This window comes from Apodemus sylvaticus, chromosome 2, assembly GCF_947179515.1.
Source record: "Apodemus sylvaticus chromosome 2, mApoSyl1.1, whole genome shotgun sequence".
Classification (NCBI taxonomy): domain Eukaryota; kingdom Metazoa; phylum Chordata; class Mammalia; order Rodentia; family Muridae; genus Apodemus; species Apodemus sylvaticus.
This window is the reverse complement of record NC_067473.1, coordinates 119,604,954-119,676,488: the sequence shown is the minus strand read 5'-3', so window position 1 is coordinate 119,676,488 and position 71,535 is coordinate 119,604,954. Positions and strand designations below refer to the sequence as shown.

At 49.6% G+C, this 71,535-nt stretch overlaps 1 long non-coding RNA gene across 2 annotated transcripts; it reads left to right on the top strand.

Annotated features, from left to right (window-relative positions):
* The first annotated feature begins 17,215 nt into the window (after positions 1 to 17,215).
* Positions 17,216 to 60,729, top strand: LOC127677535 (uncharacterized). 2 transcript variants are annotated; one of them, XR_007976516.1, is made up of 3 exons: positions 17,216 to 17,355; positions 21,827 to 21,888; positions 59,854 to 60,729. It is a non-coding gene; the product is annotated as an uncharacterized LOC127677535 (long non-coding RNA). The 2 variants fall into 2 exon arrangements; XR_007976517.1 differs by lacking the exon at positions 59,854 to 60,729 and adding an exon at positions 24,257 to 24,815.
* The last annotated feature ends 10,806 nt before the right edge of the window (positions 60,730 to 71,535 follow it).

Sequence of the window (71,535 nt, the reverse complement as noted above, 5' to 3'; positions counted from 1 at the left end):
GTTGCTCCTGGGGTGTACTAAGTCACTCGCTCAAAGGATGTGATTTACAATAAGGCTTAAGGATTAACAGTGTTTAAAACTAAGCATAGATACAGGAGCTGGCTCACCCGTCTCTTCCCTGAAAGAATAAAATTACCAGAGAGCCACGGTTTGCTTTAGATGAGAGAACGCTCAGCTTGCTTTAGATAGAGTACGCTCAGCGTCAAACTCCAGGTGATAGACTTTCTGTCCCCATACAAGCAGAACTTTCTGCTTTCCACAGCCTTGTGAGAGTTGTCTCTGAGGAAAGCAGGCATTATCTCTGTAGGCAATTTGATTTTATCGGTTCTGTTGAAGTTTCCTAATGCTCAGTCAGCAGGAAGGCAACCTGGGCCCCAGGATGAGAGACTTCTTCCGTTCCTCAGGCCCCTTAATTTTCCACCTTCTGTCTTGCATTAGCATCTAAAATTCAGAAACTTAGGTTGGGATTTGGATGAGCCCAGCAGATGGTAGCTAGAAGCTGCCTCTCTCCTGTGCCGTTCAGTGCAGGATAAGGACAAGAGAGGCCTAGTCTAAACCAGGGCCAGCTGACCAACAGTCAACATCACTGCCTTGGCTTGTCCCAGATACTAGGCTCAAACTTCCTCAAAGAGAAAATATCCAGGGAACACCCTTCTCCATGCAGACTCCCACCACCACCACAACTCCCCACCCCCACACCGATTCCCTACCTCCACACTGACTCTCGGCCTCCCTGCTCCTGAAAGATGCATAGCTTCTGAAAATTTCATCAAAACACTGGCCTCTGGTCACAGGCATGAGGAGCCCGGGGGGGTGGGGGTGGGGGTCCAAGCATCCTGCTATTGATCAAGCCTGGACTGCCCAGAATGTTACAGGCATGGGGTGGGCTGGGGAGCTGGGGATGCTCCTAGTGTGTACATTGCGGTGGGGAGCGGGGAGCAGAAAATATGCTGCACCAGCTCTCTGGGTGAACGGGCAGTGCAGATGGCAATGTGGGAACCGGGCGCACTAGGCACAAGAGACAGGACATTCAGGGTCCCAGGCTTGTGACTGCCATGGCTCCAAATAACATTTACTCCTTACCCTGATGCTTGGTGGTTATTAAAGAATCAAAGTCATGCACTTAGGTGGCTTTAGAATAGGAGGTATGTAGGGAACACACCTGTGTCCCCACTGGGAGGGCAGAGATGCCATTCCCTTGTCTGAGCTGATTTGAAGACATCAGCTATTCCTCGGCGTGTGCCTGCAGTGGGCAGGTGGTGCAGCTTCAGGTCTTGCCAACAGAAAGAGCCTGGTAAGGAAAGCCATTCAGAGAGCATACAGAGGTTGCCTTCTTTGGGCAGGTGGTTCTGCGACTAGAGCACAGGGGCTTGCAAACATACATGTGCATGCATATACATGTGTGTGCGTGAATGTGTGTGCATGTGAGTGTTAACGTGTTCGTGTGTGTGTGTGTGTGTGTGTGTGTGTGTGTGTTGTCTGTGGAGAAGACAGGGTCCTGTGCCCTTTGGGCTGCTCGGTCATCTCTCACAGATCTGAAGGAAGGCACATCTGGGCCAAGGCTGAGGACAGGACGGTTGACCAGAGTAGGTGCAGGGTGGATGGCCAGGGCTGTGCTCAGGGACTAGACTTGGAAGTTGATTGCTGAGGCTGGGTACTGTTGAACATGCTGAGGCCTTGAAGACCAAAGGAAGGGCATAGCACAGCTGTGTGGAGAGGTGGATCGTAGAGGTAGGATGACAGAGTGGCAGTGAGTATCAGTCACCTCCAAACACGTGGTCAGTCCAAGCACCCTCCTTTTTTTTTTTTTTTTTTTTTTTTTTTTGAGACAGGGTTTCTCTGCATAGCCCTGGCTGTCCTGGAACTCACTCTGTAGACCAGGCTGGCCTTGAACTCAGAAATCCGCCTGCCTCTGCCTCCCAGAGTGCTGGGATTAAAAGCATGCTCCACACTGCCCAGCCCAAGCACTACTCTCAAAGATTTGCAAACTGGATAGATGCTGTGGGCTGAGCCTGACTGGGTTGTGCTGTTCTGTGCTGGACCTTCGACAGCTCAGGACCAGGCTTACTGTGTACAGAAGCTCTGTGTGAGGGAAGGCTGGCTGGAAGGAAGGGTCCTAGGTAGGCAGAACTTTCCAGGGACCTTGTGGGTCTAAGTGAGGGAGATCCTGAGGCCAGTTTTTCTGTCCACCACTCAGAAGGACATGAGGCTAGAGAGCTCATGCATGGGGCAGTGCAGACAAACTGGCCATCTCAGTGCCCGCCCGGCCAGCAGATTTCAAGAGTGGCCTCTGTCCTGGAGGGCACAGTGGGTGAGGAGGGGACTGCAGACAGAGCTGTGGAACTTGGAGTTGTAAGAGGAACTCATGAAGGGTTCAGGGGTCGTTCTGACCAGGGTCTGTAGGTGAGCAGGGTTTCCTATGTGGTCAATAGGGTAAATTAGGGCTGAGGCCAAGGGCGGAGAGTTGCACCAAGGAAGGAGGGGCTCCCGTGGGTGCTCCGGAGCCCACAGCACCACGTAGGCTGCTCTTGCCCAAGCAGCCCAGGGATTAAACTGACTTTGTTGGGATTACAGTTGCCAATCAAGTTCAAGTACATTTTTAAGAGCTTAATTTGCGGCCCTAGGTTTCAAATAAAATCATCAAGTCCAGTCGATTAAACTCATTAAGGCGGGCAGCCTGGCTGGCGTTTACACCACCATCAGATTCGAAGAATTAATTAGGGCCTGTTATCCTTTGTCGGGATTAGTGGTGCTGGCCTCGAGGCCCCGGGTGTCTGTAGAAGGCATGCTGTAATCTCTTTAGTGGGCCTCAACAGATCGGTGGCTGTGGGGCAGGAAGACCACGTGATGTCCTGATTCTACCGAAGGGAGTAGGGCCTTGGGAGCTCTGGTGTGTGTAGGCTCCACCAACAGGTTGGACTGCCTTGAGAGCACTGAGGTGGGTCCCAGCTCTCCACGCCAGCCCTAACGTTTCCCAGTGTCGCACACAGCAGGAGGAGGGAGTCTTGGATGGCATGGCACGGTCCCAGTAGGTGGGGTTCAGGGCTCCGGTTCCTTGGGTGATATGTTTACTTGCTGCACTGTGCGTGTGGTGCCTCCGAACTGGCTCGTGTTCCCCATAATCCTCAGCACGGTGTCAGGAGTGAGTTCTGAACGCAGGAAGGACAGCTTCCACACTGAAGCAGCGTGCAGAGGCACCTTCACCTTCTAGCAGAGAACGGAGGAAGAGGCAATGCCTCTCATGCAGAAGAGCGCATGGAATCGGTCTCTGTCTACAACTTGTCCCTGGTTTGCCTGTCGAAGGAGTCTGCTACCTCTCTTGCCGGCTCATTTCCAGCCACCGACCTCCTTTCAGTCCTTCGTATATGCTAAATGCATCCAAGGGCCCCAGGACCTTTGCATGTGCTGGTCCCCCAGGTGCCAGGCTCTTTCCATTCCTGAAGTTCTCAATGCCAATACTATGTTTTCCGAGAGGCCTTCTTCTTCTATCGAAGAATGCCTCTTTTCTCGAGTTCTAGAAAAGGACTGTAGAAAGGAAAGATCACATAAGCCATGTAGATAATTTAAAAGTTTACAACAGCCTGGCTAATGGGAAATTAAATTTAGTTACTACTTTAGTTTCCTTTCTAAAATACTCTGGCCCAAACAACTCGATGAGGGAAGGATTTGGCTTACACTTTCAGGTCACAGCCCATCTGTAACTGAAGGAAGAAGTCAGGGCCGGAATTCAAGGCGGAAACCTGGAGGCAGGAACCACGGGGGAGGGAGAGCGCTGCTCGCTGGTTCATCCACAGGCTCGTGCTTAGCTAACTTCCTTATGCAGCCCTGGACTACCTACCTAGGAATGGTGCTGCCCACAGTGGGCTGGGCCCTCCCACACCACCGATGAAGACAATCCCTTACAAACACATTGACAGACCAATCTGATAAAGACAGTCACTCAGCTGAGACTCTTTCAGATGATAACAATTTGACAGTTAATGCTAATTGGGACAGTTAATATTTACATGCATATTAAGTATTTAGCTATATTTATCTTAATTCCCTTTCACCCAACATATCAAAAATATTTACTATCCCATAGGCAACCAATGTAAAAATATCAGCGAAAGATTCTCATATCTTGTGTTGTGCTAAGTCTGTGAAATCTGATGAGTTTTATACTTTTGGCCCTTGTCAATTCCAAAGCTAGATTTTTATCAGAAGCACTCGATCTGCATTTAGATTTGATGGAGTTTATGTTGAAGGAGATTTACATACCCAAGTAGTTCTAAAATATCTGAACTGATTTGAGCTTCCATTTTTTTAATTTAAATTACTTAAAATTCAATAAAGCATAAAAACCTCAGGTCCTCATCTCGCGGGGGCCCATCGTTCACAATCAGCCAGGCAAGCGCTGCCCATCTTGCAGAAGACTCTGGAATATTCCCTGAGTTTTCTAGGCAGCCTTTGCTGCTGTTTGCACACTCCTGCATCTGCTCACTGCCTCTCTCCTCTTTTTCCTCTGGACCAGTGACTCCTCCAAGGTGGGATTCTGGCCATAGAATGGAGGACAGGGTGGGGCTGAGGGTGAAGTGACAACGTGAGGGCTGAGAACGAACCTTCCCTAGGCTGTGGCAAGGAGGCTGCCCCTGGGCTACAAGTGTCTGAGGAGCTTGGTCTCGGCTCGTGTGGGGTACAGATTGAGCGGGATTGGCTTGAGGAGAGAAAGTGTCATGGCTCCCAGACCAGAGCAGGGACACACCTGCCTCACATACCCAAGATGGCCACAGCATTCCTTGCGCTGACATCTCTGTTCTTGTTCTAGTCTCAGGAGACCATTCATGCTGGGCTGCCACGGGCTGGCCTTCTTCAGCCCTCCAGCACCTCTCTCCAGTTGCTACCTATGATGGCATCTCCTTTGTCCATCCTAGATTAACTGAGGAAAACCTGGTAACTGACCAGGCTACGTGCGGTACAGCCACCCATCGACCCAGGGAGGAAGAGGAGGCTCCAAGAGACTCCACTGCCTAGAAGTGAGGGGCAAGTCCCATGAGAAACCAGCAGCCATCTTCTCCGTCAGTCAGGAGAAGGCCATGGGTCTCAGGGGGAGTGCTCTTTTCTGTGGGGCAGGGAATGGGGATTTGGCACACTGGGAAGTGGCTGCTCTGCTCTCGGGATGCAGCCAAGGCTGACTGTGAGTCACCAGAACACATATTGTGGCTTCAGAGACTGGCTGGGAGATGGGCAGGGAAGCCCCACTTGTCGCCGGGGGGGGGGGGGGGTTGAGGGGGGGGAAGGAAAGGCTATAGATGTCTCAATCTCTTGAATAGAAGAATGAGAACCTGGTTGGATGGACAAGGCTAAGAGGAAGGTCAAAGTGGGGAGGGGGCATCTCAGCCATAGTCCTGAGCCTAGCCTGAGGTTGGTGACCCTGGGACACCCTAGATTTTCACCGGTCAGTGGTGGAGTCCTGTGCCCTGTGCTGTATGCTCTCATCATGATGTCCAGATGGAGCAGTGAGCTGGGCGGGGTCCAGCTTCCAGCGTGTGTGAACCAGGGCTATCCTACCTCTCAGGCAACAGAGGAACTATGGGATGGTGAGTGTGGGGTCTCTAGGTGCTGGGCGTGGGGTGTCTAATCCTCTAAGCAAAGCCCCCCTAAAGACACAGCCTGCCTGGTCTCTGTAAGGCCAGCTCGGGGATCACTGTGAGCATCTGCTCTGCCCAGTGCCTCTGTGGGGCATCTGTGCTGGGCATGCAGGCAAGGGCATTCAAGAACCCCTTTCTCCTTCCTTCCTTCCTTCCTTCCTTCCTTCCTTCCTTCCTTCCTTCCTTCCTTCCTTCCAAGAGTCTCTCTCTGGGGTCTGCCCTCTTGACTGATCAGCATCTTCTCCTGTGGACTTGACCTGGAAATTCTCACTGTTTTCTTAGCACCTGGTGAGCAGACATGTCCCTCTATCAGCAGGCTTTCTGATCTAAAATCCCTCCGTGTCCTTTCCTCAAGGCCCCATCAGCCCCTCCTGTGACCTGTGGCAGCTTCAGACCCTGTCTATTTGTTGGTCCTATCTGCGGCTCTAATGTGGCTTCCCAGAACAGAAGCCAGGGAGGAGTGTGTGGGCTTACATAGAGTTTAGGTCCTGGAATCCAGGTTGAGCTGAGCTGGACTGGAGCAGGGTGGGGTTAGGGTGTCATCATCCAAAGTTATCTGTCTCTTGTGGTCCAGGACTAGCAATAATCCCAGTGTGTGTCCACTGCTGTGATACGGGCTTGGGGCACTGGAACAGGTATGATTCAACTTTGAGGGAGACCAGGGTGGTCCTGCCTTCAGCAGACCCCATAGCTCACATGTCTGCTGAAGCCCAGGAGATCTGAGCTAGCCAGCAGCATAGCCCAGATGGGGCCTGTATCCACTGAGGAAGGTTAAGTCTGGCCCTCCTTCCTGTGGAGGGATGGGGAGTGAGCCCTGCCAGGAGATGAGTGTGGAACCAGGCACTTGGGATGCTAGTCTGGCTGAACCTCGCTTGGGCCCTGTATCCTCAAGTCTACCTCTAAGCCCTCTCTCTCTCTGCACCTGCTTCTCCCATGGCCCCACCAGAGAAGCTCCTCCTATGGGCGGAGTCTCTACCCTGGCCTGAAAATCCTGTTATTTGCTGGGGACACAGTAGTGCAGGGGCTATGATTATCTTCCCTGGGCTGGGGGTGGGGCTAGGGACAGCCTAGTCAATCAGTTGCTCAGTGGGCTGAGGCTGAGTGGAGGCTCACAGACCCCAGGTTCATCCTTATACTCTACTACCAGAAGTTCCATGGCTCTGATTGGCTCTGGGCACTGACATGGAAGTGGCTGGCAGCTGGGTTGGGCTTCAAGGCCATTGCCAACCTGGGCCCATTTTTTTTTTTCCCCTGTAGGTTGAGGCAGAAAGAGTCTCACCCAGAACTGACAGCAGGGATGGGGGGTCCTACCTCCATGTGGGAGGTCTTGGCACTCACACACACGTATGAGTAGGACTTCTGTGCAATATGAACTTGGAGATTTCTAGGATTCTTGCTAAAACTCCTTGCTCAATGTTCCTTAGCTTAAAAGCCCCAAGTTCCACTATTGGTCACGTGAGCCATGGACATGGACAGCAGTGGCTGAGGAAGAGTGCCTTGTGAGTGACATTTCATCAAAACTCTGCACAGAGCATGGGGGCCCCAGATCCTGGCCAGGGTATAGTGCATGCCAAGGCCCTGAGGCCACAACGTATATGGAATGAGCTGACTAGACATCTGTGGCTGAAGGCTGCTTTTCTCAGAAATGGAGACTCAAGCCTTATAGCTTCTGAGGCTGGCTGCCAGGGCCACGCTTTGCTTTTGTAGTAACAAGGGCAGGACCCAGGCCAGCAGTTAATGAAGTCACAATGGGCCTGCTCCCTCCAGCTAGGGAGCAGGGGCAGAGCTGAGCTCTGGAAGGGATCCTGATTCAGGAGATGAGAGACCCCATAGCACCTGCCTCCCTGTCTGTCCTGGAAGGAGGCCAAGGGACTCCAGTCCCTTAATCTCGTGGGCATGTGCTCCCCCAGCCCTGCCCATCCTCCTCTGGAATGATCACCTCCTCAACCAAGGCCACCGAGGCTGAAGGCCAGGTGAGCCCTTGCTGGACTCTAGCTCTGGGTAGAGCGGAGAGCAGAGATCCTGTTTCTGAAGGCTGAGAGAAGTCCGACCTTCCTCCCATCCCTTCAAAATGGCCAAGCAGCTTAGCTGCACCCAGATCTTCGGCTGCTCCTGGGCCTGAGACATCAGTGCATGTGGGTCGCCTCCTGGTCCTTCTGCCCCTCCCCAGTTCTGTGGTCCCCAGCTCGGCAGCTCTGTCCTGGCTTTAGAGAATTGGGAAGGGCCAAGAGAGGAAGGTGAAATTGCAGCCTGGCCTAAAGCCACACTGACCCCTCCCCGGCCGCACCCCGGGTCCCGGCATGCTTTAATTAGAGATGGGGAGCTGCACAGAGGGCAGCTGTCTGCCTCCCAATGCGATGATTGAGCACGGGTCACACTCATGCCCAGCCCCTCCCCCTTCGTGTGTGGCTCCCGCTGCAGAGCACCTGCTGGGCCGTTCTAATATCTAGAGTGAGCAAGAGCAGAGCAAGCCACTCTTTCCAGAGCCCTCCTGTGGCACCCACTTCCTACTGTATCTAGTATAGCTGGATACCTGACCCTGGGCTCTGGACCCTCTGCGGCTCTGACATCTGCCTGGGACCTGATGATACAGAAGCCAGTGCAGAAGGGAATCCCTCAAGCCCTTTGTTGGGACCCTGGAGTCTCCATCCATTCCTGGGTTGCCCTCAATGGCAGTGGATGGCAACGCACCTTGTCTATGACTGTCCACCTGGATGGCCATGACTAGTTCACATAACTTCCTGCTCTGACTTTCTGGCTGAACAGTGAGAGAGCCAGGGTATCTTCCTGTGGGGACGGAGCAGGCACAGCACTGGGTGTAGCATTTGACCCTCCAGGTGCTCAGCCACCCCATGTGGACCCTCTGAAACCTCCGCTGTTCCTCCCCGCAAGCCTGTGTCACCACTGTTTAGCTGGTGTCTCTCCGTGCCAGCTCAGGGACAGCGGAACTTGGAAGGTCATGGAAGGCACAGAACAGCTTGCTGTCCCTGGCCTGCAGACTGCAGGGCAGGAGGGACACATTTTCCTACTTGATATTGTTTTGACTTTGTTGTGTACATTTTATTTTTTACTAAGAGGTCATATCTTAACTGTGAACATTCTATTTATTATTTGTAAATTTTCTGACCATGGTTAAATGTGCAGAGCACAGTATCATCTTTACCATGGTTGACAACAGCAGTGTTATCAGGGCAGCATGTTCTGGAACTCTCCTCACTGGTCCATGAAGTGCCCTGTTCTGGCCTCCTTGGCCCCTGGCAGTTGCATTCCATTATTGACTTTAAGAGTCTGTCTCCTCCCGTGAGGGACTCACACAGGGCTTATCTTCTGTGATTGGTGGTTTTCATAGCATTGTGTCCTCAGAACTCATGCATGTCCTAGCATGTATAGAATCCCTTCCTATATAAGGCTGTATAGTATTCCATGCTATGTTTCGATCCTCCTGGTTTACATCTACTCAGTACATGGATATATTTAGAGGGTTTGACCTTTTACTTGACTGAAAAATACAGTAATGAAAAGCGCTGCTTTTGTGCTGTGTGCAAACATTTGCTCGAGATCTTGCCTCAGTTCCAGGCTTTTGCTGCAGTGGCTCTACCACTGTATACCATGGGCCACAGTGCCCAGAGCCCCAAGGCTGCCACAACCTCACGCACACACCACGAGCAGTTTGCTCTTTCTGTGGTGAGTATCCTAATGGGTGTGAGGTGGGAGTTCATCGAGGTTCTTATTTTTATGTCATTAGAGATGGAACTGGGGCTTCCTGGATGCTTGGCATGTGGTCCCCACTAAGCTATGGTCCCAGTCCTTGTTTAACTATTCATCTATCTATCTATCTATCTATCTATCTATCTATCTATCTATCTATCATCTATCTATATCTTTCTATCATTTATCTATTTATTTATCATCTATCACCTATCTATATTTTTATCATCTATCATCCATCTATCATCTATCTATATCTTTCTATTATCTACCTATTAATTTATCATCTATCTATCATCTATCACTTTCATTTATCTATCTACTCATCTATCTACCTATCAATCTATCATCTATCCATCCATCTACCATCTATCCATCATTTATCTATCCATCTATCAATCTATTAACTATACATCCTCAATCACTTTTCACTCCATTTCTTGAGACTGAGCTTGGAGAATATCAACTTGAGCACTTGGTGGATAAGCCCTGGGGTCCTCCCTGTCTCCACCTCCGCAGCCACTGGGATTATAAATGTGTGATATGCTGCCTGCCTCTGCCTATGGGTGCTGTGAACCTGGACTCGGGCCTTTATGCTTACCTGTTCAAACCTCTCCCAGTATTTTGTATTTTAACTGTGAGACAAAGTGTACTTGCTGGTTTTGTGTGTCAACTTGACACAAACTAGAGACATCAGAGAAGGAGCCTCATTTGAGGAAATGCCTCCATGAGATCCAGATGTAAAGCATTTTCTTAACTAGTGACCAATGGGGGAGGACCCAGCCCATTGGGGGTGGTGCCAATCGCTGGGCTGGTGCTCCTGGGTTCAATAGAAAACAGGATGAGCAAGCTAGGTAAAGCAAGCCAGTAAGTAGCATCCCCCGCCCCCCTCCACCTCCCAACCATGGCCTCTTCATCAGCTTCTGCCTCCAGGTTCCTGCCCTGTGTGAGTTCATGTTCTGACTTCCTTTGGTGATGAACAGTAGAAGTGTAAACCCAATAAACCTTTTCTTCCCCAACTTGCTTTTTGGTCATGGTGTTTCATCACAGCAATAGAAACCCTTACTAAGGTTTCACTAAACTGCCCAGGCTAGCCTTGAGCTCCCGCTGTAGCCCAGGTGGGCCGTGAACTGCTAATTCCCTGCTCCACAATGCTGCCATGACAAAGCTTGTGCTGTGCCCACTCTGTGCTCTGCATTTTCCCAGATATAGATGCTACTGAGCTCTCTGCATGCTCTCTGCTGCTTAGCATTTTCATTAGGGAAACACAGTTGGGGGCAAGCAAGGGGTGGGAGTCCACCCAGTCACTTCTGCATCCCAACACTGAAGCACACCAGGCCAGCTTCTCACTCCTGAATAATGTGTGCTGTGGCCTGGATCCGGCCTCAGCACAACTGTGTGACCATGGCCTTACTCACCCAGGCTTCCTAGCCTCTGGTCCCAGCTCCTGTTTTACTCTCCTTCCTGTGGCCTGTAAGTACCAGGGGACACAAATTCCTGAACCCCTGATCAGCAAACTCAAGACCTCAGAGATCCCAAAGGATTCATTTAACATTGGAGCAGAGTTACAGACTTAGGAGGAGGAGTCTGGGGGTCAAAGTCGAGCAATTCTCCCTCCATTCCTAAATGCCTCCAACTCCCACCTGGCCCACCTGACCCGAAAGTCTCTAGGCCTATCCGTTTGCCATGCAGTGGGTTCCAGAACTAAACTCCTGCTCCCACCCCAGTAGATCCCAGGTCACCTTAGTGGCTTTGCCACAGCACTCTCAGTATGAGCTTCTAGGGGCTTCAGCTGTCCATCAAAGCAAGCCCAGCCAGTAGGCCTCGAACCCCTCCCGTATCCAGATTTGTGCCTCTCTCCACAAGGGCAGCTAAGAACAATGGGCCAGAAGGGATGAGGCCTCCTGGCCCTAAACATCCCAGTCTTCAAGGAAACCACCAGGTTCTTTGACCAGAAAACAGCATCTCCATAGTTTCAAACCCTCGGAAGGAAGGAACCTGTTTCCCCTTTAAGAGGACCAGCTCTGTCAGCAGAAAGCGGGCTGTAGCTGTTTAAACCCAGGTATTCACGGTTCAATTGTATGCAAATATATGCACCTGTTGGGAGGGAGGTGGGTAATCTCCGGAAACAGGAAGCAACTCATCAAAGGCCCAGAATCCCAGAATCTCTGGAGGGCAGCCGAGGGGGAAGGGCTGGTGTGCTTCAATGGTGGAGCTCTCCAGACAGGTAGAACCTTGGGACCTGGAAGCACTGGGGGGCTGGAATGTGGAGATGCAGAGTCCTAGCCCAAGGCCTGCACAGGACAAAAGGAATAACAGAGGCTGTATAGCAGCCTTCCTTATCTTGTGTCAGTTCATAGTGAAGGGAAAATAATTCATACATATTAATAAGCTTGAAGTATTCTCCCTGCATCTTCATTAAAAAAAATGTGACAACCTAGCTGGGGAGATGGCTCAGTCAGAAAAGGGCTTGCTGCTCTTGCAGAGGACCTGAGTTCAGTTCCCACCACCCACCTGGTGCCTTACAACTGCCTGGAGTCATAGGGGATCTGGTGCCTTGTCTGGTATCTATAGGTACCCACATGCAAGTGCTCATGTGCACATACATGAATCCAAATAAAGTGAATCTTAAAGGAAAGAAATCCCCGTTTAAAAAGGCAGCAATCAAGCTGGGTGTGGTAGTGAACCTGTAATCCCAGCCTCGGAGAATGTTGTGATCATAAAAAGAGAAATAGGTGAGAGAGAATATGTTCTTTGGAGGTGTGTGGGGGAAGGGAGTGCCTCAGCGGGCCCATGGTGAGGCATCCCTTCCCCCCCCCCCCCCCCCCCCAGGGACCAGCCGCAGGATGGTATAGCATAGAATAGAGTTTATTTAGAGCATGGGGAGGGGAATTAAAGGGGTAGTAGAGGCAGAGAAAAGCAGAGAGAAAGAGAGTAGAGAAGCAGAGGCCGGCCATGACCACGTGGAGGGGGGAGGGGAGGGGAGCCCAAGAGGGCCAAGAGAGAAGCTGGGAATGAGAGAATAAGAGATGTAAGAGAGAGAGGAAGAGAGGAGGGGCATCCCCTTTTATAGTGGGCCAGGCCTACCTGGCTGTTGCCAGGTAACGGTGGGGCGGGGCATACCTGGCTGTTGCCGGGTAGCTGTGGGGTGGAGCTTAGAGAATCCTAACAGGGAGTTTGAAGCTAGCCTGGGCTATTATAACGAGCACCTGTCTCAAACAGTAAAGCAAAAGGACTGGGGAGGTGGCTTACAAGCACAAGCCGCAGAACCCACACTTAAAAAAAGAAAAAGCTGGAAATGGCAGCGAGTGCTTGAAATCTGCGCTGAGCTCCCAACCAATGAGAAGCCCAGTCTCACAAAACAAGGTGGATGGCACCTGGGGAACAACACCCAAGACTGACCTTTGACCTCTTCACGTGTCCACCTGCATGTACTGGGACACACACACACACACACACGCACACGCACACGCACACGCACGCACGCACGCGCATGCACAATAGTAACAGCCAGATTATTTAACATCTGTGGGTGTCTCTGATGACCTGCCCCTCAGACAGTGAAGTAATGTGGGTAGTAGTGTGTGAATGAAGACTGCTTGAAGGGGCGTGTGTTCTCTGCTGGCACAGGACGAGAGTTATGGATAGGAAAAGAAATGCGTTTCTCCCAGTTTCAAGGCTGGGAAGTTCAAGGCTTGGGGCTGCTTCTGCCTTATCTAAGCTCAGGACAAAACAGCAGACCAGAACCAGCTGTGTTAAAAATCTTATCTTCCTGAGGCTGGAAACCCCCTGTCCTTAGCACCACCCATTAAGCTCCACCCCTTACACTGTTGCCCTGGCAACTAAATCTCAAACTGAGAAGACAGAATGAGGTCATCTCAGAGTAAACTCAGTCTGGGGGCCTTGGGCAACACCACTGAGGGTGAGTGTCAGCTTGCCTCCCATCTGTCTGCTGATGGATGAAAGGCACTATGTCCTCCAGCCTGCTGAGAGGATGTATATGTGTGTGTGCGTGTGTGTGTGTGTGTGTGTGTGTGTGTGTGTGTGTGTGTATTTACCTGCCTGTGTGCACCATGTGTGCCCTTGGAGGCCAGAAGAGGGTGTTGAATCCCCTAGCACTGGAATTACAGATGGCTGTAGGCTGCTGTAGGTGCCAGGAACCAAACCAGGGTCCTTTACAAGAGCAGCCAGTGCTCTTAACTGCACCGCCTGTCTAGCCCCTAGACTGAGATTCTTGTCATCATGGCGAGTGCAGGATAATGAGACAAACACGCCATTGCTCTCCACTCTGAAGGCGAAGCGGCAGGTGGGAAGCTGTGCTGGGGAGGTTCCGTCCTGGGGGCCCTGTCCTCCTGCACAACTTGGCCCAGCCCATGCCCGTGAGGAGGCCACTGTGTCCCCAGGAGGTGGAACACTCAGGGCAGAGGGCGGGGAGCCTGGCCACCCTGGCCTCAGCCTTGGCTGGTCTTTTTGATGTCAGATTCTGGCTCAGTACTCTATACACACACACACACACACACACACACACACCCCTCATTATGTTCCACCTGGATTGGTGCTCACTTTGCAGTGGGAAAGGGGACGCTTCCCAGAGGGGGGTTGAAATGATGAGCAGGTAAAAGCCAGCCGCCGGGTCCCTCTTCATCTTTTGATTTCAGCAGGAAGCCTGCCTCGCTCACACGTGGCAGGGCTGGGATCTCAGTGAAACTAGCACTTCCCAGACATTGGGAACAGCAGGGGCCAGGCTCAAAGGAAGCAATCTGTGGATACTGCCACCCAGGAGGGCCTGTGTGCAGGGGGTGGGCCGGGGGTCACATTTCCAGGCCTCCCTCCTTTCTGAGAGGTTAGACTGGTGTGTGTGGCGGAGAGCGCTATTGGGGACTAATGTCTAAATAGGAACAATGGCTCAACGGTGGTGGACCTGGTAGACCTGCAGACTGTATTCACTTGTGGCCTCTAGCTACCTGTTTTGACCTTTGGAGTGAGCTGTGTGTAGGATACAGCCAACCCTTGGGACCCAACACACATCACATAACTGTGAACTGAGTAGAATGTTCTGGTTAACGCTAACCTGGACTGGACTGCTGGGGTCTGGTCTGGTTTGATATAGCTTTATTTGGTTTGGGCTGGTCTAGTTTGGTCTAGGTCATATTCATTTAAGCTGGCCTGGTCTTGTCTATTCTGGTCTAACTGGGCTGGTCTAAGCTTTACTGGGCTAGTCTATTCTGGTATAGTCTGGTTTGGTCTAACCTCACCCAGTTTAGTCTATTCTGGTGTTGTCTAAGTTAGTCTAGTCTAGCCTACAGTAGTATGATCTACCCTTATCTAATCTAGTCTAAACTATTTTGGTGTAGTTGGTTTGGTTTGGAGTGGTTACGTTAATCTGGTCTGGCTTGTGCTGGTATGTTCTAGTCAAATCCAACCTGGTCTGGTCTGGTCTGGTCTGGTCTGGTCTGGTGTATAGTAGTCTGGTTTGGTCTGGTCTGGTCTGTGCTGATAGGGTCTAACTGGATCTGGTCTGATATGAGCTGGTCTTGGCTGGTTAATTGTGGTGAGTTCTAGCCTTGTTTGGATTGGTCTAAGTTGGTCTGGACTGGTCTAAACTAGGTTTATTTGTTCTATTCTGGTGTTTTTAGTCTGGTCTGAGCTGTTCTGTTCTGGTATGCTCTAGTCTGGTCTGGTACAAGCCATTCATTGTTCACTAATTGTTTTCTCTGAGAGGAACTGCTGAGCAAAGGGACCAGATCTCAGAAGAACTAGACATTCTGCTAGCAAACAAGCTCTATTTGACAGGACTGAAGGTGGGTCGGCACAAAGATACCAAAGACAGTGGAGACACCATACCAGGAGAGGAACAGCCTGCACAGGGACTGAATTCTTACTTTCTCTTCACAGGACTAATCTTCCTTCCTTCGCTGTCACCACAGGTGACTTTCTTACAGAGAATCACCTGCTCCCATCCTTGTGGCACAGTGGCCTTCTCCTGCCACCGAGTCCAGAGGGATGCATGTTACCTGGGCTTAGCAGAATGTCACATCCCTTCCATTCCTGTGGCAGTGGGGCAGAGGACTCAGGCTGGGTAGTGAGAAACTCCAAGAATGAAGTTTCCTCACAGGTGAAGAGGCCTAGAGAGGCCACATCAGCTGCCGCCTGGTAGGGGAGAGGGGCTGCTGAGAACTCTATTTAAGTTAGCTAACTTTGTGTAGCTAACTTAAATACCATACTTTCAGTAGTCATTCAATTAATTCTACCAAAGATAATTTAATCACTTTATGTTCTAATTGTTATATTTTATTTACTTTTCTTGTCTTATGGCACTGGCTTGAACTTCCAAGGCAATTTGAAACAGTAGTATCAATAATGCCTAACATCCTGACTCATCTCTGAGTACGGTCAGTGGAAACTCTTCCGGTGTGTTACTTGAAGAGTGATTCTTTCTTCTCATTTAACATAGGTAACTCTTCCCACATTCTGGAAACTTCTTATTTCATTTTTCGCTTGTCAACAGTTATATTAGGAAAAATATATGTTATTTCATAAATACTTTTCATATGTCTGTCAAGATCAGGGGCTGGCAGATCCAAGGGCACGATGATCTAGGTGGCCTGTCTCGGTGAGCTGAGAGACCCTTCTACTTAAAGACGCTCGCTACAGTCTGCAACAAAGGTTGCATGTGGCTGGTAGCGCCTGACATTTGTCGTTCAGACTTTTATGGAATAAATGTTCTGACCCTTAACCTGGAGTAGACCTCAGATTCTAAATTATTGCTGTCATGCTCTTGCTATTAATACGGAGCCACCATTGAATTCCTAGAACAAACCAAAATCTTACAAGGTTGTCAGCACTACAGCAGTGGAGAAAGGGTCCACGCTTCAGAGAGTGACGACGATCTCTAACGCTCTGCAGAACTCCTGAGCACCCGTGTGTTTAGGACAGAAGAATCAAGTGGGAACACTGCATGGTATGTGTGTGAATGTGCGTGTGCATGCATGTGTATGCGTGCGTGTGTGTGTGTGTGTGTGTGTGTGTGTGTGTTTGTGCTTTGATATTAGTGCCACTGCTCTAGGCTCCACCAGGAAGCAGGCTGTATCCAGTGCAGAACTGGTGCACATTTGGCAAGCTGAGTTATGGCTGAACCTCTTTTCATAGAGCTAGCTCTTGTGGTAAGGCCTCATGGCATATGCTGCCTGTCTGGGGCTGGAAAGTTCTCGCTGTAATGGATCAGGAGACAGTGTCAAAATCTGAGAACAGGGACTTGAGAGTTGGTTCAGGGGCTAAGAAAATTGCTGCTCCTGTAGAGGACTCAGGTTCAGTTCCCAGCACACACTTTAGTGGCTCACAACCATTGGTAACTCCAGTTGCAGTAGATCTAGCGCCCTCTTCTGGCCTTCCTGGGCACTGCATATACATAGTATATGTACATACAAGCAAGCAGCACGCATAAACATAAAACAAAATGAATAAATCTAATTTTTCAAAAGTCTGAGACAAACACCAGGACACGTGTACATTCAGAGATGAATGAAAGCAGGCCCAGATGAGTACTGGAGACTGACAACCTGTGCCCTGCATGCCTCTCTTAGACCAGGATTCTTTTTTTTTTTTTTTTTTTTTTTTTTTGTAATTTGAAGTTGCCTGCACAGTTGGCATGTGACCACCCTCTGTTCCACTGAGTTCTGCAAACTGTTCAGTGCAAATGTATCCTCTAGGGTTTGGGATTTCTCTGTTGGGCCAACTCAAATGTGGGCAGAGATCTCCCAAATGTCTGGAGCCAATGTGTTCCCCACACCCAGCTGAGAAGGCTCCGTATAGGACACAGTGTGCTGCCCTACCTTCCTCCCAGCATGCCCTCTGCCTGCTGGTGGGTGCTTGCAGCCTCAGCCTCAGCCTCAGCCTCAGCCTCAGAGGCCGTCCACTGAGCCGGCATGAGCACATCCTGGTCTGGTGTGCAGACACAGCCTCTCCATCCACCCTCCCCCCTTCACTCCTGCAACAACTTACAGGTGACCAGCATCAGGTGGGTTCCGTGTCCCCAGCCCTGTGGACACCCCACTCTTTGCTTTCCTTTCCTCTGTGGTGAACCTGTGGCCAGCCTCACTGTCCTGTGCAGCCTCAAACATCTGCCACAATTGTCTCTGAAAGTCTGGGACAAACATTACCGAGCCACAGGCTGTTTGCCCTAAGTAAACTCTTGAGTTCGTTCAGATAAAGACCCTGCCTCTCTACCGGCTGCCTAGACTATTGGCTTCTTTGTGCTTGTAGGCTGTTGGAGTCTGAGGTCTCTTGGAGTAGTTGGGGGAGGGGAATGGAATGGGACAGATTAAAATGCCACCAAGTTGTGAGCTCTTTGAGAGTCAGCTGTTTTGGTTTTTTTTTCCTACTCCGCCCACAGAGGGCTGCCAGCCTTTGGTTAATTTTCAGAGTTCTGAAATGTTGATTCTGACAATCTATGCCAGGGTGCTCTGTGCTTCTGTGGAGGAGAGAATTTTTTTTTTTTCTTTTTGGAGAGCCTGACTCAGCTACATCTTAGAGCAGGCTTTGCCTCTCCTTCTCATGTAGCAGTTATCTGAGGCTTTTCTGCACAGGGCTGGGTCTGCAGCTGGAAGAAGGGGGAGGGGTGTGGTTCTGGGGGTGGACCCCCCTCCCTAGCCCCCTTTCTTTAGGCTTCAAGTAGGGGGGAAACCAGCCCTGCAGAGACTGAGCTAATTCGGGGCTGTGGTGCTCCATGCCACATTTTCTGCACCAGCTCCATGGAGGGGGGCGGGGCTCTGAAGAGCCCCCTCCGGCTGGGACCTGCTTGTGTGCAGGTTTACAGAGTCTGCGGCTTGATAATTAACTGGCTCAGTTGTCTGTCCCTGCTCTGGAGACCTCCCGGTGCCAGTTTCCTCTTCCCTCTCTCATCCTCACGTCCCGCGCAGCTGGGCGGCAGAATAATGACTTTATTAGGCATATCCTGCTCTTGGTTCTCCAAGGATGTTGGTCCATTAAGAAGACTAATCTGCCAACAGCAGCCACACTGCTGGTCCAGGCCCGTGTGTTGAGACTAGGAAAGATGGGGCTGCCACTCTGGAGGGTGGTCCAGGCCTCCTCCACCGGATGAGGTGTGTGAGCATGCCTCCTCCTCTCTCCTCTCCCCACCCAAGGAGTGAGGCTCTGTCAGTCACTGGGGAGATCTGGGTAAGGGCTTCTATCTAGGAACTTGATTCCCAGCTACCCTCTGGGTGGAGATAAGGGCGAGGTAGAGTTGGGAGGGGCATGTTTAGAAATGGGTGCAGGGCAGAGCCTGAAAGGACAATCTTGAGAGGTCACAGAGGGAGCAGTAGACATCCCAGCTCACCCTCTGCTGCCCACCCCTCTAAGCCACAGGAAATCTTTCCTCTGGTCCTCAAGCATCTCTCCTCTGAAATGAAGATGGTGACTCCTGGACCATCTTGTGAGGGGTTTCCCTGACCATCTATGATAGTGTGAGCTGTCAGTGTCTGGCTGTGCAGCTCAGGGTGGATTCTTCCACATTGTGATCTACCTGAGAGCCCTGCCCAGCCGAGACTCCTCTGGCTCCGGGAAAGGGCATAAGCAGCATGCAGAGGCTACTGGAATGAGTTCTAGGGATGACTGGTCTGTCAGTGTGGAGCCAGGCCAGGGAAGGCTGATCTTCAGGACACCCGGCTGACTCCAGGGGTTATGCCGGATCTTGCCCTGCACTGCTGCAGGCAATGCACGTGACTCACTGAGGCCAGTCCTATGGGAGGGAACTGAGGACAGGAATGGGAAGAGGTCTTTGACACCAAAGGAAGTGAAAGCAGAAGCAGGACTTCCCCCAGAAGTCTGTGCCAAGTACTGTGTCAGGGTGCATTGCCAGGATGCTGTAACAGGGTACTTATCAGGGTGCTAAGGAGTCATTTCCAGGGTTGTGTTCCCAGGGTGCTGTGTCAAGGGGCTATCTGCAGGATACTGTTTAGGATGTCCCAAGACTACTGTCCTCAGGGACAGTGTGCTGATTGTGCAAGCCTCAGGGTGCTCCCCCTAGCTGTCCTCCCCAAGAGCCTCGTCCCTGCCCCATTCTGCTCCCCCTTCAACAAAGCCATCAGCATCGGCTTGGGTTTCTTTTCTTTTATACAGAACTTTGTTCTTTCACTACAGCTGTATTTGGTGGCCAGGGAAGGTAGTGCTGTATGCAGACACTTACAGAGACATCACATGCTTTAAAATCCCTCGAGAGATGGGGTGTCATGTGCAAAATTCTGCAACCTGCTGATTTTCATCGCATAAGGAGACAATTGTTTGAGTTTTTTTGTTGAATAGACAATTTGTATCCCTTGTCTCACTGAGCTGAACAGTTAGATTTCTTCTCTCTCTCTCTTCATAAAAGCTGTGGGCATTTGTGGGCGTTCTTGTCATATATGGGGTTAGGAATGGAGTTGCTGGGTCATGGGGTAGGCAAATCCCTCTACTTACATTCGTACATACGTTCAGTGTGAAAACCATGCAGTAGTCTAAGTGGCAGACTACGGTGCCATGAAGGGTGTAAAAGGTGGGCGATTAATAACTGTGCATCAAAGAAGACAGGGGCAGGAGGATCACAAGTTCAAGTTCAAGGCCAGCTTAGACTACAAAGTGTGACTCTATCTGAAAACAAACAAATTAAACAAATATATACAGGCACACACCACCCACACGCATACCCATACACACACATGCACACACAGAGAGACACACAGAGAGACACACACAGAGACATACACACAGACACACACCACCCACACCCATACCCATACACACACATGTGCACACAGAGAGACATACACAGAGACATACACACAGACACACACCAAGAGACACACACATACGCCTCTGACAACACAACAAACAACCCCCCCCAAAAAACCTGAAGCTAGTGGGAGCTCTGGTGTGTCTTCCAGGTTCCTTTGGGCTGAGAGTCCTTTCTCAAGTGACTTAACACTGCCCTGTCTCCTCCTGAATTTCTCCCCTTGTCTTCTGCTCACTCTTTGTTGGGACCCTTAGCATTTTCCTGGCTCTTGCTCTTTCCATATTCTCAGTACCAATCTTTGTGGGGTGACTGTGGCACTACCAGCATGTCCAGCTGGTGTGTGTTTTCATTTTGATCTGCATTGTTTATCTCCCCGAGTATTACATCTGAATGCTTTCAATACATTCTGTCTCTTCCTCAGAATTTTTGTGATCTTCTACCCTTGTCAACGAGTCATTTCTACCAGAAACACTCAGGTAGCTTCCTAGAAGTCCATGTTGTTTCTTTCGTGTTTAATTCTGCAACATGCCAGGATTTTAAAGTGCTCTATCCTTGAATTAAGAATTTTATTTTTGTTATTTTTTTTTCATGTTGTCCAAAAAGAATGGCACCAATATGTGTATTCTCCTTTCTAGAAAGTTCTACTTTTGCCAGGCATTCTAGCTCATACCTTTAATCCCAGAAGAGGCAGTCAAATTTCTACAAGTTTGTGGCCAACTTGGTGAACATAGTGAGTTCCTGGACAGATAAAGCTACATAGTGCGACCCTGCCTTAATAGACAGACAGACAGACAGGCAGGCAGGCAGGCAGGCAGGCAGACAGACAGACAGACAGACACTCCAGTTTTCGATCACGATGTGACAGTTCTTTCCTTTGTAGTCTGAGCCCCTGTCCCTCCCTGCCCTGCTCTGTCTCTTTGATTTGATTTCTTCCTGAGCCCAACGCCTCACTCTGTCATTCTCTGAAATTTTCTGGGATCTAAGAGCCCTCAGGATGTGCCCCACCCTTTCATTCAGGAGCTCAAAACTCTTCTGACTCTTTTATTCATCCACGTAAATTTGAGAATTAGCTTGTCATGTTCTCTAAAATTCTCTGTTGGGATTTAGTTGAGATTAAATTAAATTTATAGATCAATTTGAGAGAATTGTCAGTTTTATTACGTCAATCCTTCTCCTCCGTGAACGTGGTATATCTGACTAATTTGCTCCGGCCTTCTTTTATGTTTTTCAATAAGGTCTTATAATTTTCTGTGCAAAGATTATGCATAACTTTACACTAGATTTCCCTCTAATCCTATACAGCCATTGTTGTATTTTTCAGCATCTTTTTAAAATTAAAAAATTCTGATAGCTGCAGTGGCACAGGGACACAGTTCCTCTTTGTGCTCTGATCCTCTGCCCCACAACTTTGCTCAACTAGGGAATTAACTGCACCAAATTGTTTCTAATTCTTTAACTCTCAACGTCAGGTCCCACATGATGTGGGGGTTGCTTTTGTTTTGTTTTTTTTCTTTCCCAGAATTTACAAACTAGATTTCCTTGTCATGTCTTACTGCACAAGTCACTACCTTAGGTACTATGTGGAGTGGACCCTGTGGGAGTGGGTATCCCTGGGCGTTCCCGGGTGTCTCTGACAGTTATGCAAGGGGTCCAACCATGAGTTGGGACAGCAAATCCTTCCTCACACTGAACCAATGAGCTCTCTTTTGCTCCTCCTTAGGAGTTTCTGCTGTGAGTCACTGCCATGGAAACTGGGCGTCCTGCATCTGCTCTGACAGTCCTGTGAGTGCCCTCCGGTTTATTCTATTGCTGTGTGACACCAAGGGTGCCCTGTGTGACACTGAGGAGGTCCTGTGTGACACTGAGTATGCCCTGTGTGACGCTAAGGGGGGGTCCTGTGTGACACTGAGGGTGCCCTAGGTGACACTGAGTAGGTCCTGTGTGACACCGAGGGGGTCCTGTGTGAAACTAAGGGTGCCCTGTGTGACACTGAGGGTGCCCTGAGCAACACTGAGGAGGTCCTGTGTGGCACTGAGGGTACCCTGTGTGACATCGAGGGAGTCCTGTGTGATGCTGAGGGGATCCTGTGTGACACTGAAGATCCTGTGTGACACTGAGGGTGCCCTGAGTGACATTGAAGGGGTCCTGTGTGGCACTGAGGGGGTCCTGTGTGACACTGGGGGGTCCTGTGTGACACTGAGCATGTTCAGTTGGCGCCTCCGGTTAGTCCTAAATTGCAGACAGGCCAATGCTACAGAAGCTGTCCACTCAACCATGTCCAGGACACTTGGGTAGACCATCATAGGCACGTAGCTGGACTCTCACCCTGGCTGTGCTGACCATGGCCTAACTTCCCACAGGTCTGTCTGGCACTCTTGGACTAGATACCAGATGCATTAACTGTTGAACATTGTGTTAGAGAACAGCCTTGTCTCTGGACCCCAAGCCTCTAACCAGGAGTGGTTCCAATTTGCCCTGTGTCAAGGTCTTCCTGACAGTGCCATGAGGACCTGAGTTCCTACCCTTCCAACGCCCAAACATGACAATGGCACTTCCTCTCTGGCTGTGCCCCCCCCCTCCATTTTAAAACTTTTTTTTGCATCTATATTCTCTCCCTTTCCCTCTCCCTCCCTCCCTCTCCCCCACCCCCCTCTCATATTTAACACAGGGATTTTCTATAACCTTGGCTATCCTGGAACTCACTATGTAGACCAGGCTGGCTTCAAACTCAGAGATTCGCCTGCTTCTGCCTCCTGAGTGCTGGGATTATACATATGGACTACCACTGCCTAGCCTACTTCTCTGCTTTTAAAGAGGCACTTGCCATATTTTATTCTGTTTCTGCTTGTCAGCAGCAGGGATTCTTCAATTATTTAGTGGCCTAGCCTGCTGTACCAGAGTCCCAGCATCTCTGAAGAAAGGGCTCCTTTCATGTTCCCCCAGGAGGAGCCTTTGGCGGGTCTCTCAGAGCCTTCTAGTTGGGTCTGGTCCATCAAGTTCAGAAGTAAGTGGAAATGATTTGCTGACGTTCTTGGTGTCCATCAGTGATGGAGAATCTATAGTGGACTGCTTCAGACATAGCCATAATTTGCCCTGTTTCAAACTGCACAGCTGTACCAAAAATAGCCGTACTTGCTCCCCTCTCTGCATCCTGCATCTGGGCTACACTGCAGAGCCTCTCACAGAGGGCCAAGAGCTGGGTCCCTTCCCCAGCCCTTGACTCAGGGCTGGCTGAGACCTGTCTTGCCTGGTAGAGTGTGCTGGCTTTCAGCCTCAGTGGTTGATTTGTATTCATGCAGTGAAAACCAGCCCTGGCTAGCCTGCCATTGTTTGGGACTCCTGTGGAACGGACTGCCTGCTGAGTCCGCCCTGAGCCCTGTTTCCACCAGTATTGCTAAAATCCCTTCCCTAGTGGACATCACCTGCCTCTCCTCCTACAATCCCAAAGACAAACGAGATGTGATTCTCCCAACGTTCACTCTGAGAAATCAAGGAGTTTATTGGGCTTACAGAGTAACCAGTGAGGGGTTACAGGCAAAGAGCATGAGTGACCTTAAACGCAGACTGTCCACAGCCAGTACAGACGAGGGCTCCCTGTGGTTGTGTAGATGAAGCCCACTCCCTTAATCTTCCCCACCCATATCCTCTAGCCCCTCTCAGAGACTCTAAGGTTATGTGCAGTTAGGGCAGCATTACATACCTGGCTGGAAAGGGTAGTTGGATACTCAGGTGAGGGTCCCACAAGCCTCTTCACTCCTTCCTTCCAAGAGGGAAGGTCAATAGCCCACAAGCCCAACTGTGATGATCTTTACCAAGAGGGTCCAGCTGGATTCCTGAAGGTGGAGGCAGGCAGTTTGGTGTGGAGGTCAGTCCTGTACAATAGATGACCAGTTGTCAAGAGTTAATGTTCCCAAAGCCAGCTGAGAGCAGTGGACCGAAAGACCCCTTTGGGAGCCGAGGCCTAAACACTAACCCCAGAATTCTGAGCTAAAGAAATGTTGAGCCCATAGCTCAGTGTGCTTTAGGGCTCATCTCTTACATAGCAGAAGCTAACTGACATGAAACTTCAGACAGTTTGTCCCCTGTATCTGTCTCATCTCAGTGTCACCTGTGGGCACAGCCACTCTTCACTGTCCTGGTTCTTGTGCAGTCTCATGGTCCTCTGTGTTCATCCGCTTGGCTCCTGGATCACAGATGAGTGGCCCGTCAGCAACTCCGGAGCACAGCCTTGCAAGAAAACTCCCAGGCTTGAGTTCAGGCTGTGTGCTTCATTCCTGACCAAGAGGATGCTGGGTACTGAGCAGTGACAGGTGTCCATCCTGAGGGTCCTAGGTGCCTTCCTGGTGCATGCCTTTCTGGCTCAGGTGGGAGGATTGGAGAGACAGGCCTGAACCTGTCAGGAGAAGACAAGGACCATGGTGTGTAGAGAGCCTTATTGGGGTGCTATGCCACCTGGCAGGAACTTGACATCAATCAATGTGAAGTTCCTCTCCCAGCTTTTGAGCGGGAACTCCTGTGATAGCCATAATCCCCTTCACCTAGGGTGGAGTGCTCAGACCAAGGTGAAGCCCATTGTTCTTCAAGGACCTGAAGTTTCCTGAGAAACACTAGCCAGCTGTGGAGCAACCAAACGGGTTCCTCTTCGGCGAAGCTTCCAGCCTTTGGGGGAAGGGTTTTCCCATGCTTATATATTTGGAGTTCTCCATTAAACTTTGAGACCTTTAACAGTAATATTGTCTTGGTTTCCATCTCTTTTTGCTGCCTTCCTATACATCCCCAGCTTCCCTTCCAGGTAACTGTGGGCAGTTACAATGGTAATGTAAGACCCCCCAAAATCGAGGGTGCCCTAGCACCCACGCCCCGGAAGGCGACACCCAAATCACTCTCTAGAAATGGTCTCGATGCAATAATGTGAGGGTTTCTTTATTCCAGAATTCTGGGTTCCACAGCTGTACACTGCGCAGGGCTAGAGGACTGTGGACCACGAGTGCCGAATTGTGACAGCTTTTATAAGTTTACAACAAAGCCCGCGAATCTCAAACCAATCATTTCTTAGCATGGAGAGCCCGCGAAATGCGAGCCAATTGATTTGTACCACTCCATAGTTTTTAGGCCAATCAGTTTAAATTATCAGAGCCTGTGCTCAGTGGACCAATTAGTTTCCTATTTTCTTGAATGTCTATAGCTGCATGAACTCCTATATAGGGGTAATGGCATAAGCAGTTTACAGAAGCAAGATAAGCTTAGCCCATTTCCAGTTACCTTGTGGGGCCAGGATCACCTATTCAAGGCCTTTCTGCTAGGTCTAAACAAAGGGCGGGCTCTGGAATGTAACCTTTTACCTAGTTTCTAACAAAGCGAGATAGCATTTTAAACTTCTGACTTCTTGGGGTCATTAGAGTTAGGCTGTATTATTTTCTATCCTTTCAGTAGATGTTTGGAGCTCCAGGTTGGGCTCCTGAGAAGCTGGGGAGGCAGATTTTAAGTTTGAAAGTATGAGGGCATCTGCCCCCCAGTGCATCCCTGGCACACATGCCTCTTGAGGACTCTGAGGAACACACACCTGCATCTGCCTTAAATCACTTTGGTGAATACGATTCCTCTCTAGAGGAAGGGCTGTCCTATATGAGCTGGCCAGGGCCCAGTGTGTCAGCCTCCTTGCTTGCTGACCTCTCTCTGAGAAATGTCATTTGGCTGAACATGTCTCCCGTAGGCTCCTCCCTTTCCTGACCTGGAAAAGCAGATGAATAAAGCAGAACGGCCAGACCCTCAGGTGGTCCTGTCCCTAATCTAGTGCTGCCCTTTGCTTAGTTTGACCTGGACTCAAAGTGTCACTGATGTGACTTGTCCTGAGTCCTGACACCACCCTAAGCAGTGTTCCCTTTACTGATGGCTTCATGCTCAGAGTTTCAGCTACCTATGGGCAACTGGGGCCTGAAAATATTAAATGGAAGAATATAATTGGTTGCTTTTGAGCTTTAAATTACATGCCATTTGGGTGGAGAGATGAGATCTTGTACTGTATCACCCTGTCCTGGTCAGAATGTGACCCGCCCCTGTCCAATGTACATACCACTTTCCCAATAGTCTCTTGGAACTGTCTTGGAGACCAGGCTGTCTCTCACAGTATGGCAGCTTGTCACCAAGAGGCTCTTCCTATAGTTACCAAGCTCCCCAAAGGACAAGTGAACTGGCTGTTCAGATGTGACAGAAGAGTCAGAATGTGTAATGCTTAATGAAGAAAAATGTCACACACACCAAGACTGCTAAGACTTAAAGACAAACTAAGCTTCTAGCCTTGGAAGTCTAAGAACAGAAAAAGATATATGGGTCATCTCTGCTGAGACAATGCAAACTCCAAAAGTTATAGCTATAGTGTCAATCCTGTAGCTAAGGTGAGGAGGCAGTAATTAAGGTAGACACTGCTCATGGCTCCAGATATCCACTGTAAGTTTGGGGAGTATTCTGGAATGTATTGCCTATTGTTTGGGAGGCCTGCTGCATCACCCCAAATCACTCTCACACCTTTCTCATTGGTCAGGGTGGGGTGAGGACATGGAGGGACTGCTGAAGGTCACACACAGTGAGAAGAGTAAAGCAGGTGCAAGGGCGCCAGCCTGATGCTCCCTCTGTGATGATGCCTGGTGCTCCCTCTGTGATGATGCCTGGTGCTCCCTCTGTGATGATGCCTGATACTCCCTCTGCAATGCCTGATGTTCCCACTGTGATGATGCCTGGTGTTCCCTCTATGATGCTTGGTGCTCCCTCTGCAGTGCCTGGTGCTCCCTCTGTGATGATGCCTGATGCTCCCTCTGCAGTGCCTGGTATTCCCTCTGCAGTGCCTGGTGCTCACTCTGCAATGCCTGGTGCTCCCTCTGTGATGATGCCTGATGCTCCCTCTGCAGTGCCTGGTGCTCCCTCTGCAGTGCCTGGTGCTCACTCTGCAGTGCCTGGTGCTCCCTCTGTGATGATGCCTGATGCTCCCTCTGCAGTGCCTGGTGCTCCCTCTGTGATGATGCCTGATGCTCCCTCTGCAGTGCCTGGTGCTCCCTCTGTGATGATGCCTGATGCTCCCTCTGCAGTGCCTGGTATTCCCTCTGCAGTGCCTGGTGCTCACTCTGCAGTGCCTGGTGCTCCCTCTGTGATGATGCCTGGTGCTCACTCTGCAATGCCTGGTGCTCGCTCTGCGATGCCTGGTGAGGTAAGCTGCTGTGGCCCCAGTGACTGAGTATCCCTCACATGGTGATCCTGAGCTGGGACCAGGAAAAAAATGGAAGTGAAAATGGTGGGTATAGATCTTCACATCTGAAAGTTGGCAGCTAAGGCAGGGAGTCAGCCAATCGCCCAGCACTCAAGTGAGAAGCAGTGTGAGCAGTAGCATCAGAGTGAAGGGAAGATCTCTAGGAGTGGTCTAGCCTGGGAAGCCTTTGGGAACTTGCACCTCAGCTGAGAAGGAGAACGGAGACCATGAAGGCTGTATGATTGGAGTATGGGCTGCAGATTAAAAGGAGCCAGAGTGGGAGGGGAGGGCCAGGACATAGCACAGAACTAGTGGTGTCTGAAGCTGTTTCAAAAGAGTCTCTTTAGGGCTTTGTCAGATTCAGCCCTGTGTCCTGGGCAGTTGTCACCCTCACCCCAGCCCCCATCCTTGGTTCCTGTGTCTGTCCAGTGTGGGGACCACCACTGTATCCCACATCTGACTTGTGTTGAAGGTTGACTCTGCTGCATCTGGGGTCCTGGGTCCCCATGCCTTCTCTGTAGGCCATTTGCAATCCCATCCTCCTTAGAGCTTGCCACACACAAGACTTCCCCCTGTGCGGGGGAGAACTGTCTGCAGGAGCTGTAGGCTCTTTCCTCTCTGTGCCCTGACAATCAGGGTTGGGGTAAATATTCCAGGCCATGCAGGATGGAAGCCACAGTCCCAACCTATGGGGTTGATGTCACAAGCTGTGGCCTGTCTGGTTTTGGCAGGAAAAAACAAGAAGGCTCCACAGAGTGGAACATGGTCCAGAGGCTGAAAGAAGGCAGTGTGGGGTACAGTGAGGATGGGGCAGGAAGTGGGGAACCACATGAGAAGCCAGTCAGAAGCAGATGACAGGCTGGTCTTCTTGCCTCAGGACTCATATCAAGCTGGGAAACTTGGCTCCTTGTGTGCTGCTCTGAGCTGAGGAGGGGAGAGAGATCGTGCAAGCTTGCAGTCTGCCGGAGGCTGCCTCCCCCACACTACCCCTCCGCCCTGCAGGAAGACTTTCTTTTTTATCAAAGATCTGTGTTTTTGTCCTAACCTTTTAAAAATGCACATACATATACATATATAATTATTGTTTAAAAAATAAATGGGCCCACAGTGTACCATTATGCCATCTCGGGTTTCTCTGAGGTGATGGTGTGCTTTGAGATATTTCTTGGTCTCTGTATAGCTCCCTCATTCTTCTTAGTAATACAACGTGATTTCCTAACAAGTCCCTGGCAGGCAGTCAAATAGCTTCCAATTCTTTCTGTTTAGTCAAAGATATGTTTCTCAGTGTGCTGTGCATGTGTGCAGTGTGTGCCTGTGTCATGTGCTCAGTGTCTGTCTTCTTTTTTTTCTTTTTTCTTTCTGAGATAGGGTCTCACTATGTAGCCCTGGCCTGGAGCTTGCTGTGTAGACCAGGCTGGCCTCAAATGCAGAGATCTACCTGCCTCTGCCTTCTGAGTGTAGAAATTATAAACACACACATCTATGCCCAGCAAAGATGTGATTATTTCTATATTAATTTATTTATCAGTGTGTGCCCATGTGAGTTTATACACCATGTGCTTGCAGATGCCCTCAGAGGTCAGAGGAGTCAGATTCCCTGGAACTGGGGTTACAATCAGTTGTGAGCCACTTGCTGTAGGTGGTGGGAACTGAACTCAGGACCTCTGCAAGAACAGTACACACTCTCTTACCTGCCGAGCCAACTCTCCAGCTTCCCTTTGCTTGTAACAAACGGTTAACACACCATGTGTGTTTGCTGTGCATGAACTTTATGCATGCATGTTGAATATTCATATCTGTTGTATTGCATATCTGTGGCATGTGCCCCGTGTATATGTATGAATGTGTGATGTGCAAATGCTTTGTACATTTTAATTTAATAAAACAGGAGCCCTATCTCAGAGTGTATATGTTGTGTGCAAGCACATGCATACATGTTGTGTAACATAGATGTATAAGCTTCTACTGAAGCAAGAGTCTGTACATATACACATGTGTGCTGTGTGCATGTATCATATATGTGCATCATATGTGATATGCATGTTTCTTTCAGTAAACCAGAAACCCCATCTTGGGCTTAGCTCACCATCTCTCTCCTACTATATGGTTCTGAGAAGCTGGCATAAGAGTCAGAGGTGATGGGCCTTGTTATTGAAGATCTCTAGAAGGTCATGAGTCTCAAGAGGATTGGCCAATCAGCAGTGTCCCTCTGACACTCTACCTTTGGAGATGAGTCTGCTGTCAAGAGATAGCTGACAGAAACCAGTCTTCTGCTTATGTTGGAGAGACCTTGTCTCCCCCTGTGTCAGAGAGCCCAGTGTTTTGTGTTCCTTGGTGCTTCAAGCCAGCTCTCGTGTCTCCTGGCTGTATGACCCCAGGGGTATGACCTTTTCCCATCAACAACTGTTCTGTATCTGAATGGTGCCTACCATGAACCTGGCACTAGAGTTGGTAGTCAGGGCCATGGTGTCATATCATTCACAAGCTGTGGTAACACTATTCCTGGGGACATGTGATTTTACCCCAGATAGGGAACTGATACTAAACCAGAGTCCAGCTTAATAAACCAATGAGTTTATTGGAGTTACCTACAGGGCTATGGGTGAGGAGTTACTTAAAGGAGCAGAAGGGACTCAAAGACAACTATATCACTAAAACCCCAGCAGGGATAGTGTCTTAGTCAGGGTTTCTATTCCTGCACAAACATCATGACCAAGAAGCAAGTTGGGGAGGAAAGGGTTTATTCAGCTTACAGTTCTGCACTGCTGTTCATCATGAAAGGAAGTCAGGACTGGAACTCAAGCAGGGCAGGAAGCAGGAGCTAATGCAGAGGCCATGGAGGGATGTTCCTTAGTAGCTTGCTTCCCCAGGCTTGCTCAGTCTGCTCTCTTATAGAACCCAAGAATACCAGCCCAGGGATGGTACCACCTACCAGGGGCCCTCCCCACTTGATCACTAATTGAGAAAATGCCCCACAGCTGGATCTCATGGAGGCACTTCCCCAACTGAAGTTCCTTTCTCTGTGATAACTCCAACCTGTGTCAAGTTGACACACAAAACCAGCCAGTACAGATGGCAACTCACGAAATCTAGATACCTGCAGCACATGACACAGCATGTAGACAACTTGACAGGTTGGAGATGTCACCTTCAGGTAGCTTAGGAGGTCTGTGCCTCTACTAGGCAGTTTAGCTTGTTTGATATTGTCTCCCTGCAGTTCATATGTGCCTGGGGAGGAGAGGCTTAGTAAATCTGGTCAATTTCTGGGACTTCCTGAGGCTTTGAGTTGTTTACTTTCTGAGCTTAATAGTTTCCCAGTCAGATGGAATGGAAGTTTATCTCAGAGAAAATTACAACAGAACACATGGAGTGGGGAGGAAAAAATCATCTTCTGGTTACCTGAAGATGATGGCACCAAGTTCCTGCCATACACACACTTGGGGTATGGGACAGAAGCTACCCAGCTGCCTACTGGATGACTGGCTGGGCAGGGTGGTGACCATAGGAACCCAGCGACTGCCCAGTTATTTCAAACTGCCCAGGAAACATACAGAGAGAAAGCAACAAAATGCAGGCTGTGAAATTCAAGATGGGTGGAGGAATTACAGAGCCTCACTGCATCCTGAAGCAATCTCGTTTCCTTTGTAGCTACAGGGCTGATCCAGCTGAAAACGAGACTCACAATTTGATCACACGGGTGCACAGTGACAACGTCGATTGAATTTGCAGCTCTGACAGATGTGTTTTATAAAGGCCGGGGCACTGATCAGAGAGGAGCAGGATGCCAGGGCATGTTATTGAACTTGGATGAGTCTGAAAAACAGCTGCTTCTTGCTGTCTGGAGTGATGAGTCTCTCCTTTCCTGAGAAGCCCGTGAGGAGTTCACAGGAGCAAGTTCCCCAGGAGAGCATTGAGTCTCCTCTGCCAGAGCTGTCATGAGAAGCCTGTTCTTGTGCCCCAGGATACTTGTCTCAGAGGAGATCATTATGGTACTGTGGGAATTTTTCTATGACCCATTGATAGAGCAAGAAAAAAACACAACCCCAGTTTGCAGATGCTTTTGTTTAGTATAGCAAGGCTTCTAGACCAGCAATTCAGGAAGATGAGGTCTGTTGGTTGGCTACAGATCCAAACATAAGTACCCCTTTACATGCTCATGGGGAATGGGGCTTGGACTTGAGGAGGGTGGGTGAACTTCTCAAAAGAGGCAGAGTATCAGGGAAGGCAAGCTAGACTTGGCCCATGGCCTGCAGTTTGCTAAGTCCTGATATAAACTACCAGAGACTCAGTTGTGGAGCTAGCAAGGAGGGTGCCCACAGGGGCCTGGCTTTAGGCCTGTGAGCCACACAGGGAACTGTTCTATCCATAGTCAGACTGTGAGTCTGGACTCAAGGGAAGAAGCAAGAATACGTGAGGCAATACATTTGTAGTTGGGGCTCCATCCCCAGGGCTCTGGCACTCGTGAATTAGACACTGTATTTCCTGGGTGGAAATGCTCCCAATGGGGACTGCAGTGGTGGGTCCCCTGGTGATGCCCCCGGGCTTTACAGGTTCTGAGCCAGCAAAGGAAGAGAGGTTTGTATTGGTTGTAGGGAACAGATCTGTTTGTCAAAGGGAAATGGATGATAGGGACCATGGAGGTCAGGTCCGGAATTTCTCTGGGGACCTCTGTGGCTCTTTGTTGATAAAGAACAGTGGAAGAGGATAGCAACCTGAAAAAATGGAGGCCAGTAGGTTTCCCTGTTAGTAACCACAGCAGAGGGACTGGCTGGAATCAAAGGGAACTTAAAGCAGACAGAGGAGGGAAGGAAAGAACTCTGGTTGCAGAATCAAGGAGTATAGCCGTGCTCTCTTACCCTGCATAGGATGTGTTTATTCGCTAATGTTTCCGGATTTCTTTGCTATCCCCTGTTCTTAGTCTATGGCATTTAACATTTAACCATTTGCCAGCGAGAATCCAGGCTGCATGGCGGCTGAACTAAAAGCAGGGTCCGTGCTGCCTTTTGGGGAGAGGTGGGAATGTTCAGATGTGCCCAGGAGATGGCTGCTAAGGGGATGCCGGTGCTGTTCTTGTTTGGGGGGATAAGGAAGTGGCTGGGTTCTGAGGGTGTGATCTAAGCTCCCCTCTTTAAGGCTGGAAGAATGAGAGCTGTTTTCTGGGCTCACTGCAAGCTGGCATGTCAATGTGAGCCAACGAAGTCACTTGGAAGGACAGCGGGGAGACAGCAGCTGTGGTAGTCTGGCCCTAGGTATAAGGCAAGAAGGCTCTGGTTCTCCCTTTGGTGGTGGGGCAGGCTCTGGCCCCAGTGCAGAAGCTGCAGTACTGTTCATCACAGAAGCAATGCCATAGCGATTCCTCCAGCCAGCACGGGCCCTGAGCAGCCTTGTGCTCTCCCCCATCTCAGACCTGCGCTAGAACCTTCTTTCTTTTGTTTGTTGTGCTATTGGAGTTGGAATATGTGCTCCCCCTCCCCCAAAGCTCAAGTGTCAGAGATTCTATCCCCAAACTTACCTGTTAATGATATCTAGAGATGCAGTCAGTCTCTGGAAAGTGACTGGGTGTAAAGGTGGTTTGGAGGGAGGCCTCCAAGGTGACACAATAGGAGAGGCCTGAGCTTGAATGCTCTTCCTCCCCTGTGATGATACCCATGTTTGATGTGACTGAGGTCTTTGTCAAATGTCACTAGATACCAGCACCATGCTCTTGGACTTCCCAGACTCCAGAACTGTGAGCCAGATAAACTCTCTCCTTTATAAATCAGCCCCTCTTGGGCATTTTCTTATACTGGTAGGAAATGGCCTGAGATTTATGCCTGGGCTGCGAATGCTATAGAATGAGACACCCTCCATACACCCCAGGCTCCTGGATGTCTTCTTAGGTACATTCAGTTTTCTGGCTGTTCTGAATGTGACCGTTTGCAAGACAGTTGGGGGGGGGGATGTTCTGCTTTATAAGTGGTAAAGCGAGTGTGTTGATTTCAGACAGGGCTCTTGGCCTCAGATCCTTCACAGCTGAGGCAGACAGTGCTTGCTGGAGGGCTGTCCTAGGACTCTTTCCAGAAGCCACATGCATCTCCAGAGTGATAGTCAGCAGTGTGACAGGTGCTCTAGGGCTCTTGTGACACTCTCCTTGGGAGCCAGAAGCACCGGGCGAGAAGGCAGACACAGGGATGGGCCATTTCCTCCAAACAGAGGCAGCACGGTGGGGCTGTGCTTCGTGAGGGCATGAATAGCCTCTTAGAAAGAAGGACAGTTTTTAATTTCAGAAGAATATACTTTAGCTGCAGAAAACGCGGACGATGCAGAAATACAGAAAGCAAAAAGCATGCTGGCATCATCCTATTGTGGCAGTCAGAGACAACTTTCCCAGCATTTCACTTTATAATCTGCTGTGTCCGGTGCATATAAATAGAGGTATTTTCTATTTTCAACAAAAAGGAGATTATGGCACACACACTGTTTTGCGCTACCCTGTCTTCACCTGAGGACACAGGCTGACCATCTTTTCATATCATGCATACAATTTTACAGTATGCCTTCCCCGGGCTGTTGATTGTGACGGTCTGATGGGGTTGCAATTGATGTGGTCTCCATCGTCCTTTAAAACATGTATTTGTATCATGTAATTAATGCATGCTTTTTGTAGAGACTTAAAAGTGGGAATAATCACAATGAAGGGGGAAGGTGCTGATACCTTGGATGTATCCTGCCTGAGTTTTATAGAGACTGATTTATCTTTGCACACATTATTTCACCACCTGTTCTTTTCACACAACAATATAGCACAATATAGCATTTGCACGTACACTTGTGCAATGCTGTCATGGGCGAAGTGTAATGCTGTCATGGGCGGACATAGAATTCTATTGTATGAAAACGGAACACACACACACACACACACAGAGAGAGAGAGAGAGAGAGAGAGAGAGAGAGAGAGAGGCAGCCACTGATTAACTGACATTACAAGAAAAAGCAAAGGCAGCAATAAACAACCTTCAAGCTAATTCTTTGTTTTTCAAGACAAAATTCTACAAGAGGGGGGTCAAAGGTGAGCAGAATGGATATGAGAGATGAAATTGCCCTGTAACAAGCTATGGCACTTCAGGTCGCCCAGAAGCAGAAACGCCCAGATTCACCCACCCCCTAACCCAGGTGCAAAAACAGTAATAATGAAGAGCCAATTTCATAGGTGAAATTGGGGGCTTGTTGTTTTAATTTGCATGTACTTGAATACTAATGAGACTGAGCGTTTTTCCCAAATGCTTTTTGATATTTTCATTTCTTTCATCGAAAGTTGGGGGTTCATAGTCCCTGTTCATTTTTTCTATTTGTATGTTAATATTTTCTTGTTTCTTTAATGTGTTACAAATGTTAACCCTTTACCTGGGTATATATAGGAGTACTGAAATAATTTCCCCACACCCATTACCTCTTTTCCACTAGGCTTTAATTTTTCATTTTCTTTATTCTATTTGTTTAACCCTGAAGAAGCTTAAGGTGACAGTAAAGTCAAATATTGTGACTTTTGCTTTTGACATTATGATTAATCATCTATCATCTATGTATCTATGTATCTATCATTTATCTTCTATCAATCATCTATCTTCTATCATCTATGTATGTATCTAGCTATCTATTTATTCTCTCTCTGTCATCTATCTATCTATCTATCTATCTATCTATCTATCTACCTACCTACTTACCTACAGTGTTGGGGGGCTAAGTGAGGGCCTCACGCATATGATTGGCAAGTGTTACTCCTTTGAATAACATCCTTAGTCTCTTAAATGATTTTTCTCCCTAGAACTTAATGTTTTTGGCTAGTTGACATTACTACACAAAGCCTCTTTTGTTCACTGTCCTGTTACCCAGGGGTGTCACAGGAGTACGCGCTTGCCTCCTTGTGCTCAGCATTGTTCTGTGGATGTTTGAGTTTTTCATCAGGGGTACAGTGAAGATACAGGAGGATGAGTGAATCTGTCGCCAGTTGGCGTCTCAGCTCTTCCTGCCCATTCGTGCCACATCTTCCTATTCAGTTTTGTGTTATTCTTGAGGTGAGACTTCCTGTGGGTTATGGCATCCCATCATCCCATTGGGGTTAGAGCTGAACAAACCACATTAAGGCTTATCCTTTTTGAGCAATGATAATGCATGTGTATACATTTACTCAAGCCTTGAGAAGATCGTTCTGAAAACTTTTGTAGTTAAAACAAAAGCATCTCCTAGTCAGAATTACACTGGTGGCTATTATTTCGTTTCTTTTGCTCTTTAATTTTTTCTTTTTTTCTTTTCTTTTCTTTCTCTTCCTTCCTTCCTTTCCTTCCTTCCTTCCTTTTATTTATTTTCCATTTTTTGAGACAAAGTTTCTCTGTGTAGCCCTGGCTGTCTTGGAATTCACTCTGTAGACCAGGTTAACCTCAAACTCAGAGATCTGCCTACTTCTGCCTCCAAATTCTGGGATTAAAGGCATGTGGCATCAATAGTTCTTTATTTATATATTCTGACAGTTTATTTTGAGTACTTGACTAGTTTATTCCTGAGTTGTCACTAAGAAAGGCTGACCTGTCAGATTCCAGGTTTCACACCTAAGCACGTATGACTATGTGCTTGGGCATGCATATAGTGCCATTAATAACATATTTACATTCTGTGTTAATTTCTTTTGTCTCCTCGTGCCATCAAGAGCTTGAAAAATAAATTGTAATTCCAATTAGTGTTTTTCCCCAACCAACTTCAGGACTAGAGGGGTGGCTCAGCAGTTAAGAGCAACTATTTCTCTTGCAGAGGACCTGGGTTTAGTTCCCATCTCCCACATGTGATGTCTTACAACCTCTTATATCTCCAGCTCCAGGGGATCTGCAAGCCTCTTCTGTCCTGTATGGAAACTGCACTCATGTGCACATACATACATGGGGACACACACATAAACAAAAATAAACCTACAAGTAAGTTTCATTTTCTTTAGAATGTATTGTAATTTGGTACGTAGGATCTCATGACTATTTGGGCCTCCTGCCCCGTGGGGTGCTTTCTACCATTTGCTACTGAACCTCAAGTGAGTACTTGACCTGCGGGCTCCTTCTGATTTTTTATGCTGATATGTTTCTATCTTTTATAACTTTGCATTAGAAGGATCTCATATGAATGGTACTTACTCCATCATTGCCTGACTCCTCACGGAAAGATTGGCTCTTTAGTTAGGTGGTTATTGTAAAACAGTGTGTCAGACACTTACTGTAATTAAGAGTTCCACTCTTCATCTGTCTCCTTATACCCAGTTTCTTTTTTACCTACAACAGATTCTATGGACATCTTCTTGCCTTAATTTTTTAAAAAGTTATTTTATTATTCTATGTGTATGGGTGCATTTCCTGCTTGCTTGTGTGTGCATTCATAGTGCATGTAGAGGTCAGAAAGGGGCATCCATCCCCTGGACCTGGAGCTATAGGACCTGTCATGAGAGTGGCTAGGAATAGAACCCAGGTCCTTTGGACAAGGAGCAGCCTGTGCTCTTAACCACTGAGCCATCTCCCCAGCTCTGCATCCTCTTGGCTTGTGATGAACCTCAGAGAGTTGCAGGGTGTATGTGTTCTTTTTCCATTCCTTCAGATTCTTGCTTTAGACCTTGTGCTTCTAGTTTCCACAGCCAAGAACAAAACAGTTTTTTGGAGAACTCCTATTGAAGATTCCCACTAGAGTACATCCTTACTACAGAGTGTACCTTCTTCTGCTTGGGACACATTGACTCCCTTCTCTGCCCAGGGGTGTTCTGGCCTCTGATAGGGATGGTATCAGCTCCTGACAGGTGCTTGTGTGCTGAGATGGATGCCTGTCTTCTGGGAACACTTATTGACAAGTTTGTAGTTTCCAATGCAACCTTATTTGATGGTCCTAATGGAAAATTGGGACATATGAGGTTACATCAAAGGGACCTTTTTGTTATTATATTGGTGTAGACAGGATCAGAGAAAATCTCAAGGGTCGCTGAAATACCCAGAAATCAGCAGCTGTTGCCACCTCCCAGGGATGAAAGATGGGGGGTGGGGAGGCAGTGCTGACCCAGGGGAGGGACAGGCTTGCTCCAAGAGGATGGCAGCAGCTATAGAGGATCAGGAGGAGGGAGCCAGGATGGGAGGATGTCACATGACTTTCCTTGGGGAGACATGACTAAATAAATGAGTCTTCACCCCAGACAGGACACCAGTAATCTACCAAAGAGAGGATTCCATACAGATCTATTTTAGTGAGTCCTGGAGTTTATTGGGGTCACTCACAGGGTGTGAATGAGAATTTACTTACGGGGTATAGATGAAGGGCTACTTCTGAGAGAGATGGCTGCCGCAAAGCTTACCCCAGCATGGCTCACGAGCCCCCAGCCCAGCCCACAGGCAGCTCCTCTGAGGGTCTCCCCTTCCCAGCCGCAGTTAGCTACCTTATGAATCTTCTAAGTTGGAGATTCCTGCACCAAGTCCTAGAGACTATCTCTTGGAGGAAATGTTTCAATTCTACTAAACAGCTATGTGACAGAGGGGAAGCAAGGTCCCGGTGGTTCTTTTCCTTGCTCTGCTCCATGCCAGCTCTGGAGCTGGTCTTCAGCATCATGGGGAAGCCAAACTGATCCGTGGTCAGCAGAGACAAATGGTCATCCTTGGGGGCACAGGTAGGCGATGAGGAGGATGGAGAGAAGCCAGCCAAGGATAGCTTCAGAAGGCTGATGAATGGCAGTCTTTGTTTCTGTTTTCTCCTGCATCATGTGGTGGTGGAGGGATGTCTGCTGTAGCTTCCGGTACCCTACATCCTTGTGACAACATCCAGTCATTGAGTGTAGAGGTGGCAGTACCATAGTCTTCCTGGGTCACCCTGCCTGTGCTCCTGACACCCCCAGCTAACTTAGCAGGCCATGTGACAGGTCCACTGACCAACCATGAGTGACGGTGACAGATGGTTCTACCTGCTTCAGGCTGTCACAGTTCATACCTTTGCTGGATATACCACGTTCTCTTGCCTGCCCCTGTCTGGCTCATGTCTCATGAGTGTCATGGGGCTGGTTGGCCTCAGTTCTCCTGCTTCATCTGCCTGCAGGATCTGAAATAGTGGGTCACTCCTCGAGTCTTTAGAGATGCTTTCATGCCCCTAGCCTTTGCTACAAATCAGATGTAGAACCCTTGAACTACTGAGAGCCTCCTCCTTTCTATCACAGCTACTGTTCTCAGCCACACCCCTGGGGGAAAACTGCAAGAGGGATAGGAACTTAGAGTCTGTTCTTGAGCTCAGATGCTGTGGGAATACGCGGTGTGGATGGCAGCGCAGCCCTTCATGGTGTGGAACTGTTTTTCTAGGCAGGAACTGCAAGTGTATGTGTGTGTGTGTGTGTGTGTGTGTGTGTGTCTGTGTGTCTGTGTGTCTGTGTGTCTGTGTGTACCTCCTCCTCTCCACCCTCCTTCTCTGGTATCTTTCATCTTGAGAACCCAGGCTTATGCAGAGCCCTCTCTTGTACCTGCTATGGGGTTACCCCAGCATCAGGACTTCAGTCACCTTCTAAAAACCAACAACTTCTACTTCTAAGCGCTTCCCATACTTTCCAGCACCTTCCTATCACACGAACCTTCTCTTGCTGCTGTAACAAACAGGCTAAGGGGCCTCAGCAATGCCAGTTTACCCTTCCTCGGTGTTCCAGGTTGGGCATGCCAGAGTCAAGGTGTTGACACTCTGGAATGGATGAGGAATCCATTTCTCAAAACTCCATGTTCCATGGCTAATAGACTCTTCTACTCTTTAGATCCTGGTGACATCTTTTAGGGGTCACAAACCAGACAGAAGTGGCTAAGAGAACCTGGCATGCCCAACAGAGGTAATGGATTATAACTGCCATGGCCGTCAGAGTCACCTACCACCATTGCCCTTGGAGTGCTGTGACTCTGTTCCTCCTGCCTCCTGCAGTTCCATGGGGGTAAGATGAGTGTCCACCTGGGTCACCCAGAACCACCTCTCTACCTAAGGGTCCTTCTGTAATCATACCAGTAACTCCCCTCTCCCCTTTTGTGCCATGCAACATGTCTGGGGGATTGGGATATGGACATCTCTAAGAATATTTGTCTATGCAGACCAAGCAAACAGAACTAGACTTGCCTGCCCCCAGCACTTCCTGTGGGTTCACTGCCTCAGACTTCAGTTGTGGTCAGCCTTGTTCCTTTCCCTATCATCTTCTCATGAAAACCCTCCAGAGGAACCTGGTGACTCTCCTTTGAACTCTGCCCAAGTCTCCTACCTGCTGCCCAGTTGTGAATGTCTCATTCAATGGCAGACCCTCAGCAGGGCCTGTCCAGCCTGGGCTGATGCCCTCTTTGTCTTACTGGTCTTACAGTTGGCACACCCTCTCCCTTGCAGGGTGTGTGGTAGCTCTCTTGCTTCTTTTTGTCCTGGCTGTGCACACCCCGGGGTGCCTCCTCTACCCTCTCTAGGTCTCCTCCCCTCTCTTCACTTCCTTCTCCTGGCTCCCACTGCTTTCCAGTCCCAGTGTCATGGACTGTAGGGCCAGTGAGCCTCTTACCTGTGTAGCTTAAGTGGGCTACAGTCCAGCTTCCCCCTGATCAAGTGAACAGGAGGCAAAAGTCGGTAGCAGCTTGGCAGTGAGGAGGAGGTGTCTTTCCCTTAGGTATGAGATCAGGCGGGGCTCCAGGTGGTTTCAGTTCAGCTGGGGTGGGGACTGGATGGAGAAAGTCTGGAGGCAGGAGATGGGTGCAATAGGAGGCTAACTCAGGCATGAGGACCAAGGGTACAGACTACAGAGCTCTGGGGTCAGGGGCTGGCTCTTGACTGTGAGGAAGAGGGATTTGACCATGAGAAAAGCTGTGCTTCACTTGGGCTGTGTGTGTGAGTGTTGTGTGTATACGTGAGTATGTGTCCTGAAGAAAGTTCTGGTCACTGTTTATGTGTATGATCGTGAGCTTCTGGGAGTGTCTGGGGTGTCATTTGTGTCCACACCTGTGTCCTTGGGTGCCTATGAATATGTATGTTTGTGTGGGTATCCTTATCTGCCTGTGTCTGCTTCAGAGACGCTATATGTGCCTGGGTGCTTTGTGAGGAGGTGTTGGATGTCTGTTATCTGGTTATCTGGTACCTTTGGGTCTGGATTTCCATGAATGTCTATAAGCATGCCTATGTCCATGAGTGAGTATGCATGTGGATCTGTGTTCTGCTGTGTGCCTGCTTGTTCCAGTGGGTCTGGGTATCTGTATATGTGTTAGTGTATAAGTGACTCCATGGCCATTAGAATTGTCGTGTTTGTGCATCTATGCGTAGCTACCCCAGGCATGTGTATGAGCTCCTTTTCAACCACACTGCCTTGATTCTGCAAAGTATTACCTTAGAGGGGAGTCCGTGTAGCTCTCGCTAGTGAGCCCTGGGTCCCAGCCAGGCCAGGTAAAGCGGAGCAGGTGGTCTAAGGCTGGTCTGAGGAGTGAGCACACCCTTGGTCCGGTATGTCCTCCTGTCACCATCACCAAAATCCTGTGGCCAAACCCAGGCTGGAAATCAGCCAGCCCAAGAGCTCTTGAGCCCAGCACCCTCCTTTGTCCCATGCTGTCACCAGGGCCACTTGCTCGGGTTAACCGATGGCAGTGAAAAACCCATTAAGCCCTGCATCTCCCAGTCATTTGCTATCATAAGGCAGCCTGGCTGACACACGCTGGCTCTCCTTCACATAATTGGAGAAAGTTTTCCCATCACCCCGTTCTCCGTGTGGCAGCGCTGGCCCTCTTGGGCCCCTGTCTGCCATCACGCCGGCTCTTCTCTCCTCCTTCAGAGGTTGACCTAATTTCCGCTCTGTCATTTTCTCCTCCACATTGTGTCAGTTTCCCTAGGAGCTCCCAGGAACCCTAGACCCAGTTAGCTGTCTGCTCCTTCTTTCTCGTCTCTAGAGGGGATGCTGGGATAGCTTAGCCGTCTCTGGGGGGAGGCAGGAGCAGCCCTCCCATGTACTAACCCTGACAGAAGTCAGATTGTAAAGCACTGGAACTCAGACCTGTCCTGACAGAGAAGATCATCTTAGAGAGGTACAGGCCCTGATGCTGGATGCTGGACCCCCAGACGGCGCTTCTGCAGGAGTGGACAGGTTGACTCCAGCATGCTGCATCCATGGCTTCCCTATGTCCCTTCAGCAAGCTCTGAACCTCTTATAACAGCACCTCTGCTCTACCCCATCGCCATGGTATATCCTGTAGCCAGCACAGCACTCCAGCCAGCCAGATGGGCTCCACTCTGTGTGGGGATCTGGCGCGTCTGAATGACGCCAAGCTCTGGGGAGCACATGAGTGGCACCCCTGCCCAGAAGAAGAGCAGGGTCCCTGCCCTGGAACACAGGCCAGAGCCTCAATGCATGGAGAAGCCAGGCCTTCCTTAGACCTCTACTTCCCTTATGAGCTGGAGACAGATCCACTGTAGGCTCAGTCGTATCCTTGGAGTCCCCGGTAGGTGGAACCGAAGGGTACAGGTTGCTGGAGACTCGTGGTCTTTCATGGTGTTTAACTTTAGTCTCCCTGATCCTTAACCCTAACCAAACCTTGGGGGAGTTCCCAAGTTACCTTTGGTCATGGTGTTTTAGAGCAGTCATAGAAAGCAAACTTTAATTTACCTCAGTTTATAACTAACGCTCCACCATGAATTGATGTCAGAGCCAGCATCCAAGGCAGGAACCTAGGGGCAGTTAGTTGCTCCCAGGACTACCTGCCCAGGGGTGCCACCTCTCCTAGTAAACTGGGCTCTTGTACATTAATCATTTAGAAAATGCCTCAAAGACTTGCCCACAGGCCAGTCTCAGGAAGCATCTTCTTGGCAGAGGCTCCTCTTTCCAGATAACTCTAGTTGTGGCAAGCTAACAAAACTAATCAGGTCACCAGGCCTTAAGGAACTTGCCACAGCTCTGCCCTGCCTGCCACATCCCCAGCCTCTCCTCATTGTTGCAGACACTGCAGAATAACAGCTACAGATACTGTAGAAAGACTACAGTGCTTTCCTGGGCTCCCAGCACTAAGCAGCCAAGGCTAACCCGGAAGCCCAGTCAGGCTCAGCTTTCTTGAGCACAGAAGTCTATGTCCACCTAGGCAAACAGCAGCCAGATGAGAGAGGAGCCTGTCTCCAACCAGCAGCCTGCCTGTGGCATCCCCCAGCCTCCTCACCCTCTGACTCCAGGGTCTGCAGTTCTGTTATTGTACCCCCTGAACCCCGATATCCTGCTCCTGAATCAGCCTCCGGGGAGTTCAGGTCCTGCCCCCATCTCCAGCCCCCCGCACCCCCACCAAAGGTCTTGTAGCCACACAGGGACTTCATGGGAGCTGGATGTCCCTTCAGGGTTGACACATCCCTTGTATTATGTGGTGTCATCATTTTACAGCATTCCAAAGCGCAGATGTTGTCAGGAGCAGTGGAAGAGTTTTAATTAGTGGGTAACATTCAACGCTCCAGAGACTTGATGTGAAGTCAAAGATGGCCGATTTCTCTGTAACCACTGGGAGCAGGAGTCACACAGGCGAGTGACAAGCCTGTGCTAGGTGGACCTTGGTGCTTAGGCAGGATGTCCTCATGTGAGCCGCAGTTTCTTGACTTTCTGCAGTGGGCGATACCCAGGCTGGCTCCTGCCTGCATACCATACCAGTGCAGCCCTGCTGGCTTTGTGCTGTAGCCACTGAGGATTGCTGCACATCTGCCTCCAGAGGACTGACCCACAAAACTGTCCATCCACATATTCCCCCCACTCCTCCCTGGCCTTAACCTTCATCACAGGGCTCTGTGGTCCTTCTTTTCCAGAAGGAGTTTACTTACTCACATTTGGAATAGGCCCAGCCTTATGACTGAGTTTAGCCAAGGGGCACTGGGAAATGTAGATAAGAATTTGCTATCTGCAGAGGCTGCCATGGGGTGAGCCAGCCAACCACGGTAGGAGGATGAGAAGCTGAGGCTGGGAGCCTGGAGTGAGCAATGGTATTGTCTGTTAACCACGGTGTGGGAGAGCCCGGCAGAGCTGGCTTAGGGCTGGAGCCAGAGCTTGGTTCTTTTGAGCCTTAAGCTTCCAGATGGTGTGTTGCATGGTAGAAACTAGCTGATACATTATGTTTATGCCATAAATCAGCTGATTCTGTTGGTGGGGGGGGGTACCTGGAAAAAGGAAGTCGGGGCTCCCTTTCACCTTGACTTTTTCCAGTACCTAGCGACTACCAGAGGATCTCAGAGACCCTCTGGTTCTGTACGATGGGGTTTGCCCCCGGGAGGACTCTTCTGGGGGTCACATCATCCTCTGCTGGGTAACACTTGCTGGGTGTGCCTGTTTCCTGTTGACCTTAACTATGGCTGCCCCCACACAGCTCACACACCTGATGCTCCATCTGTTGTCCTGTGCAGCACTCTGGCTTTCAGATGTCTCAGGCGCAGGCATCTCAGACCTTCACCAAGGCCACCGCCTACCTCTTACCGTCTGTGCACAATCAGATCGCTTTCAGCTCTTCCCACTGTTGAGGGTGTGGGGTGAGTTCTGACCTAGTAGACCAGATGCCGTGAGCTACAGGAGATGTCTGCAGCAGTCCTGAGCTCCTTTGTATCAGTTTGCAGCATGGGTAGAAGACATATAACAGGAGCTCGCCTGCTCATACTCACAGGTGTGCCTGGCACGCATGCACGCGCACACTCCCTGCGAGCACCTATCTCCTTCTAGATGCTGGCCGGGCTTTCCCATCCAGGGCAAAGCTAGCTTTGGAGGGTCAGGATACCACCCACCCCTGGACCTGGAAAGTGCCTTGCCATACAGAGGGCGTGAGATATTTCTAGTGGCTGATTAGAGAGGGGTGAGGGGCTGCTGGCTAAGCAGGGGTGAGGCTGCATCTCCATGTACTCTCTGCTCACCCCTCTGGCCCTGAAAACCTTCCACACTCTATGCTGAGTGCGCTGTGTACTCTGCCAGACGTCAGTGAGCTGAGACAGAACCTGAAAGTGACAGGTGCTTCTTGGCTGCGGGCGTGCCCCAGGCTGAGGCTGAATTGGCTGTTGCAGCCCCTGTTTCCTGGGCTAATTGGGGAAGGAGAAGGAAAAGGAGGGGCCAGAGGGGAAGATGCTGAGCTCTGGGCTCAGGCTAAAGGCAACAAGGCTGATTGTGAGAATGATGAGCTGGAAGTGGTGTGTGTGTGTGTGTGTGTGTGTGTGTGTGTCTTTGTAAGACATGGGGAAAGAGAAACAAGGATACGGACAGAAGGACAAAGAGACAGAAGCAGAGATACAGAGGGAAAGGAGGTCATGAGAGACAGAATGGGAGACAGTAAGAGAGAAGAGACAAAGAGAGGAAGTAGGAGTGGGAAAGAGCAAAAACAGAGGGGGGAGAGAGAGAGAGAGAGAGAGAGAGAGAGAGAGAGAACAAAGGTATAGAGATAGCATCCATGGCAGAAATGCCCTGAATCCTCCCCTCTCCCCCCTGTCCACCAGCATGTGGCTATAGAGGAGCCTCAGATATGATCTAGCCCAGTTGGACATAGGCCCTGCTTCCTGCCTAACCTCTGTATCCTGCTATGCCCCAACCCAGGCCCTGAGCTCCTTGGCTGTCAGCCTGCCCCAGGCTTGAACCACACCTTAGACACATGTGCAGCTTCTGCAGACTCAAATGGAGGAGTGAAGCTCCCCACCATAGGCTCCCAGGCTCTTCAGGAGCAGGACTGGAAAGAAGAGATTGTCTCTGTGATCTAGAGGGACGGTGTTCTAGATCTCTTGGCTCTGTGTGAGTGCTGGGATCCAGAGCCACAGCAGGTGGGAGCTGGAGTCTGGGGAGAGGCTGCTGGGGAGGGGGCAGCAGCTTGCATGCCTCTGCAGAGTGTCCCTATTGGCTGGGGATGTGCCACTTCTGAAGACTGTCTACATCAGTTTAATAAGGACTAGAATGCCTCATGGGAGGTGCTGTAGGAGGGGCCATCACAGGTGGAGAGTATGTACTGAGGATAGAGATACCCGAGGCACAATGGGGTGGGGTGGTTGGAAGCAGGAGCAGCAGGTAGGTGGCATTGTGGGAGCCAAGGAGACTGAAGACACAGTGGACCCCTCCTAGGTGGCAGGACCTGTATGAGTCAGCAGAGCAGGTGCTAGGCTTGCATCCCCACCAGCTGCACCCAGCGGGGCAGTCCTGGGCCTATCTGGATGGGGAGAATGACCCTGCCTAGGAATGACCTGAAGGCTCTGGCATTATTTGAATCTTTGTGGAGCAGGTAGTATGTATGTGTATGTGCATGACGACCAACACACGCCACCCCCCCACACACACATATGGTGCACGCGCTTGGAAGTCAACTGTCAAGCACTGCAGTTTAAAATGTGCTTATTTACTTGGTTTGTTGGTACGCTATCTCCTCGGCTGCCTTTATAAATATTTATCAATGTTGTCACAGTGACATTTCCTGGGAGGAGGTGAGAAGGGGAGGGGAGGAGAGAGGAGGATGTCAGAGGGAGCTGACAGGTAGAAGGAGGCAGGCTCTAGGGCCCCAGATCAGCCTTGACGGGGAGAAGCTCTGGGGAACGGAGGCTATATCCTGAAGACCTGACCCATTCCCAGCCAGTTGGGGTTCTAAAAAAACGAGATGCAGAGTCAGTGTCTCAGGTGAGGATGAATCAGAGCCTCCCATCATGAGTTGAGTCCACAGTGGCTTGTTAAACCAGTGGTTAATACTGACTTGCTGTAGTGAGGATTCAATATTTAAGTCTCTTTAACAACCATGTGACAAAGGGGCTCCAGCCAACCAGATAGGAACTTCTCATGCTTTATGCATGAGGGGTCCCTGCCAGGCCCTGGAGATCCATGCTGAGCCTAGGCAGACAGCCCTGCTCTCTGGGGATGTCTTGTACCTTAGCAGAAGACAAGCATTCCCATGAGATCGCTACAAAGGCTTCAGGGATGGCATCCAGGAGTGTGTGTGCCCATGTATGCTGTGTGGGCCTGTGCGTGTGTGCAGGCCTATGGCCGTTGCATGTTCATGGGAAGTTGCACAGGTTTGTGCACCCCTGTGTGTGTACTCTTCTGTGTGTAAGGATTTGGTGTAATACATGTTTGCAGGTGTACCTATGTATATATGTTTGTGTGTGAGGGTTATGGTCATGTTTGTGTGTGAGCCTCTGAATGTGAACATGTCTCTGTGTGCGTGAATGTTGCATGTGTTCACTGCATGTGCTATGAGCTGATGCAAAAGATCTCAGGGCTGCCGCAGACCCACGAAAAGACACAAGCAGCTGTCCTGTGATGGGGAGTGCGGGTAACACAAGACAGCGTGGACTTGACCGAGGAGGCTGTCATTCTGGAGTAGGAAAACAGTGGCGTTGGGGGCTGTATCAGCTCCCATTTTCTGCATTAACAGGCACCCCCAACCCTCCAAAGCTTTGTGGCCTCATGCCCACTCTTTTAGTTAGGTTTTGATTGTTCTGATGAAACACCAGGACCAAAGGCAAAGCGAGGAGACAACTTCCAAGTTTCAGATCACACCCCATCACTGAGGGAAGTCAGGGCAGGGACCGAAAGCAGGAGCCACGTAAACGCTGCTTACTGGTTGCCCCCATGGCTTGCTCAGCCTGCTTTATTATAGCGCCAGCTCAGTGGTGGCATCACCCACGGCAGCCTCGCTTATAAAATCACCAGTCAAGCGATGCCCTGTAAGCATCCCGACGGGGAATCCGAGGGAGGCATTTTCTTGGTTGAGGCTTTTCTTTTCAGAGGACTTTAGCCTGTGTAAAATTGACAGAAAAGAAAAAAGGAAGAAAAAAGGAAGGAAGAAAGGAGTGAAAACAACCAGACCACCCTTTATCCACTGAACTCCCCATTCTATTGTTGGCCATTCAGGCTGATCAGTTCCGCTGTTCTCTCGGGCCTGACTCCCCGAGGTCTCGACTGGGATAACAGTCTTCCTTACAGGTCTTATGCTCCTGTAGCCATCCTGGGCTTCTTCACATTCTGATCCCAGAGTTCCTAGGTGGGGATGTAAGTAAGCCTTCTGAGGCCTTGGATTAGAACGAGTGCAGTGTTATTTCCAAAACATCCGATTAACCTGGAGTCCTCGCATGTGGCTTTCCCCAGACTCCTGTTGCTGCTAGTACAGCCCTGCAAGGAAGAGGCTGGCATCTCTACCTTCACCTTAGCCAGGCACTCACTGTCTGTTATGGCTGCCTCTCTTGCTCCACTATGAAAAGCCTCATCTTCATGGGGCACCTAGACCCTGTCCACTTCCTCACCTCCACTGCCACCCACAACCACCCCATACCTTGACTGCCCAAGCTGCCTCCCTGCCTTCCCATCTCCAGACACGCTGAGGTCAGAGCATGGCCCGCTGCTATGCAGGGCCATGACATCACCATGGTCCCTGTGTTCTCTGGACAGCAATGGCCCCTCTGCCTTTGTTTCCTTCACCTGTCCCCCAGCTCATCAGCATCCTGTACTCAATAGTGCAGCCCCAGAGAAGCTTCATTTGGCAATGCATTTAAAGTTTCAATCCTACCCAACACCCTGACCCGCTTCTCTGCTTTGACCCCCCACCTCCCACAATGCTGTCATGACTTGCTATGTTCTATAGCTGAGGACTGTCTGTTGATTCTTTCAGGGTTGGATGCCCACAAGCATAAGTGCTTATATCTGTTTACTTACTTTTATATCCTGAACAGGTGCTTGTCAAGCAGCCACAGATGGCTATGAGTGAGTAAATGGTGTTGGGGATGGACAGGTGGATGGACGGGCACATAGGGCACAAGAAGATGGGTGGGTAGACAGGTGGATGGATGGGTGAGTAGGTAAGTGGATGGAAGAATGGTAGATAGACAGGTGAACAGTTGAATGGGTGGTGGACAGGTAGGTGAAGATTGTGGGTAGGCAGATGAATGAATAGGTATATAGATTAAGGAATGGATTAAGATATGGGTGGTTACAAGGATGGATTGGTGGGTAGGTGAGATATTTTGCAACCTACTTTCAATAGGGGCTCAACTTCTCCTCTAGCCCACAACCCAGCAGAGGTAGTGGAAGAGAAAAGTTACTAGGATCTGGGGGAAGTGGCCTGTTCAGCAGTAGTTCTTTGGGGGTGGGCTCCATCTTCTTTGGCAGCAGTTCAGTCCCATAGCAAACACCAAATGACTCAGCAGCTACAGACCAGTCCTCTAAGCAGGCAGACACCACACACAAACCAGAAGCTACAGTCCAGTCCTTTTCGCAGGCAGACGGACACTATGCACTAACCAGCAGCCCCAGTTCAATCCTGAAGCAACTGCAAGGCTCACCCACTGGCCTGAGGGAAGGCTACGGAAGCAGTAAGCTGCCACAGGAATCTTATGAGCAGTTCTCTGGTGAGTGTCTCTCAATGGCCTTGTTACTACAAGTTGAACTCAACTACACTATATAAGGCAAACCAATACATGAATGTCCTTAGCGAAAAATATCGAGGCAGAGCAAACCAAACGAATGCTCAGTGTTTTTCTCCCACTGTGGGGTCATATTTATACTCCTTCATCAAGAGACTTTTTACACGTTATATCAAAACATCCTTTCACCTGTATATCAAAACATCCTTTCACCTGTGTCTGCTTCAGGAAAACATTCTTCAACATGTCTGCTCCAGCGAGACATGCTTTCACCTGTGTGCCCAGCAAATCATCATTTGACATAACTGACTTTCCAAGGAAACCAGAAGTTTCCACTTCAGGGATGGGTGGGTGCCTAGATGAGTTAATAGACACAAGGAAGAATGGGTGTGTGGATGGTAAGTGCCTGGTTTCCAGGTCTGGGGCCAACTGCTCATCTTGATCCCATTATAACCACAGCCAACTGGCCAGCCTCTCTGCCCTGTGAGAACTTGCTGCCCTTGTGCTGACGCAATGGTAGACTGTCTGCAGCTGGGGCTTGTGGCCACCTGTTTCACAATCAGCCTCAGACTCTTCTCATGATAGAGTGTCTTCACATCAGTGGGAACTGGGGACAAAGATGACCTCATAGAAGGTTTCTAGGAGGTACATAGAGGGAGCTCCAAAAGATCACCCAGAGCTCCTGAGGAAAGCACACACCAGGGGACACCTGGGCACAGATTCAAACTCACAGGGGTCAGAAAGGCAGAGGCGATTCTACAGGCCACTCTGCCCAAGCAGTGACACTGGCTGGCCTTGGTGGCTCACATTTTTAGTCCCAGCATTAGGGAGTCAGAGGTAGGTAGGTGGATATCTGTGAGTTCAAGGCCAGCATGGTCTATGTAGTGAGCTCCAGGAAGCCAGGACTATACAGAGAGACATTGTCTCAAGAAAAGGGGAAAAAAGTGACATCAGGGACCCTGGGTGGGAATACAGCAGAAAACTCCAGCAGGTAGGAGGCCCTTCACTGTCAGCGTTGTTGTGCATGCCCCTGGAAGTGCACAGGCAGCTCAGTCTTGGGACTGGGCAAACTGACACTGTAGTAGTTGGTCACGGACACAGAACACCCTCACCAGTAAACAGGGCTGGGTGGGGAAGCAGCCTCAGGGGAGCCTTAAACGTGATACTGTTTGCATCTCCTGGGGATGCATTTCAAGCAGAGCTATGCTGTGCTGATCCCTGCACTGTCACCCACAATCCTGGCTGCTCCCCTCAGGAGCAGAGGTGGGTGGAGGAGGCATATCTCAAGGAATAACTTAGAGTAAAAGAAGTGTCTTCTGAAGACACTAAGAGCTAGTGTGGCCACTACAGCCCACCTACAGAGTCTCACCCTATCCCTGCCTCCTAGTAACCCAATCAAAATATAGGGTTTAAGGGGCAATCTAACAAACTAAGGATGAAATGGTTAAAATAGTGAAGGTTGTTTTTGAAAGCTAGCAAAGCTGGCCAATGTGCCTTTCAAATTTAACACATTATAGAAATCCAGGAAAGCCATGGTCACTGAAGAGCCTGGCATAGGAACTGAACTGAAGTCTAAAAGGCTCCTGGGTCTGGTACAGCATGGGTGGCAGGACACAGCTGCATTTTCACAGACTCAGCTAGCTAGTCACACATGAGAGGTAATCTTGAACCTCACTTGTCTTAGGGTTTCCATTGCTGTGAGCAGATACCAGGACCAAGACAACTCTTAACTGGGGCTGGCTTACTGGTTCTGAGATTCAGTCCATTATCATCATAGAAGGAAGCATGACAGCATCCAGGTAGACATGGTGCAGGAACAGCTGAGAGCTCTACATCCTGTTCCAAAGGCAAACAGGAGAAGACTGACTTCTAGGCAGCTAGGAGGAGGGTCTCAAAACCCACCCTCACAGTGACACACTTCCTCCAACGAGGCCACACCTCCTAATAGTGCCACTCACTTCCTGGGCCAAGCATATTCAAACTACCACACCACCGGATCCTGGCAGGTTTACAAGGACCAACCTGGCAGACACCTAGGGATTATTCTTGGTCCAGGGAGAGGAGACAGAAGTCACTCTTCAGAATCTAGTAATGATCTGCAATGAGAACGGAGACAGCCATCTGTGGCCACATCAGCCTGAACACACCAGATTTCACTGATCTCCAACACTAAGCAGTGCCAAGCCCATTAGCACTTGGCTCAGAGAAAGAGCGTCAAGGAAGGCTGCCCGGGAGAGGTGGCACCCACAGGGATGAGTGTAGCTAGAGGAGGGGGTCCCCACAGACAGGCTTATCTTCTAACTTTTGTCAAATTGGTAATTAACACAAATCACCACAGCTGTTAATATAAACGAGGAAACAGGCCTATACAGATGAAGCTACCATAGAGGAAGTGGGTCCTACCTGCCTGACCTGACCTCTGTGCCCTCAGATCCCCCCCCTGACGGGAGCCCAGCCAAGGCCTCCTCTCAGAGGTGGGCACCTGGAATTTAAGCAAGGCTGTTGGTGTGTTTAAATACTGTCATTGACAACTGTAAGTGGGCTTATGAGCCTTATCGGCTTAGATTTGTATCTGCAGGAGAGCCGTTCATCTTAAATAAATATGTTTTTAATAATCTCTGAGTATTTATGGAGCATAAAGCTGTCAGGAGCGATGGAGATGAGGATTCCTGAAGTCGCTTGCCGCACGAGGCCCTTGCCGAGTCATTAAGGAAACCGGCTCCCAGCAGGATGGCAAGTTCTGCTGCCAGTGTGAACAAACGCGCGAGCGATTATCATCCCAGAGGATTTTTAATAAGCTGGGGTTGGTTATTTAACCTACAATAACTACTTAATAAACATAGTAAATTACTTGCAGGTTTAGAAATATCTGCTCCTCCCCAGCTCCTCCCAAGACCACCTGTGCCCTGGAATGTCTCACAGGAAGTCCTGGTAGGAGGCTCACACTTCTGGCTTGCGCTGCAGTGGTCACGAGGCTGGTAGCTGCTCAGGGTTCAGCAGCAGCAGGGCCTGGCAAGGGTTCCCACTCTGCTTTATGCATATAGTTGGTTGGGTGCACTTCTGCCTGGTTTCAGTAGGAGTCCAGGACAGATTCTGTGGGGCCAGGCTAGCCCCATCAGGTTCACTTTTCTGAGCCCGGCCAAGGCATACAGCTCTCTGTCAGGGTTGAGTTTCCCATCCTGAGCCCACTGCCTTGGATGTCCCTTCTCTGTGGCTTGCTGCCCAAACACAGCATTCTTACACAGGCATTCATGGTTCCCAACAATTCGGCAAGCAGCAAACACCCGTCGGTGTGAGATCTACTCACTACTGAAGACCCTTAGCCAACTTCAAATTCCTATGAATCTGCCATCCCTATTTATATCCAATATAGCCAAACATTAGTGCCAGGTGCCAATCAGATACTTCCTACATATCTACTCACTCTAGCCTCCCTTCCAAGCTGTGGGGCAGAAACTGTTGGTATCTCTTTTAACAGAGCGGGAAACTAAGGCTTGGATGCTTCTCAAGGTGACATTTGAAAGTGTTACATCAGGGGTTACACACTCAGATCAATAACTGTTTTTTTCTTCTTCTCTCACACGTAAAGTAGGAGCCACATAATGTTATCCAGTGATCTGTGAGCTGTCCAATGTACCAGACTTTTATGTCTCAGTCAGCTCAGTCTGCGTAACAAACACACCACACTGGGAGGTTGGAAACCCAGGGTCAAGGAGCCAGGAGGTTCTAGTCTAGGGAAGGACTTGTGTCCCAGCTTTACACCCACATCTTTACATTCCCACAGTATCTGGCTTACTTTCTACCACAGGATCTATCGACCCATGCTACAGAACCCCCCCCCCCAGATGCATTATGGGTAGAGAGTCAACACATGGTCTTAGATGTGACACAAAGCTTTGGCTAAAGCAGCTTGAAACACTTGGGATCACATCTCACATTCCTCCTGGTCCTTGGAGTACATGGTAGGCAGTCAAGTAAGCTTCCCCTTGCCTCTCCCATGGCTGCGGTCAGATGGCAACTGGACCTATAGTTGTTGGATGGCACCCCTGATCTATCCAGTGGTTGTCCCTGATCAGGACTCTGAGACTAGCTGCTGCTAGAGACAAGGAAGTGGGTACTGCCCCATACATGGCTTAGATCCAGAAACTTGACTGAGGTTGCGAGGGAATGTAGAAAGGACAGATACTAAAGAAACAACAGACACAGACAAGCTGGGGTCGGGTAGACTGTGTATACTCTGATGCAGTTGCACTGACTACTGTTAGCTAGTCTTGGAAGGTGGTCTCTAGAGGTGAGCATTGTCAGGCTGCAAACATCTGGGAGGGGACGCTGCAGCTGCTTGCTCTTGTGCACACTGATGAATCAGTTATAAACAGTCCTACTTGAACCAGAAGAAGGCTTTACCCTCTTGAGCCTGATCTGAGGAAGGCTTTGCCACTCCCTAGGTATGAGACATTGGTCTTTGGAATGGCTGTCAGTAATATGATACCCTGAGTCTCTGACCAAGACGCTGTTGTCTCTGGCCTAAAATTCTGAGGGCCTCCCTTTTTCCGTGGGGCTTATAATACTGAGCAGCATGGAAGGTTGCAGCTCACTCGTGCAAGCCGGTAGACCGCGTGCGCTCAGCAGCATGGCCTGCATAGGAGGGATGGTCAGCCCACTGTCGGTAGTACCATCCCTAAGCAGGTGGAGCCTGGGCTGCCTAAGGAAGCTAACTGAATATGAGCCGTTAAGCAAGCCAACAAGCTGAGTTTCTTCATGGTGTCTGCTTTGGTTCCTTTCTTTGATGTACACTGTGCCATGGGAGTTGTGAGCTGGCCGACTTGCTCTGACCGGTATTTTATCACAGCCACAGAAAGGGAAGAAGAACATTGCGGAAGCATTGTCCTCTTGTCTGTCATTGGCATTCTTTAAATACTGCTAGGAGTGATGAGTGGGGGACCCTGGACGTGGCTGCGTGGGACACTGCCCAGTGTCAGTGACAGGGTTTCACACAGGAAAAGGGAGATGGCACAGAAGCTTCACGCGGGCCAAGCTGGCAGCAGCGGGGCAGCCAGTGGGGCAGGTGGCCCTGAGAAGACAGACACAGTGCAGCTGGTGCAGGTGGGGTACAGGAGGCACCCCTGGCACAGGGGCTAGAGGGGCTACTAGTGGCTTTGCTAGGTCAAGAAGGGCCAAGAGCACGCAGGGACAGCTTGAAACAGCAACACATGTCTGAGGGCAGGCTGAGAAAAGGAAGCGATCAGATGACCTGCTGCGGCTGCGGCGGCCTTTGTGTGTGAGTGCAAGTGTAAACATCATCTGAGAGTGTGTAAGTGTGAACATCATCTGACAGTGTGTAAGCACATTTGAGGAGATGAGTGTGGGACCAAGGGGGCATATGTGTGCCTTCCCAGGTCTCAGGCTCGGTCTCTCCCCAACTCTCTCCCTTCCATTAATTCTCTTAAAACTGACCCCAGCATTCAATTCCCCCCCCTTATTTAAAAAGCATTATTGTCAAATACTTGACCCATTCTGAAGCTTGAGCTGTATGTTTTGGGGTTGAGAAAGAATTAAGAGACTCTGAAACGGGAGAACATGTCTGACTCCCACGGCTCCCCCAACCCCATGTTCCATCTCCTTCACTGTCAAGGCCGTTTTTTTCTGGCCAGTGCTGGTGGTGTGCAGCTGCCTCCCAACCCCCTCCCCCAACCCCCATGAACCGTTTGGGCTTGCTGCTTCTCTTAAAAAGCATCATGCAAATGGAATCGGACCTGTGTATTCTTGTGTGACTTGATTCTGTCAGGGGCATTGTCTCTGCCACGAGTCCCTGCGGGGCGTGCGCACCTACACATTAATCACTGCCGAGGCAAGTGGCCCCTCTGTCTGAACGCCCAGCACAGCTGCATTCTCTTGGGGCGGGCACATGAGTTGCCTCTGGGGGGGGGGTGTTCTTTTGTCCCAGGGAAGCACAGAGCCACCACGAGGTGGCTTAGAGGGTTATACAGTCAGGGTTGGAGCGAGCCACAAGGTTAAGGATTTAAGAGTGGCCACCTGGACTTTGCCACCCCACTCCCCATTCCAGCCCTGTCTTCTGGAAAGGAGCCATTAGGATGAGCTGATCCATGCTGGTTTAGCCAGAGCAGGCTGAAGCCCAGGAAGCCCAACATCCTGGAGCAGGATGAGGAAGGGCACCCTCCAGCCCAGTGGCTCCTGCAGCCCAGGCAGAGGCTCTCGTGGGCGCCATCCATGGGTCTGTGCACTTGGCTCACTGCAGAGCTGTATTAATGCCATTTCTTTAGCTCAACCAAGGCATGCAAAATTCTTCCTTGACGGAGGAAATCAGGTCCTGGAGGGAGGTGGGGAGCTATCCAAGGGCTGCCCACCAAGCCAGATCCTCTGCCCTGGCTGCTCAGCTGCCCTCTGCCAGAAGGGAGCTAGCATGTCCGCTAAAGGCAGTGGCTGACTCTGTGTGTAAGGCGGGCGTAGGCTCTGTGGCTGGTTCGCAGGTGGTCAATAAACACTCCAGGAAAATGCTTCTCTTAAGAGCCAGGCTCTGTATGAGCTCCAAGCTCATGTTATGTGGAAGAGGAACCCCACTGGCTGACCCCCACCAGGCTCCCCTGCAACTTCCAGTGCAGATGCTGCCCTGGAGAGAGCTCAGGATGCCTGAATGACAGGATGGCTTTCTCTTACCAGCAAGGGTACCAGCTGGAGTTGGAAAATACTAGAAGTCAAGGAGGTACCCCCCATTGCATTGACTCCCCCAGAATCTCCTGGATTTTTGCACATCTGCGACTGAGGAGTTGAGAGGTTATCCTTTGAGGTCTCCAGGGAGGTGGGAAATGGAGAAAAGCAAGAATTCAAGTTGGCTCATCCAAGGCATACTTGGGGGCCCCTTACTATTCATACATGCCTGCACCTGGCAAAGAATCATGGAGAACCATTTGTTCTCACGACAAGAACCCCCCACCCCCCAACCAGGACCCCTGCCCCACACCTCTAAGCTCAGCCACGTCCCATCCACTGCCAGAGGAATCAGGAGGCTATGAGTCCAGCATTTTAAGTCCCAGCCCTGGAAGGCAGAGCCCACTTTCAGGAAGAAGTGGTGGACTATCTGCGCGTAGGCAGAACTGAACCTTGTGAGTTGAGTACAAATTCACTGTAATAAACTAGGAGAAAGCAGAGCAGGGGACAGTGTGTGAAAGGGCACAGGTCTAGAGGCTCAGGGGTAGAGATAAGAACAGAGGTACAATGGATGCTAGGGGCAGGCGGGGGTGGGGCTTTCGGCACTCTTGGATCCTCTGCTGTGGGTCAGAGATTCAAGGATACTTTGTACCTTTCCAGGGTCTTGGGGAGTTATACTGGCTATGTCCCACTCTCTTAACTGACATTTCCTGCATTCTGTCCCCAGAGCTAAGAAGGAAGGAGGCAGATTCTAGGTGGCAGCTGGTAGCTGTGGCCTCGGGGACACCATTTACTTAGGCACACCTTTGCTCCTCAGGTTCCCACCCAGTGAGCAGTGACAAGTCGGTTCTCCTTGTGAAGGGAGAACGAAGGTCTATAATGTGTTCAGTATTTAGATTGTGACAACAGTCCCTGCCACACGAGCTGGCTGATAGTCAGGGCCTCCTGCAGCCCGAGGCCAATGTTCTGTGAACAGCACTGTCCCAAAGGGATGTGACCTCAGGGGTCCCCCTGAATAGGATATAGAATTGAGTGACCAGCAGGCAATACTGAGACAGGAACCTGAAAGGAGTGGGCGTGGCTGCAGAAAAGTTGGGGTGAGTGCCTGTCATCCGTGTGGTTGTGACTTACTGTGCTGAGCTCCATCCTGGCTCACCCGATCAGAGGCCTGCATGGGCCTTGTCTGGAGCTAAAATGATGGACCCAGATACTGTGTCCTGCCAGCTGCCCAACCTGCTGAGGATTCTGGTCGAGCTTCGGAGCTACCATGAGCAGTTTTCTTCTTGCAGCTCAGATGGCATCAGTGACCACTCAATGGGCTGCCACATGAGGGCCACTCTGTCACCCGTAGCCCACAGCATGGCCAGTGGCTGCTGCTAAGTGTCTTGTTTGGCCCTTCCTGACTCTGCAGCATCGACAAGTCTCTTGCCACCTAGGAGCCCCAATTGTGGTGACAGATTTCTCCAGAGCACGATGCTGAAAAGACAAAGATTTGAGGGCGTGCTTAGGGGAGGGGTGCTATGTCCCTGGACTTCAGGGCTTCTGGTGCCTTAATTGGAGTAGGACCTGGAACATGGGCTGATTGAGGTACTCCTCGTTCCTTGGGCTGATGTTCCCTGCTGCCCCGTGGCACGGATCCCTGGGAATCTCCTAGGACCTGATACTCACTTGGGGGACCCCCCCACCGCCCCAAGTGGACATCTGCAAGCATGTTGTGGTAGGAGAGAGTAGACGGGAGTGAGGTGTGAGGCCCACTCTTTTTCCTGTTAATAGCTCCTGCAAAAGCCTCTTCTCCATCGGATTCAATTTATTCCCATCTGGGCCCTGCTGTCTCCATCAATTCAGCTAATAAAGAGAGGTGGACGTCTGTGACCCAGGCCACTGCAGAGGCCTCTTCCAAGCTAATTAACCGGTCCGAACAATCCCTTTTAATATCTCTGTACTTAATGCCTTAAAAGGGAAGAAGGGAAGACTGAACTGGGGGAGGGGAGGGACTGGGTGGAATGTAGGGAGGCTGCACCAACTGGCTAAGAAAATACAAGGGCGGGTCTGTGCCCAGAGGGAAATTCTGCTTTGTGACAGGTGGACAGATCCGGGACCGCCAGGGGATAGATTGTACCCTGGCTGGGGTATTCTCTATCTTGGGTTGGCCTTGCTGCAGTAGCTGGCTCCTTCTCTTGAGCCAATAGGGTGGAGCCTGGGGATGGGGGAGGGGAGAGGTGTGGAGCTGTCCACCCAGCCGTGCTGAAAATGCTGATATTGCAATCTCCAGGGGCATCAGTCACTAGCTAACCCTGCAGTCTCTGACCCTTTGCATGTTTTGAACTTTCAAAAGTGCCCTTTACCTTCTGGAGAACCTTTCCCAAGCCCACCTTTCCCAGCAGTGCACCTCTTGGTGGCCTTGGAACAGAAGGGAGGGGGCTGTAGCTATTCCTTGTTCCCTGGAGAGAATGGTCTTCTGCAAACAAGACCTTGGCAAGACAGGCTGTAATTGCAGCAATCATTTCCAGACTGATGTCAGGTGTGGGAGGAGAGGAGGGTAGGGAGCTCACTGCAGGTTGGGTGGGGTCAGTACACAGGCCATTTGGACCAGGCTGGCCGTTCACACAAGGGTCAGATGGATAGACCTGCTCTTACACACGCACACACTACTCATGGCCTGAAGAGTAGCAGGAACCAGACAGATGGGATCCAGCTCCTGGGTGGGGGTTGCCAGCCCATTTGTTGTGTAAGATATCCCCTTATTACCTGGGAATTTTGGAGCATGCAGGATTTCCATCCAAGCCTCAGCCTGTCCCTTCCCAGCTCTGTGGCTGTTGGTTTATCACTCAGAGCCTGCTTCTCTATCTGTTTTATACCCTGAGTTTCTCAGGGTTAGTGAGGTGGCAGGCTCAGAGCAGGGTTTCCATAGATATAAAACAAGGCTTTACAGCCCTAACTCATATGTGGTGGTTTGAGTGAGAATGTCTCCTATAGATTCACGTACTGGAATGCTTGATTTCCAGCTGGTGGAACTGTTTGAGAGGGATTAGGAGGTGTGGTTTTGTTGGAGCTGTGTCAGCTACTCCAGTGTCGCCGGCTTGCTCCTATGTGCCCCACCATGGACTCTTATCCTTTAAAACTGTAAGCAAACACCTAATAAACAATCCCTTCTGTAAGTTGCCTTGGTCATGGTGTCTTATCACAGAAGTAGAAGGGCAACTGAGACACTCATATGACTCACTAAAATTTAAAAAATAACATATACTATGCCCACATAAAACCGCTAAATTTCTTACCATTGGAGGACTTGTGAGCTCCTGCGTACCCCCTGGCTCAGTTTCCCCATCTCTCACAGGAGTGCCTTAACTCTTGCTGCTATGGAAACAACCTAATGCCAGTGGGCTCTGCTATCTCTCCTGTTCTCACACAGCACTTGTCCCTCACAGAAGGCAGGAAACCCTGTTCCTTCCCTCCTTTCTTAGTTTTCCCCATCTCTACAGGATCTTTACTATCATTTCTTGCTCTATGAGTTCTAACCAGGCAAAGGAAGCAGTCAGGCTCGTTTGGGGCTATGTCCATCATGGGCCAGCCACCCTGCAGACAGCGTGAGGGGCAAGAGACTTTGTGTCAGCTAGTTTTGGAAAGGAGGCCTTCCCCTGGCAGAGGTCAGATGGGGTAGATGAACGGGAGTGTGTGAAGACAAGGAACAGTGACGTTCAAGAGGGTTAGGGTATTGGGTGAAAGCCAGAGGCAATTGAAGGAACAGGTCTCCTTGAGGAAGTTGTGCTGAGGCAATTGCTGATTAGACAGATGGCCTGAGATGAGGAAAGCGGTCTTTCATAGTCTTACTCTTTGATATCAGGAGCCTTACTATCCCCAGGGAGAGGAAGGCTCGCTTCTTTGTAGTCAGAGTTTAGAAATAACATGCAGGGCCACGACTTTTCTACATAGACAACCTCATTTACACTCTCACACCCAGCCCTTCCTCCACTGGGTTCTTGGATCCCCACCACCTGAAAAACCCAGCATTAGATACCATCAAGCAGAGATGGCCCTGTCCTACTAGCCCTTTGCCCACCCTTGCTCACCACCCCCTGTCCTTTCTGCAGATGCCACAGCAATGCTCACGCCCACAGCCCTGCCCCTGGCCTACTTGGTGCAGCCCTGTCCTCCTTCTGTGGCCCTAATACTATGAAGGAAAGGTGGAGCGTGACCTTCTATCTTCCCTTCAGTGGCTGTCCTCTGATCTGTGGCTCTCACCACACCTGAATAATAAGGACAACATATCAGTGAAATGCTCACAGTTTTGAAGACACCTGAGGGTGCTTGTCAACCTCCTTTCTTGCCAGCCAACCACCTCCTATGGTCTGAAGAAGAAAGGCAGAGGGAGTCCATGCACACCTTCCCTCCCGCTGGTACCTCCCACTTCTTCTGGCAGGAGAGTGTTCCTATAGCAACCCAGGGAATAATACACAGTAGCCATTCCTTTTCTCCAACAGGTGGACCCTGCTAGAATGGATGGATAAACAATGGATGAAGAGGTTCGCTATAACCATACGTACAACTGAAAGCAATCCAGGAAAAAAAAATCACACGTGCTCCACTTTCTCCTTCCTCTCATGGTGACTGCTGGCTTTCTCTTAGGAACCTGTCTTATTCTTTGCTTGGTGGACTTTTTGTTTCTCCTATGATACTCCCCCCGCCAGGCTCTCAGGTGCCAGTGTGGGCAGTCCTGGGTGATCTTTCTCTACCCCTACATAGAGCCGTGTGTACAGTCCTGGGTGATCTTTCTCTACCCCCACGGAGAGCTCAATGGTCTCCTGGCCGCTGATTTAACACTTGAGTGCTGTCGTCGGGGAAGCTTGGTGGGCTCTGCTCCAGCTGCTGTGCACAGCTGCCTGACTGAAGATTCAGGGCCAGGTCTGACATGCCATGAGTGGCTTGCCAGATCCCAAGGAGGGCAGCCGAGGGCACAGCCAAGCCAGCAGGCCAGGCACCGCGGGTGGCAGGTAGCCAGGCCAGGCCAGAGCCGTTCCAGGCAGCCCACGGCCAGCTGCTCGTGGTTATATTTAGGCCTTACTGCCAGGGACAGCAGGACGCTGGGGCTCCCCAGGCCAAGGGACCATACGCTGCCTAAGTGGTCCTTGGCATTGGACATGTGAGATTGTTTTCCATTTTAAGGACATTATTTTAAAATGTTTCCATGAAGGGAAAGGGAGGAAGGGAATGAAAACCGATCTGGAAGAAGAGGCCCGAAAGAAATGCAGCAGCAACAACCGCAAATCCTTGTTTGCATTCCGACGGCCGCCGCCGCTGCTGAACCAACTCCAAAGAGATCACTGGAGACATCTGGGAATTCGCACACAGGCTGAGAATTAAACGATATTAAAGAATTATTAATTCTGTTGAGTGTGATGATACCGAGATTAGATGTCTTAAACTCCTTATCTGCCAGAGACACAAATTGAAATATTTATGATAAAATGGTTCGATGACGTGTGAGGCTCACTTGCCACCCGGATCATGTGCACGGGAGTGTTGGGGGTGGAGGCACGCGGCTGTGGATGCTGCCTCCAAGCTGGGGCTGGCACACACTCGTTATTCCTGTCTCTATACTTTTGTGTGGAGTTGACATTTTCCGTAATCAATGCTAAAAAGTGCTTCCACCGTATATTCTTGCCTGAGGCTTTTTCTCCCCGAGTCCTTTTTGCCTTGCTTGCGCAGGGAGAATTCCCCGGGGTGGAATTACTGGATCTGGGAGCTCCGTGATTTCTTGCCCCCTGGACATGTGCTGGCAGGTGCTGTGAGAGTCCACAGCACAACCGAGGACTCGTTGAGCACGGGGCACCCAGAGTCACTGTTCGGCCACAGAGCTGACACCCACTCAATTCCTCACATCATGAGGTCACTCAAGATAAAACTGGCATGGCATTCAGCACTTGACTCCCAGTTCCTGGAGGTAGGGTCAGGCAGGGCACATTCTCTAGGCCCTAAGAACCTATGGGATCTTTTGTTTGGAAAATGCTACTGACTCACTGGTGACCATTGTCTCTGCTGATGCAAATCTGTGCATTGTCCTGCTAGTTTTCAGTTTTTATATTCTTTTAAAAATGGTATATAGAGGCTGGAAAGATGGCTTAGTGGACAAAGTGCTTGCTGTGGAAGTGTCAAGACTGAAACCTGAGTCCCCAGACCCCACAGCTATGCTGGAGCTGCCATAACCCTGGCAGATAGGGGATGCCCTGGGCAATGGCCAGCTAGACTAACCAATCAGCAAGCTCTGTCTTAGTAAATAAAGTGAAGGAAAACATCCTACACCAACCTCTGGTTCACACACACACACACACACTTAAAAAACAGCATGTAGTCAGGAAGCTCTATTTTTACAGCCTTAGCTTTACATCATCTCTGTCTCTTCAGTTTTGAGATGGGCATCCGTGCTTCCAAATATGGACACTGACACCAACTGTGTCTCCGGTAATTGAGTCTGCAGTGCAAGGTAGCAATTCCTAGTCCCCTCTCTTCCCTCTCCTCAAATTGATCTCTAGTGAGCTCAGCATCACGGAGCAAGTGCTTTCCGTTCTTAACTCTTGACCGTGAGTGATTCTCGCTCCGCATCCAGCGGGCTGAGTCCTTCCCTCTGGTTTCGGCTCTTTGTGTGAGCACACATAGCTTTAGTCTCAGTTACAGCAGCTTGTGCCCCACATCTGACCACCCTAGCTTCAGGTATCACCCCTCTTACCACCTTTCAGGCCAGTGATGTCTCTCCCTACCTTCCCCACAATGCCCTGGACCTAGAGAGATGGAGAGAGGAGACAAGGGCTTGAATTCAAAATTTCCATGAACTTCGGAAAAATCCCTGACCCTCTCTGAGGAGCAAGCAAGGTGTGACTTGTTAACGGGCTAACGTACAAACAGTCACTTTAGAATTTTTAAAGTACCCCCTGTGTGGGTAACAGAGGCTGCAAATTGGTAGGTATTGGGGGTGGGTCAGGATACCTCCCCAAGAGAGGGTGGATGCCATCCTTCTTTCGAGGGCGCTAGAAGGGATAACTCGCAGAGCTGGGGAGTCAGTGGCAGCTCAGGTGAAGAGCATTGAGGGACCTCATCTTCACACAAGCTATAGCTGCTCATAGTCCTGTTTCCATGGTTACTGCCTAGGGATGAGATCACCTTCCACAGGCAGGAGCACCAGGCACTCTGCCAAGGATACGCTCTAGTGTGTGGCCAGCATGGCTGGCCACAGAGCAAGATGAAGCCTGCTGATATCTGTCTTAAACAGCAGAGGTGGGGCCACAGGATATAGATGCCCATCACAGAGCTGAGCCAGGGACGAATGAAACCAGGGCCTCTTGTCCAGCCAGGTCCATGTGACATGTCAGTGCTGACAAAGCAGACTCTGGGAAGGAATGTCAGGTGGTCAGGAATGACCACACCCAGAACTGCCCATGTTGGGTCCCTCATCACAAAGACTTTTGGAGTCCCTGCTGCTTGTCAGTCATCCATGCTGCCCCATGAGTGGCGACTGTGGCCCAGAGAGGACATGCCACATTCCTGGAACCCTGGCCTCTAGACACCAAAGCACAGAGCCTGGATCCCATTAGCAATGGACCCCACTGGCCACACTGATGTCACCCCAGGATGATGCATAGAGAGAGAGGGGGTTCTGGGGATGCACCAAGCAGGGCAGCTAGGGCATGAGAATCAAAGAGGGGAGTTCATGCTCTCTGTTTTTCTGCAGGAGATGACGGAGAATTAAAGTCTGATGCCTGCTTGCTGAGATGTTTGCAGGAGGGGACGAGGTTCTCCTGGGTCCTAGTTTAGAGCTGGGATGTAGGAAACATGAGTTTGCTGAGAAGCATCACCTTGGAGAAAGGAATGACAAAGGAGGGTGAGGTCGACGGTGAGTGGTGTGGTGGCGTGGTGGAGAGACTGCCGGGGCTGGGGGAGGCATGAGGAAGTGCTCTGGGTGGTTTTGTAAAACCTGTGTGCTCCTGTTAGCATTTGGGAGTGACAAAGAAACCCATTCCTTTCTCACACAGTGCATCTCCTTCTGATCTTGGCTGGTTCCTGGGGTCTCTTTCTAGCAGTACTGATCTGAGTCTTAACCCTGTGTGTCTTGTCTCTGGCCTCTGGCTGCAACTGATCCTTCAGGCTTCCGTCCTCCCCTAGCAAACAGCCTGTGCTCTTACTTGCCTGGGTCTTTGTTTGTCTCGCCAGTGCTATCCTGCCTTGTCTACTTCTCTCCATTGGCGTGCCAGCTGTCAGTGGGCTGGAGCTTGTTACAGTCTTACAACCAAGGTCCCGGTCCCTAAAGCATGTCTGTGAGGCTGGAGGTGCTTCACCAACAGTCAGTCACCTTTAGACCCATTTGCTCTTCTGCCCCTGGTGTGGAGTGGGTATTGCTTCAATTTTGTTGTTTGCTTGTTTTGTTTTTATTTTCCCCACAGTGGGAAAGATATCTCAGTCCAAAGTGAGCCAGGGAAGCATAAGCCACACCTGTCACAAGGACCGTGGGCGGGTCCTTCAGTTTCCAGTCTGGCTGGCCTTATGCTGATGCTTGTCCAGCCCGTGAACATGTAGCTGACCCTGTGCCAGAGTGGTTCTTCTATAAGGCAGCCGCCCCGCTAACTGCTGGGGCGGGCAGAGAGACCTGAGCCTGGAGGCTTCTCTGCGGGGGCTGATGTGTGAGGGATTTATGGGTCGTGGTTAGAAATGAAAAGCAATTCAATTCAATCCCAGGGCGGTGAGAGCTTCCCAGAGCCGCGCTAAGTGGGTCTGGAGCAGCGATCAGCGTTGCAAATCTATTAGCCCACACTCGGCATCTGAGTCACGGGGGAAGAGCCAGGAAGCGGCAGCGCCCAGCGGGCTGCACGTCAATTATGCTCCTCTCTGTTTAATTAAGCCATAAAACACACCCGCGTCTGGAAAGGGGCTGGACAACAGGGCTGCAACCTCTGCTGCCAATATCACACAACCATAGTCTGGGAGGACAGTGAGGATCCACACTCTCCTGCCTGCCTGGGACAGTGCCCCTAATGGAGGCATGGAGGCCTGATGGACCAGTGTCTCTATCCCTCTGATGGCCAAAGAGGCCAAGCAGGAGGGTAGGGTGGATGGGACCATGCTGTGGGAGGCCACCTACCGGGCTGGGTAGTCTATGCCAAGTTCGTCACCTCGCTGTGCCTCAATCTCTCCACATGCATGGGGAAGGATGGAGGAACATCTGAACCCATGGAGAAGCAGGATGGAAGAGAGATCCAGGCACATGGAAGGCATGTGGAAAGGATGTGGGGGGGGGCAGAGAGAGTGTGTGGACAAGTGTGGGTTGTGTGTTTAGAAGCATGGGGAGAGCCGGGCGGTGGTGGCACACACCTGTAATCCCAGCACTCTGGGAGGCAGAGGCAGGCAGATTTCTGAGTTCGAGGCCAGCCTGGTCTACAGAGTAAGTTCCAGGACAGCCAGTGCTATACAGAGAAACCCTGTCTCGAAAAAACCAAAAATAACAAAAGAAGAAGAAGAAGAAGAAGAAGAAGAAGAAGAAGAAGAAGAAGAAGAAGAAGAAGAAGAAGAAGAAGAAGCATGGGGAGTGTGGGGGGTTGTAGAGAGGAATGGGGGCACAAAGGGACCTTGGCACATGACATTCATACAAGTAGGGTGGCAGTAGCCTGCACAACAGGTGATACCCAGCTTCTGCGGAGCTGTTCTCTTCTCTGCCTCTCAGTGGTTTGTGCCACCTGGGCAATAGTTTATCTCAGACATTCTCTGAATGCAGTCCCCTCTTTGAAAACCTAAGCAAAAACATCTGAAGCACCTCCAGGCTTCCCCAGAACAGGAGTGCCAGAGCCACTGGCCCCAGGAAAAAGCAATGGTGACTGAGCACAGCGAACCCTGAACAGTCCCAGTCCAGCTGCTACTCTGATGCCAAGGTCTGCTGATCCGGCCTCCTCCTTTTAGAAGATTAGCTGGTGCTGGAGGCCTCAGACAGTCCAGGAGCATCTTGGACTATTCTAGCAAGCGGTGTGATCTGTCAAGGAGGCCCAGGTTCTTGTCAGATCCAAGCAGGGTCTTCAGTAGCGCCTCTGAAACCAAGATGGGCAAGAGGAAAAGAGCCATGAGGTGTGGCCTTGCAGGGCAGCACACACAGCTTGACCTTCAGAAGACACATGAAAACCCAAGGTCCTTCTGAGAAGGACAAGTGGAGACAGAATGAAGGGACATGCTCAAAGCACCCATCCCTCTGCCATCTGGGCATGCTCTGCCAAGCCAGGGATAGGTGCATCTTTGAAAGTTCCTTCCTGTCACATGATAGGCACAATCCCTAGGTGAGCAGGAGTGACTAGCAGAGGATCATGGGAAAGAACTAACCTGCTCCCAGACCTTGGTGTACATAGAGAGAACCTCTGTCTCCAGCACCAGCAAGTTTTCTAAACTTTCCAACCTGCAGCAAGTTAGTGTAAGAGCTAGAGAGTCATATGCGTGGAGATCTCTGGGAGAAATTCTAGAGTGCGGACTTATGTGCACAGCATGAAGTCCAGGAGCTGGTCATTAGGCACAAGTTGTCAAGATGAGTGTAAAGTGGGACTCATAAAAATAAAACCATCTTTCAACGGCTTATCGCCAATATATGGTAACAACACAGTTGCTGGGTGTGATGGTTTGTTTATGCTTGGCCCAGGGAGTGGCATTATTAGGAGGTGTGACCTTGTTGGAGTAGGTGTGTCACTGTGGGCATGGGCTTTAAGACCTTCACTCTAGCATCCAGGAAGGCAGTCTTCTATTTGTCCTCAGAACTCTCAGCTCCTCCTGTACCATGTCTTCCTGGATGCTGCCATGCTCCCACCTCGATAATGGACTGAACCTCTGAACCTGTAAGCTAGTCCCAATTAAATGTTGTCCTTATAAGAGTTGCCTTGGTCATGGTGTCTGTTCACAGCAGTAAAACCCTAACTAAGATACCGGGAGTGAGCCTTCTGTGTACTGGGCATGTGCTCCTCTTGCTTTGGACTCCATCTGCTGAGCTTTGGTGTGGCTTGAGTTTCCTTGAAGAGGAAGAAAGGACAACATTGACAATGGCTGGTTTCACACAGGAGTTTAATGCAACTCCAAGAGTCACAAGGGCTCTCAATGATGGCTGCCTTCAGCAACTTTTCTTCTGTGGGTCTTCACTTTTGACTAACTGCGAAGCCAAATGGGAGGGACCACTGTGGTAAACAGATCCATTCATCATGAATTAATTTGGGCAAGTTTACATCCCCCTCAATAGAGAGAAAATTAATTGCAGTCAAGAGGCTTCTGTAGGTGTTTAAATGGAAGATAAATATATGCAGGCAAATAGCTTTTTAAAAAATATGGACAGCACAGAGACAGGTTGCCCATCACCTTTCCAGAGGAACTTGTCTTCCTTCAGGATTCAGTAAGCAGATATATTGTGGATGTCAGCCTTCCTGGGATGGACACTTGACCAGGCACACTGTTCGCATGGCTTTACACTGAATAGCTAAGTAGAAAACCTTAATTAATGAACTAGAAAGATAGATCAGCAATTAAGAGTTTTCTGCTCTTCCAGAGGATCTGGACCCATATGGCAGCTCACGATGGTTTGTCTATCTGTCTACCTAGTTAGCTATTTATTAGTCCATATCTTTCTCTCCTACTAAGTATGTTTCTTTAGAGAAAGCATGCTAAAACTCCTTTCCTGTGCTAAATTGAAGCTTCAGCTTGCTCTTCCTGGGCTAAATACATATAAAAAGTAGAAATATTCAACAATTTGACAGAAATAGATGTTTCACCTGAATAAGAAGAGGATTACTGGGTGGAGCCAAGACCATGTGCACACAGTATATGGGGACCACATGGCAAAGAAAATCTCTGTCCAGGGTGGTGGTGAGTGAACAAGTCACCAAGCACACCTAGGGCCAGCAAATGCGTAGAGATGCTAATGCCATCCCTCTTCCTGAGAAAGAGAACCTGTGAATCTTCTAGAGTCTCTATCATTAACTTCCACCCCCCCCCCCATACCCTGTGTGTATCTCTGTGTGTATGTGTCGAATATGGAGATGTAAAGATCAGAAACTCCATCCATAACAAGCACAGGGTACGAGAAAAACCCCAAGGGGTTTGTGGGATGGCGTATATGATATTTCATTTAACAGATTAATAGCTCAGCACATTGCAGAGCCATGCAGCACAGAATAAGAGAATGAGAGAGAGAGAGAGAGAGAGAGAGAGAGAGAGAGAGAGAGAGAGAGAGACAGAGACAGAGACAGAGACAGAGAGAGAGAGAGAGGAGCAGAGACACCAGGCTTTTCATGCCTACTTGCAAGGTTTTCAAGAATGACAAAGAACAGACCAGAAAGAGAGCCAGTGTCTGTCATATTGTCCAATAATAAAATAATAAGGCTGGGAATCTCTAGAATGCATGAAACAGTTTTCAAGTTGAATCAGTGCGTGGAGCATGTTGAAGAACAAAAAGAAAAAACTGGAGACATTGTGTGAAAGTTCATTACATCAAGATAAATGAAAGTTCCAAACAAACTCAGGATTTCCTACACAGGAGATTTGGATGTAAGTGGCAGCAGCTAAGACTAGAAATAGTGCACCTATGTCTTCACAAGGCTGCTCATAGTGACCCTCACCTACCGCTTGTCTTAGTTACGTTTCTATTGTTGTGACAAACAGCATTATTAAGGCAACTTATAAAACAAGAGTTTAATCGAGCTTATGGTTTCAGAAGGCTAGAGTCCATGATGGTGGCACAAAGGCATGGAGGCCGGAACAGCTGAGAGTTCACCTCTTAATCAACAAATAGGAGGCAGGGAGCTCATGCAGCTTTTGAAACCCTAAAGCAGTGGTTCTCAACCTTTCCAAATCAAAGGTCCTTTCATACAACAGTTCCTCATGATGTTGTGATTCCCCAAACATAAAATGATTCTGTTGCTACTTTATAACTGTAATTTTTCTACTGTTGTGAACTGGAATGCAGATGCGTGATATATAGGATATCTGACATGCATCCCTTGAGAAAAGGTGGTTTGACTCCCAAAGGGGTCATGACCCACAGGTTGAGAACTATTTTCCTAAAACCTGCCCCCAGTGATGTACCTCCAACAAGATCACACCTCCTAATCCTTCCCAATCAATCCCACCAACTGGGAACCAAATAATTAAATATATGAGCCTATGGGAGCCACTCTTATTTGAACCACCACATTCCACCCACATTTCCTCCTGGTCATATCATACTTCAAAATGCACTCGGTTTAGCATCAAAAGCCACCCCCCCCCCTTCATCTCAACACTGTTTAAATGTTCAAAGTTCAAAGTCTCTTCTGAGGCTCAGGACAAATCTCCTAATTATAACCCCTTGTAAAATCAAAAAGTGAATTACATACTTTCAACATACTACAGCATGGAATATATGTGACCAATGCAGAAGGGGAGGAATTTGAGTATGGTGAGGAAATACTGGACCATAGCAGGCTCGAAACTCAGCAGGGCAAACTTCAAAGCTTCTAGCTCCCTGGCTGATGGTGAAAGGTTCAGATGGCTCTGTCCTTCCAGCTTCACTATCTGCAACATACATCGCTCTCTCTGCCTGGCTCCAATCACTGTGTGCAGCTCTACTTGACAGATATCCCATGGGTTTCTTACCTCTAATATCTTGGGATCCCAATGCAATCCAAGCTTTACTTTCATAGCTTCACGTAATGGCCTCTCAGGGCCTCCATGAAGGGATTCCCCTACTATACACATGACCTCAGCAGTTTAACCACGGGGAAAGATTCTGCAACCCCTTTACTCAAGTATCTCATGTATTTTGTGACTCTAATGTCAGAACCATGTGTACTATGCTACCAAGTTTGACTACTAACTTGAGGTAGACCTTGGACCTCTTGAATTATGTTTGCAACAAATTTTCTTTGTTGTTTCTTAGGGGCAGAACATTCCTTAGACTTTTTGCTTTCACAAGTTTGGAAGGTTAGCTGGATGGGGTCTTACCCTGAAGATGGTGTCTTAGTTAGGATTTTATTGTTCTGAAGGAGATGCCATTACCACAGCAACACTTAAAAAAAAAAAAAAAACAGAAACAAAAACAGAACGATTGTTTATTGGGGGAGGGTACACCAGTCCTTCCTGACCACCTCCTTCCTTATGGTTGCCAGCGTATTGCTCAACTTCTCTTGCATTCTCTTGGTGAAGATGTGTGGGCCCACCCTCTTCTTGATGAACTTGAGTGCACTTGTCCTTGGACACTCCGAGCAACTCCATGGCGTGCCACTCCAGGATCATGTCCTGCATGAACTTGGTGTGCTTGATGAGATGCCCGCTGCAATGGCTGTGTCTCAGCTTCCTGATGTTCTTTGTCATCTTGTGGCCCTTGTTGAAGCACATAGCCATGGGGTAGCACAGGGCCTTGGCTGCTACTGTCCAATGGCGGCTGGGACAGGAAGCCCACAGAAACTCTTATAAAGGAAAATATTTAGCTGGGGCTTACAGTTCAGAGGTTTAGTCCATTATCATCATGGCGGGAAGCTTGGTGGCATGCAGGCAGACATGGTGCTGGAGAGGTAGCTGAGAGTTCCAAAGCTGGTCATCAGGCAGCAGGAAGAGAATGGCACACTGGACCTAGCTTGAACATCTGAGAACTCAAAGCCTGCCCCAAAGACACACTTCCTACAACAAGACTGCACCTACTCCAAGGAGGTCACACCTCCTAATAGTGTCACTCCCTATGAGCCTAGGGGAGTTATTTTTATTTAAATCACCACATTCTACTTCCTAGGCTCCATAGGTATATAGTCATATCATAATGCAAAATGCATTTAGTCCAACTTTAAAAGTCCCCATAGTTTATAACAGTCTTAAACTTGTTTAAAAGTTCAAAGTTTGAGTGCTGGAGAGATGATTAAGTGGTTAAAAGCACTGGATGCTCTCCCAGAGGTCCCGAGTTCAATTCCCAGCAACCACATGGTGGCTCACAACCATCAGGAATGGGATCTGATGCCCTCTTCTGGTGTGTCTGAGCGTAACTACAGTGTACTTATATAAATGAGATAAATAAATACATAAATAAATCTTTAAAAAAAAAGTCCAAAGTTCAAAGTCTCTTCTGAGACTCATGCAATTTCTTAACTATAATTCCCTATAAAGTCAAAATGAAAAGGCAGATCACATACTTCCAACATAAATAGCACAGGATGTACATTACAATTCCAAAATGGAGTAAAGATAACATAATGAAGAAATACTGGATAAAAGCAAGACCAAAACCAGCTGGGCAAACTCCAAACTCTGCATCTCCATGTCTAATATCAAAGCACCCCTCAGATCTTCAGCTCCTTTTAGCTTTGTGGACTCCAGTGTACTTCTTTATCTTGGGATGGTTCCACCCCTGTTAGCAACTATCCTTAGTAGGTATCCCACAGCTCTGGCATATCCAACATTTTGGGGTCTCCAAGTTAATTCAGGCTTCACCTTCTCAGCTTCATGCAATGGCCTCTCTAGGCCTCCATTCGGGAAACCCCCAATACACACCTGGCTTCAATGGCTTTCCTTAGTTGAGGAGGGAAAATCCATAATACCTTTCTTCTATTCTTGACTCTATAGCCAGAACCATGTAACTGAAGCTGCCAGGTTCTGCTGCTTTCTAGGGCTGGAACATGGCCCTCCTGATCTAGTACATCTTCACCAGCTTTCTGTTTCTGTTTCACTTGGCTGTCCTAAAACTCCATCTATAGACCAAGCTGACCTCAAACTCAGAGATCTGCTTTCTTCTGCCTTCTGAGTGCTGGGATTAAAGGTCTAGACCCCAAAGCTAGGCCCTGAGCTTTTAAAAAAATCCTTTTCACAAATTGGAAGTTTAGCTGGGTGGAATCTTGTCCTGAGGTTACCACTCCTTCATTTCATTTAACATCCGAATTTTCTTTAAACTGCTTATCTCCTAACTATAGGACTTAGGTAAATATTATTTCCTGTTGATCCTTTTCTCCTCAAATTTTATGTTTTGTAACTTTCCTTGTTCTGCTCACTCCTTTTCATTATAGATCTGTGTAAGGCTGGCCTCAAATAACCACATGATAGAGTCAATGCTAGGCTGTCTTGAAATGTCCTCTGCCAAAACCGTTAATCCATAACCCTTCAATTTATGCTCAGGCAGATTTTTTGGACAATAGCAGAAA